The 64,493-nt window shown below is 36.7% G+C and overlaps 4 protein-coding genes and 1 pseudogene across 5 annotated transcripts; all 5 read right to left on the minus strand.

Moving 5' to 3' along the window:
* Positions 1-18,022: 18,022 nt before the first annotated feature.
* On the minus strand, positions 18,023-20,443 carry LOC122718622 (annotated as a pseudogene).
* Positions 20,444-24,063: 3,620 nt separating this feature from the next.
* On the minus strand, positions 24,064-27,014 carry LOC122718627 (glucose dehydrogenase [FAD, quinone]-like). Its single transcript, XM_043943829.1, has 4 exons — positions 26,861-27,014; positions 26,268-26,643; positions 24,438-25,985; positions 24,064-24,319 (listed from the first exon to the last, which is right to left on the minus strand). The coding sequence occupies exons 2-3, from the start codon at positions 26,607-26,609 to the stop codon at positions 24,459-24,461; spliced, it is 1,869 nt and encodes a 622-aa protein (XP_043799764.1). The 5' UTR covers positions 26,610-26,643; positions 26,861-27,014; the 3' UTR covers positions 24,064-24,319; positions 24,438-24,458.
* A 1,349-nt stretch (positions 27,015-28,363) lies between these two features.
* On the minus strand, positions 28,364-32,095 carry LOC122718626 (glucose dehydrogenase [FAD, quinone]-like). Of its 2 annotated transcripts, none has more exons than XM_043943827.1 (3): positions 31,158-32,095; positions 30,517-30,878; positions 28,364-30,080 (listed from the first exon to the last, which is right to left on the minus strand). In XM_043943827.1, exons 2-3 carry the CDS (start codon positions 30,856-30,858, stop codon positions 28,554-28,556), a joined length of 1,869 nt encoding a protein of 622 aa, XP_043799762.1. In that variant the 5' UTR covers positions 30,859-30,878; positions 31,158-32,095; the 3' UTR covers positions 28,364-28,553. The 2 variants fall into 2 exon arrangements, with proteins under 2 accessions (XP_043799762.1, XP_043799763.1); XM_043943828.1 differs by having other exon boundaries at positions 30,517-30,889.
* A 416-nt stretch (positions 32,096-32,511) lies between these two features.
* LOC122718628 (glucose dehydrogenase [FAD, quinone]-like) lies at positions 32,512-36,301 on the minus strand. The gene is made up of 3 exons (XM_043943830.1): positions 36,204-36,301; positions 35,348-35,715; positions 32,512-34,517 (listed from the first exon to the last, which is right to left on the minus strand). Exons 2-3 carry the CDS (start codon positions 35,687-35,689, stop codon positions 32,997-32,999), a joined length of 1,863 nt encoding a protein of 620 aa, XP_043799765.1. The 5' UTR covers positions 35,690-35,715; positions 36,204-36,301; the 3' UTR covers positions 32,512-32,996.
* A 1,379-nt stretch (positions 36,302-37,680) lies between these two features.
* Positions 37,681-41,417, minus strand: LOC122718625 (glucose dehydrogenase [FAD, quinone]-like). The gene is made up of 3 exons (XM_043943826.1): positions 41,306-41,417; positions 39,587-39,934; positions 37,681-39,359 (listed from the first exon to the last, which is right to left on the minus strand). Exons 2-3 carry the CDS (start codon positions 39,926-39,928, stop codon positions 37,830-37,832), a joined length of 1,872 nt encoding a protein of 623 aa, XP_043799761.1. The 5' UTR covers positions 39,929-39,934; positions 41,306-41,417; the 3' UTR covers positions 37,681-37,829.
* Positions 41,418-64,493: the final 23,076 nt, after the last annotated feature.

The following is a 64,493-nucleotide window of genomic DNA, read 5'->3' on the forward strand; positions in this document are numbered from 1 at the left end:
TTCTCCTAATACAAAGTCGAATTTTTGAGCCCAAAGTTTCGTTCGTTCGGAAATTTCCGAGAATTTGTATCAATTTCGAGAATTTGAAAAATTCCTAGAATTTGACGTAATTTCCAGGAATTTTAGGGCTTCCGAGAATTTGACGTCATTTCTTGGAAAAATTTTTCGATCGACCTCCTGTCGCATCATGTTCTCCTAATACAAAGTCGAATTTTTGGACAAAAATTTTTCAATCGCTTGGGTAATTTCGTTCTCAGTCTTTTTTATTGAATATCTCGCTTATTCTTCAAAATATGAATAAATGCTTGGAATAAAAGTTGAACGGTTTCAAAAGGGCTATATTCTGGTGCCCTCAATTTTTTCGTAGATGGACTCATAAAGAACTTACCAATCTCGATTCTAATTTTTTAAATATCCGATATCCTTTTTAATACTCCAATCTTTGCATCTTGGCATTCTCTACAAAAATATATAGGACCACTTATAGTAAAAAACGATTATTTTAGATGTTATTTCGTTATATTTATTATCGTCTCTGTTATGTACTTTTTCTATACTATTTGTATTTAATGTAATATGCCACATAATATATCCGAAATTTACCATTTTAATTTTTATTAGAATATTGTATGTTGATTTTTGATTATAAATTAATCACGAGATAGATCTTCATTGAACTTACGTACGTTATCGAAATACTTAAACAATTCTTATTGCACTTATATTTTATTTCTATTTTCTTTGTATTATAACTATATAAATTACATGTAAAAAATTTATATGAAATGCATCACGTTACATAAAGCATTATAGTTATCGTGTAGTTATAGTGTATTCTGCGAAATAGGAACTCATTATATTTTTAAGTTATTAATATCATTGATCGAACTTACATTCAAGGATCTATTTTAGTAATATTTTAATTGTAAGCATTTATATAAGCACGTTATTTTGCATAAAAGTGACTTGTCGTCTCGTGCAAATCTCAAGCTCGTTATAATAACTTTCTACTAGCCCCCCCCCTAAAGGTTAATGGCCCCTTCGCCTCTTTATTTCTTCATCGTAAAGGTATATATTTACATAAACAAGGAGCTTCATCTTCGAGGAGCAATTTCAACGGGGCAATCCCCAAAGAAACGGGCATAAACTTTCCTTTAACCACCTATGGTTAACCACCACGAGGCGCCACTTAGCGTTATTCCCCTCCACGAGACGAAATCCATCCGTAGCGTGAAAGCAGACTTATCCACATTTTATCGAGGGAGAAGGACAAAGAGAGAAAGGGAGACAGAGAGGGGAAGAGACAGAAAAAAGGCGACCGTTCTTACCGTGCATGTAAATGTTGCGCTCTATAAAGAAAGATGCGGTAATCGGCGTGCAGGCCCTCCAGACAGACAGCTTTTTGGTGGAAGGTGTAAACGACTTTGCCGGCTACTTAAACTCGTTTCAGATCGATGTGCAAACGACTTGGAGTAACGGCCAGTTAAGACATTATCTTGACGAGCGTTTGGAAAAAAAAAATTCCCCGTTACGAAACATTCCCCCTTCCCATTCATTTTATCGATCATCCCCCCCTCTCCCTTATCGTACGCTTCTTTGACGAATTCAATTTTGCGCTCGTAATTCGACCGAATTGAAACGAACGCGAAATTTTGTTCGATGATTCTTTACAACGCCTCTAGAGATTAGTTTTATAGTTGTACAGTTTTTTTTATAGTTGATTGTTCTGTGAGTGAGATAAATTATTTGTAATGGTGTAGTACACGTGTACTTTTTCTTTTACACGGATGATAATTATTATTATAACAAAGCGTGTAAATGTGAGTCTATAGAGCGATAGATTCCAAATTACATCGAATAACAATGAATTAGAATTATTCTAATATGTACTACAAGATTCTCTGTTTAATAAAATCGTTCTTTAACGAACTGAATATTGAACCTGTTAAAATATATCTTTTTAACGTAAATCCAAAGCTTCTTCGTATTTGAATAAACGGGAAAAGAAATTAGAGAATATTAAATTCTCTCTAATATTGAATTTATAACGAGTACCTCGAGATAATAGAGATATATTCCACAATTACGTTGCGACGAGCCTCTCGAGTAACCGACCTTCCTGGCAAAAAGGGACAAAAATGCTTGAGAGAAGAGTGCGGCAAAAAGGGGTGAGTAAAGTAAAGGGGGAAGAGATATTTTGAACGGGTAAGAAAGGGCTTTGAAATAGATCGACGAAATCGTGCACGGTGTCGCTATATATACGTGTGCCGGCATAAATTCGTGACTTTATGTTTTCCAACGTGACGTTTGCCGCGTCCTGCGTTTCCCGCCATTCCCGAGCCCGAGTAAAAACAAGGCGGATAGCTCGGGGTTTACGTAAGAAGAAGAAACTGCGAACCGTCTCTGTAAGGAGACCGCTCGTTTCCGGGGAACGATCTCCTTAGAGAAGAACAAGATCTTCTTCTAGATCGAAATGTTTGTCACTGGAATCGTTTACTTAAGAAAAAAGACTCGATGAAAATATCGATCAATGGCCTTCTTTTATTTATTAATAGTAGCGATGTTTGAAATAATTTTAAATCTATCTTATTAAATTTTTAATATTATTTGTAAGAGAAATTGTGAATTGTAATTTGGTTTGAAAGATTAAAAGATTGGAAGTTTTATGGACGGAGAAAAATTCTCTAAACTTCCGAGTTATTATATTTTTCAAAACTAATGTTAATGATATTCCACATTTATTTCGTGGATAGTGAAAATTTCGTTATCGAAAAATTATTTATTTTTATTCGTAAAATAATTTCTCCCACGAGTTTTCTCGTCGTAGAATATACGGAAAAAGTCGTCAAAAATATTATGTTATATCGTTCGTGGATAAATATTTATCTCGGTCGCCGTTATTTTCGGTGATGCCTAGGTGATGAGGATTCGTTCGACGAATCGGTGGCCCATTGTGGACAGAGATCGATCGCTAAATATAAGCGAACGACGAACCAAGAAGTAAACGTCAGCGGGAGAAGCGCGGGATGGATATTAAAACTAGAGCCGAATGATGTATTACCACGAGGGTCGAAGTGCCAAGCGACCTCATCCGCCCTCTTGTCGGCTGGCACCACTCCACATTTTCTAGAATGAGTCACGATAAGCGGGTCGAGCATTCGACCAGTCTGTCTTTCTGTCTGTCGATGTTAATACCTGTCTCCTTTCCCCGACCGGGCATGTTTGCGGAAGTTATTAGAACTGGAAGACGAGCCATCGACGACTTCCGCACCCTTCGTCGAATTTAAATTTTTCAATCGAGTAAGTTTGAAAGCATTTGAAATATTGAATAGAAGAAGGAGAGTGAGTGTATATTTGAGAGAAAAATTCTCGAGTGTTTTTTTTTTTTTTTTTTAGCAAATGAAAATTACGTGGACAGTCTAAGGCAGAAATAACTCTTGAGAGTTTTATTCTCGAATGTATTTTTGAGAGCTTGTTGCGTTAAATAGTCGTGGTAAAAATTTGAAATTATTGAAAATTAAACGGATAAATGTATAGATGTATGTTTTCATAAATAGATTCTAGATAGATCGATTGCATAGACGATTATTATAGTATTAGATATTAGATACGTTTGTTCTATTTTTCAATCAATTCTGAAATTATTTTTCTTTATACGATACAGAAGAAGTTAAAAAGTTCGAGAAACAAAAGTTTTGATGTTTGCAAATGTAAAAATATTCGACGGGAGGGACGTTTCTAAAAATTGATACAAATTGGATCGTATCGTATATTAAGGGCAAATACACGAATACAGTCCGTTTTTCTTTTCTTCTTCTTACAATCCAAAATCGAATATATAAGTAGAGCACGAGGAGAGGGAGGAGAATCGTCAGCTTCTTGGAAGAAGTAACGATAATCCTTCTTTCGAACTGGTTATACTTGGTACCACTAATTCCAAACGGGCATAACATCGATCATATAATAAAAATGTCGTCCTCGGTGTTTGGCTTCATTAAGCGGTTCCATCCAACGATCTTCTTTTCGCGAAAACGATTCAACCGGATTCCAAGGGATGCTCCCTCGTGGCCGTAATTTTTCAACGGAGCAGTATATCGGCGAATAAAGAAATCGTCAAATCTGGAGTGTTCCGTTTCTTGTCGCGGCACCTGCCTTCCATAATTCTTGGAGGGCGAATCGCCCCCGTCGCGCTATATCTATTAATCAAGAACCCCTTCTCCGCGGTAATTTCACGTAATCACCGCGGGATGGATTCAGTAAAACGCGCCAATAAGAAAAAGAGAGAGAGAGAGAGAGAGAGAACAAGTGGAGGACTGAACCAAGAATTATCACCACGAATAACGGTGTCTTGCGTGGGCGTGAAATTCCTGTGTCGCATGGAACGACGTTTTTCGACCCCGCTTCCCACTCTATTGCGTTGTTTTCCCGTATAAAAAATCAGTAATCGCGGCCGACGACGGAGAACGAGGCACGCGGTGAGAAGATGGTGGAAAAAGGAACACGTGGTGACTTGGACTGTTGCGAACATATCGCGACAAAATGTCGTGGACGAAAGCGAAAATCTCGTTGAAAAGATAGGGGAAAAAGAAAGAAAAGAAAAAGGAGATTTTATATCGAGCTGAACTTATGAGTAGGCAGAAACTCGGTCACGCAATCTGACAGAATAACAGAAAGTTAGATCAGACGATTGGGCTTTGTTTAGGCTTTCTATTGTTGAAAGTTGGAAATGCATTAAAATGTATCAAGTAATTTCGATTGTGGATGTTTATGCAATATTTAAATTTATATGAACGTAATTACGAAAATAGGAATTCATGTTGGAATATCATATTCCATATAGTAAAAATTGAAGAATAATTATAATGTTGACGATTAATTAAAGTTCATATGAGATGTTATAGTTTTATTATAAGGAAATTTGTGAAGAGAATTGCGTAAGTTTTATTTGATACTCGTTGAAGCACAGAGATTCGAGCACGTTATTCACGGTTTGTTTGCAATTGGGTCGTGACGTGGAAAGAAAATCTCGGTGTCAGCGGGTCGTCGCGCTTGGTCGCAACGATAGGTATAAAAATATATTAAAGTGCGGATGTAAAGATCGCGAAGAGGCAAGTGCTCGCTTCTCCACACCCCCTCTGGGACCGTGAAATGTTTGCACGAGTTCTCTTCGTTTCCTTTTTTGCCATCTTCTCTCATTTCCCTTTTTCATCGGTACGTATCCCTCCAACGAATTCCACTCTTCCGCCCATGAAGATGAGATCACGTTTCAGGATCACGAGCGAATACCTCCACGAACTAACGTTATCTCCTAGGTAGCACATGTTGAAGATGAGATCAATTCGCTCGAAAATTTGTGAAAATAGAAATTTCAAAGCTGGTTTAAATTTGAATCAGGGATATGTCTAAACATTCCTAATTTAACTAATCTCGATCTATCAATTCTGCAATTGAAAATCCTCGATAAAAAACGGCGGAAGAAATTGCAATCCAATTTAAATTAAAAATTATACAATTACGTGTCCAATTACACGTAGACATCCATAGTGAATGTTTTAAATCTTTAAATAAATTTTCCTTATTGCTTCAATGATTTATCAAAATCAATATAATCTAATTTGTTAATCAAGTAAACAAAATTAGAAATTGATCACGAATTTCTATATTAACAATCGTTTCTATATTAAAACACGAGAAAAGTTTCGTCGAAAACCAATCATTTTTCCCGTGCACTGTTGATTTTCTCCCATTTGAAAATCCGTAGAAAAAGCTCTCACGGCGTTGATTTCATAAAACTGTCGTCGACCGACCGAATCCTCCACAACAGAGGCCACGAAGTTGCAGTTCTCTCCCTTCCTTTCCTTCGTTATCCGAAGAGCAAATATTGAATCAAGGAAAGCAGCAGAGGAAAGCCTGCTTTCACACCCTCGTTTGCTGATTCCTCGATTCTTCCTTCTCTTTTTCTTCGATACGAACGATCTATCTTTTCGTCTCTAGTCTAGAGTTTCGATTACTCTTTCAGTTTCTCGATTACTCATATAGGAATTTCGGTCAAGCATCATTAGCTTATTGATTGAATTTCACATGGATAAACTCGTCGCGCAGCATAATTAAATAACACGACATGAAAAAATCAGAAAGAAGCTGAAATAGAAATCGAACGCATATAATCAAAGGTAAAATATATTATGTACGTTTACTTAGAAAACCAGATAGAAAAGGCGAAATAAATAAATTATAGAAAAATATTCATACTTTCTGTTAATAAATCATTTATTAATAAGATATTTTTTTTCAATATTTATAAAATAAGAAACCACGAGTTTAAATAAGTTCCAAAAAAAAAAAAAAAAAATGAAAACGATCTTACATAAAGTATCAGAACATTTACAAGAACAAGAAATGGGAATGAAAAATGTATTTTTTCACGATTTTACATTTTATTTATTAAATACAACTAAAATATATTATAAAATAATTTATTAAATCGATAATTCTGGAAAAGTACATAGATAGATATAAATGAAATCGTCTACAATTTACAAACAACGCGGAAGCCTTTTTCCATCTTGTAATTTATCTTCTCCCGGAACCAGAGCAGAGAATCGTTTTCCTGGAAATTGGCCTCCCTGTATATTTTCCATACCTCCGTTCCTCATCCATATCTTCTAGATCTCGCCAAATGTGTCCCAACGAGTGTCCTCCTCACCTTCTCAAACTCTCGCGCGAAGATAAGTAAACGCATATGCTATAACAGGAATCCCTCGAACCACCTATGCTCCACTTCGAAACGAGCCACGTACGTTCCGCGTACCGATCGTTCCTCGAGTCGAGTGTCATCTCCGTGCGTCGGCCTGAAAAAAAAAAAAAAANAAAAAAAAAAAAAAAAAGAGAAACCTATCACGTATCATCTATCTATATGATACTAAATATCGAGCGAAACGATAGTGAGAAAAAGGATGGATGCGAAGGGTTTTTTGTGGTTGTGCGAAAAGGATAAGGCGAAGGAGAGGGAAAGAAGAAGTGGACGGTTGGTAAGCGTGTGTGTACGTGTGCGTATGTGCTTGCCTCCCCTTTCTCTCCTCCTTTCCACGATCCACCTCTGGCAAGCCCGTTAGTCTAACTTGGGAGTTCTATTTGCGTCTTGACTTCTTACGTCTCGCCCTCCACCACCCCCTCGGTTTCCCTCTTCAGCATCCCACCCCCCGCCCCTCTCCTCACCGGGTAGAAGCTCGCCGTCTATCTAGCAACGGCCGGTCAGCAACGCGGTCAGACCTAATCCGAATTACCGATGCCACCATGTGCAAAACTTGGAAGGATTCCCGAACTTTCTACCTCTTCTACCTCTCACGTTTTCCTCTACCTCCGATACCCATCGTGGGTATCGAGAGATGGATGCGGTTAGCTCGAGAAAGCCGAGGTTCGTCACATAGAGGGATCTCGAACGGGTTAATGATGAAAGATTCGGTTATTCACGTGATGGAGAAGATTGGAATAAAGAAATTGAGAGATGGAGCGCGAAGCGAGTGTGGAGAAGTACGAAGCTGTGAATGGTCTGAAAAATCGGATTTTGATCGAATTGAAGAAAACAGAGGAAATTGAAGAATTCGAGGAAATTGAAATTATTATACATAAAGATATACAGATGAAAATTTTGATATAATAGAAATAGGTATAATAGCAGTTCTATGGAGGGGGTTGGTTTCGATAATTCTTCGAAAATGTTGAACGTTTGGCTTGGCTTCGGTGGTTCTTTGTTCTTTCGTATGGAGTAGAATCGTACAGTTTGTTTCGAGAATAGGTGGATAAATTTTCGTAATGTATTTTATTCGTTTTGAAGATTCGCAACCGGTTGCGCAACCGCTACTTGTTTATGCCAGTATTATGTAAGAATACGCGCGAAAGACATTTGGGAATTCACGGAAGAATCGTGAAAAACGTTTCAAAATTCCTCTGTTACTTTCTGTTTTTTGTGAAGACGCCAAACATTCTTGTCACGCATCACTTATTTCTCAAACTCTACTTTCATTTACATACAAGTCCGAGATAAACTTCATTTCGAGATACCATGTTTCCCCAAATATTTTCTAACGATGACTCGATAAAAAATGTATATCGATTTAAAAATTTAAATAAGTACTCTTGGCTATTATAATATTATTAAATAGGAAATATCTATAAATAATATTATTTATTTAAATAATTGATACTCGTGAAATTATATCAATAATAATATCATCTGATCGACATTATTTTAAATAGATCAGAAATATTCACATAATCATTTATTGTAATTTGTTCTATTTTCCAATAGCACTCGATAAACGATATTAAATCCAATCAGATTAGATTAGATCAATTTTTAAACTATTCCCAAACGTGTCACGTAAACGTTTCCATTTCAGAAAATTTTCACTTGGCCGAGATTATTCAATTTCATCTTGAACACCGTGTAATTAATTACCATCCAAACATGCAAATTGCAATATCTGAAATAAAGTATTCTCGGATTCTATCGATGTCACAATGTGTTAATTCAAATTAACATCGATTTTCCAGCGTTATAAGCGTGAAACAAGAAATTTCTGCACCAGAGTAATAATATATCAATAAACAGGAAGGGGGCGAGATTAAGATGCAGTCGAGGCTGTCAATAAAAAAATGGCCGGTAACGAGTAGGCGCTTGCGCACGCGCAATGATTTTATCTGGAAACCACTTATCGGGAATATTTCTTGCTGTCTAATAGTGGCGATTATCAGTAGCACTGCGTGCCAGCCTCGATAATTGCGAGACGAGCCGGCGGTATACTCGCGCCGGTAATGATCTCCATAACGGCGGCAACGCTCGAAGATTTGACGTTCGATTACGCCAACTGGTTTCGATCCTAGCTTATACCTCGTTTCAACCGAATTACACGGATGAGATATTACTAGATTCTGGGGAGAGGAGGGAGGAATAAATTGAATTGGCTCGTGGGCCACTCCTTAACGAACGAAGATTAATTTTAACGATTTTAAAATTAAATTTTAAATTTCAATGGAATCTTTTAATGTAAAATGTATCCGAACTTGGGATTAATTCTGAATGTTATTTAATTCTGAATTTTAATTAAAATTTGTCAATACATTCGTGAGGAATCTTTGGAGAGTTGATGATTATGGAAGCAAATAAAATTGGTTGAGATTTATATGAATTATCTTCGTCTCCCTTAGTTATTATACAAAATTATAATGGATTGTTCGTAGTAAGCTTCAATTGATATTTTTGTACATCAACTTTTTTTTTCGCTTTTAGAATTGATCCTCTAAAAAAATGTTGTACACTTCGTTGAGAAACATTCTTGGACCAACATTAATATTAGATCGTTGTTCTCCAATCTGTTGGAATTGAAAAACGAAGAGAATTTTGAAACGATTTGACTTGATATATTGGAGACGAGCAGAAAATAGAACAAAAAGTAATATCTAACTTGTTGGTTGCTGAAACATTGTTTCGATTTTATTGAAATTTTGCACCAAGAAATCTGTTGGTATAATTACGAAACGATCCGAAAGTAGCTTAGGCAACATCACTAGATAGGTAGGTGTGAGGTAAAGCGAAATGAGAATAGATTTGTCATGCAGCGCGTCCAAATGACCGCGAAACATGGTTGCTGATGACTTCCACTTCCGCGAAACTGATGCACTCGCATGCACATTTGCTCCAGTGGCTCTTCGACATTCGAATGTACCTTCTGGAAATCTCGTACACGCGATAATATATACAGATAACATAATAAATTTTATACATAAATATAATTTATTCGAAGATTAAGCAAGGCAAAATTATTGGCAATTTTTACTCTTAATGATATTCTTCGTTGTAGAAAATTTATTTCATATGAATTTATTAATTTTTGATGAAATATCTGCATTTAATGATTAACCATTTCACTTTCACTCGAAGAAATCTTAGTTTATGTATCAGTATCGTGTAATGCCACCATAAATCAAAATTTCAAGATTCGTTAAAAAAATTATAATAATTTTGAAATATCAATTTTGACTTAAAAAAAATCTAGATGTAGTACATATTGTAAAAAACTTTGTATCATCAAATATTCTTATATAGATTGCATTTATAGAAAATTTCAATATGCAAAAATATCTAAAGTTAAAAGAATCTTTTTTTAATTTTATTTCTATATTTCTATATATTATGTTCATAGCAATTTGAATTCGCATAAAAATCTACAATCCACTCATAGATGTATACGTATCTCTCGATCTTCCGGTTTCACTGTGCCTTCACCAAAGCAAAGACTATTATTTAACAATGATTTTTAAACGGAGATAAATTCAAAGTATCGTAAATTATTCGGCCGCCAGAGTTAAACGATATACAAGCGGGATAATCATAATAGAGTCGATTTCCGTCAGCCAGTTTCTTGGGGACATTGGCAGACATCACGTTATTATTTTAACATGAACATTCTGGCGATTCTCACCAAGATAAATAACAATGTTTATGCAACGTTTGTAATATTCATACTTCAAGGATATTATCGCACTCCTCCACTCCAAAATTCCGTATCTGTGTACTTTAACGTCCTTGTAAAATCATCATCCCTTTTCAATACATTGAATATACGAAGAGAATACATTGAAATATACGATCTCTCTTTCTATTTGTTTCAGGTAAGCGATTATTGGCGATCATTTATGGGACTTTAAGCAGCGATTAACTGTAATATGGTATGAATTAGAAACTATTATTTTTATATAACAAATATTCAATAAGAAATTCGAAACAAAGAAAGAAAAAAATTATAACAAATTGTTTCTTTTTAAATACCGCGTCAAAAGAGACATTCATCCTGTGCTCGAATAATCGAATTTTGAATGATCTGACTGTATATTCATATGCATTATCAATCTCAATTTTTTACCAATTGATTTTTCAATAAATCTCGCTTCGTATCTTTGCATGGCACATTTACGTTATATTTTTCTCGACGAACTCGTTCCAAGTTCGAGAGACCGGAGATAGGTAACGGTAGCCAATAACGAATTAGAGAAAGGCGCATCCTTGATGCGGCTTGGATGACTGGAAAACCGCAAGCCGACCGAGGGAGGAATTTCTTGAAAATTGACGCGATCCTGCCGAAGATCCTTGAGCGTGGAATGGAGAAAAACCGCGACGACCCTATAATCGTTATGCACAAGGAATGTTAATTCCATTGTGTTCCCTCCGAATGGGAGGGAGGAAAATAATAATAATCGATTGAGAAATGTCGCAGCATTTCCACTTCGACTCTTCTAATCATCGCTCTCGATCTTCGTCTTAGATTTCTTGCTTGTTCTAATTTTAATTCTTCGACTCATCAGATTCCATTTCCCCAAATATAAAATGAACCGTATTTAATGATTTTTCTAAAATGTTTTTTTGTCCTCGATAAAAAAACATTTTTGGCCTCAATCTCTTTTTACATCCGATCTTTAATTATGATGATTTATAAATTCACCAGAAGAAAAAAGAAAAAAAAAAGAAAGGAAGAGAAGACGTTGTTTCCATTTTTAGAATTCCTCCCAGTGGATGGACGTCGAGCCGACATTCGATTATAGGTTAACGTCGCTCTAAAGACAGCTTGACGAAGGTTTCAATGACACGAGGCAGAATATACATCCTCGTACAACATCATCAAAATTTAAATAGTATCATAAATAATCCGAAACCAATGAACTTTAACAAGTCTCTTCCAACATTCTTATATCTCTTAAATACTTGTATATCATAATTTTTATTATCCCGTTTGATCGATGAATCGGTGGCAAACAACGGTACACACGTTATATCATCACAATATGTTGTTTTCCTCTGGAAACTTGGAACAGTGCGTCTCAAAGCGTTTTATTCTCGAGACCTGTCCATTTTAATTTCTTCTCCATTTCTTATTCTTTTTATTCTCGTGTCACGCGAGAAGAAGTTTAGACGCGGATATCCAGCAGCTATTAACCGGTAACTAAAGCGCCCCTAAATTCGAGCGACACTTTCTATTTTCGTAAGCGTTACGAGTGCTCGTTGACAACGAGATCATTTCAACTCTCGTTCGAAAGTTGGCCACGTGGGCTTGTTCCCCCGTCTAATCCCAAGTAACGAGATAAAGGGATGGCCGAGTCTTCTCCACCGTCGACTTCCTGGGTAGGTACGTGGTTCGAGGGGAATCCGCCGACCCAATTCTTCGTCGATGTCAACAACGACAACGGTTATTTTCGAGCGCATCTATTCTCGATTGGAAAAAAAAAAAAAAGAAAAGGAAAAACTATTTATTTTCGATCGAACGTTTCGAGTTTTTCTGATGCGCGTTCTGATGTACGTTATGCCATCTTTGGCCGATCAGAAAATTTAAATCATGAGATCTTTGTGAAGGGGATAAAAATTGTAGAATTTTAATGCGAATTTCTTTTATGCTCTTCTTCTTTTAATTATTGGTATAATATTAGAAGAATCTTCTTTTATATATTTACTACAATAGTTTATTTACTTGGAGAGAAACAAATGTTTAAATTCTTCCCAGTTAGTTATGATCTCTTCATTTAATAGATATTCTCGTGTTTTCGTATGTGTTTTCTGCGAATATATAATAATATTCGTAATTTGAAAATTTGATTCGAATTCATCGTATAAATAAAAACAATCCCTATTGTAATCCTTATCGTGCATACTCATCATTCATATACTTATAAAATTTCGTACACAAACATACGTACTTTTTCAAACGAAAAATCACGCTTCACAATATAAACTAGAGATACAAATCTTACGCTGATGGATCCTCAAACGATTCACTCTGTCGGAACGATCCGCAAAGCGGTCCAAAGAAAGCGAAATTGTCGTGAGACGGGACGGTTGCGGTGCTGGCACAAAATCTTCTCCCTTCCTTTCTATTCGAGTTTTCGTCGGCCTGTTATGCAACCAATCCCCGAACGGGACTTGCACTACCAAACATCCGTGGCATGTTGTCCCTGTACACATTCCCAACACCCGGTATGGCGTCTAGCTTGTAGCTTAGCCCGCGGACAAGCTTCGCCAAAATTCGAAGCGGAATACCACCCCTCGCGACCGTCCCAATTGCCCATCTAAAATCGTTTCTAGATTGGATCTTGCGCGCAATCTCTATAATTAAAACAACCACGGCCTCTAGAATCGGCCGTGGGGGGGAAAAAAAAAAAAGAAGAAAAAAAGAAAGAAAACGTGTTCCATCCCGTTCTTATACAGCCAAGTCGGTTAAAATTAAGGGGAATTATGACCGCGGGAGCGTGGTCGATGAGCGTGAAGCCGTTCTCGAAAAGCGAGAGCTGGAGCGAGGATTCACTTATCGGTTCCGCGCGGATGTCCAATTCGAAATACGTATAAATACGTACTGAGGGATCCAACGTTCGTTTAATCACGCACAGCCGTTGCTTGTTGGCAGGAACCCGTGCTTATTAAGCTTCGGGCCACGCCTGAACGTTACGGATCAAATCTCGAGACACACACGGTTTAATAAGGATGGTATTAATACGCAGCCTATTTTCTGGCGCGAAATATCATTTCCGACTCAGCCGACTATTCGCGAATGACGACTGTATCAACCATTCTGGAAGTTCTAATCTAGGTCTCTCTAAATTAATCGTCCTTGGCAGATTTTTTTTTATTTATTTATTTTTTTTTCTCTTACTTTTCTTTGCGCAATAACAAGATTGTATAAAGGTAATCTTTGTTCCTTATTAATTTTATATATATATATATATAGACTTTTTCTAGATTTGATGTTTTCCATTAAAAGACACGTTCGAAAGTAAAACTTTTATATACAGCTTTTAACGAATAATCACTTCCTTGTGCATATCGAGGGCCAAGGCGAAATTCCGATCGGGATGATTACAAGATGTCCGATGATGCAAGATTAAAAACTCGATGAATCGTGGACCGAGATCTCGAGAGATCGCTCCGAGCGCGAGATGGATAACAGGATCTCGGTTCTAATTTCGCCTTTTAAGCTTTCGACGCTTTTACGGCTGCGTGATCAACTCTCTCGTGGTGCTCATCACGAGCGAATAAGATCAGAGAAACCGTATGATCCGAGGGACGATCACGATGGGAGGGATCGAGGAGAGAAAGAGAGAGGAGGAGGAGGAGGAGGAGGAGGGATGGCCGTTTAATTCTTAAGCGGATCAAAAGGAATGGTGGTGGTATTACGAGGCTCGATTGAAATAATGAGCAACGAGGAGTCAGCGAATTTTCGAGAGAGAGCTCAATCAACCGGCATAATATCGCTACATGCACGCCATTAGCCCACCAGAATATTAATTATTCGATGGCCTCGACTAAGCGCATCCTTATCTCTTTCTCTTCTTTCGCCGCCTCTTTCTTTTTCTTTTCTTTTCCTTATTTTTTTTTTTTTGGAGTACGATTGACATAATTGTTTAACAAACGAGGCTGACTTGTCATTCATCGAGGAACTTCTTGTAATTAAATATATCGGTTCGTGTGGCTTGATGACTCTTTTCATCACGTATTTCCTCGTGATATCTTTCGGAGGAGTTGACAGGCCTGTCTCGAATTATGCGATCATGCGATTGAATGAAAAATTGAAATGATTAAGAAGAAAGGAAATTGATATTGAATCTTAAGATTCAATTGTAATAGAAACTTTTTAATTGCATTTGCATTTGTTTGAATAATATTTCGGACAAGTTGGACATTTAAGGATCGATCTAGAAAATCCTCGTTCTTCTAATTTTTATAAATACAGTCTCCGTTTATCTCTGATAAGTGAATTTCCATTTCACGCAATTTTAATTTTATTCTTACAAGGATATCGAAGAAGATCCAAACTCGTTTCCCCTTAAAAAATGATTTATAAAGTATTATTCGCGGTCTTGCCGATCTCTCAAAATTACTCACCATTAAAACGTATAATCGTAGCAATTTAAGCGGGATCAGGGATCCGGTAAAAATAATTCAAATTGCAAAATTTCGCGCGATAACAATTTGGCATCGCGTTGATGTTCTTCGTGTGCAACGGTGCATCAACATGATAATGTAACATCGCGTAAAATTCTGGTAAAATCGTGGCCGAAATTCGAGAATGTTTTGAAAAGCTATTGGAGATTTTTAGACGACATTTTCGCGCATATTTTTCGAGAAACGGATCCAATAATGCATTGTCAACGACAATTATTAGGGGAGCTCGTTTATTTCGGTTGTTTACTCTCGGTGTTAAACAGTCCCCGGTTGTTATTACCTCCTACGATTTTGTCTATGTTGCAAAACCATTGTTGAAATTCGTAACGAATGAGCCAATATATTTTCGCATTTGTCCTCAAGTTAAAATTACGATTCTCCTTCGGAATCTTGCGATTGAAAGGTGTATATATGTTACGATATTCGTGTACAAATTACAACGATAATATCTTGATAATCGTTCCGTCGTAAAATCAGAGTTGTCACTTTTGCATGGCAATGCACTTGTCCATTGAAATTCTTGGCCAAAAAATAAATAGACTGTTCTGTTTTGTACTTGATAAAAATAAGTCTCTTTGAATCATAGGCTACGGATAAACATCGATTCATCGTTCATACACGTGAAACTACGAATTCACTAATAAACTGGGCTGTGCTATGAATCAACGAATTATTTCTGTTTCGATCCTATCTAGTAATTTTCTATTAGTAGCTTCCGCGAGGCTATTAAAAAACCAGCCAATTTATTTAAATCTCCAATTTTCTTGGACATGTCGTTCTACTCTCTTCGATCGTTTCAATTTTTAATATACAGGATGTTAATATTATCCATTCATGGAATTCTTCTTCTCAGAAACAGTGCAAGACATTAAAGTTACGATACTTTCGAAACAGTCAAATAAATAAAATAAAATATTAACAATGCTTAATAAAAAAAAATAAATAAATATCCTCGAAAGGAATATTCCTTACAAAAACTACTTCAAATCGCAACAACAAACCTTTGAGGACAAATACATTACCCAAATAATAATCCATTGAAATAAAATACCTATATAATCCTTTCCTAAACCAAATCAAAATTATACACACTCTCTCTCGCTATCCTCTCAACCCCTTCTTTCCATCTTCCCTCCCTACCTCTTCCAAATTGGTAAATCGAGCTATCCCCCCCCCCAAAAAAAATGAAAAGCATAATCGAGGCAACACGTTGAAAATTTCGCACAACAAGAGGCTTTCATCTTATCGACGACGAGCGTGGATAAATAAACGCGTGTCCTCCCTTCGATCCTTGGACGCCGGGGATTCCGTTCCCAAAGAAGCGAAGGAGGAAGAGTGTGCACGCGTGTGGACGTAAAAAGGAGGGAGGCGGCCATGCTCGAGATGGATGCAACAATGCTCTTAATGAACCCCGCCCCGGCTTATTACCAGCCCCGTATCCCGTGCCCCTGCCTTCCTTCGATCCTCATTGTTCGATCCATTGGATCGAGGTAAGTTTAAGGCATGAATCAGCTGGTAATAATCGCGCTAACGAGCGGCTTTCGCGAATTCGTCGCCGGATATCGGATCTCTCCCCGGCGACATCCGCCGTTGCGCCATCGTTCCGATCGGCCGATGACTCCGCACGATTTTTGACAACGAGGCGACACGCATCGTGAATCGTAAATTGATTTATTATCGAGAGAAAGTCGCGTCATTGATCGATTGCGCGGGAATGATACGAGGAGTGGATGGACGGGGAGGTAAATGTGAGATTGTTGGAGATTTTTGTGCGAAATTAAATTTTCACGAGCGTGATCCAAGATATGATTAAATGTGTATTTTTCTATAGAATTCGTATTTTCCATAATAGGCAGTTCAAATGATCAGAAATTGAGACAGAGGACGAGGATAGAGATTGAGTAGTTAAGGGAAGAGTTGTGCTAAATTCTTTTTAATGAATTTTCGCGGAGTATTCCTTGCGTCAAAATTTATTCTTTCGTATTTTTTAACTTATAAACTACTCTCGTTTCAGCAAGAACATTTATTAACATTTGAACAAAAATTTTGACGCAAGAAATCAAACCTTGAAAATTACGTAATAACAAAAAATGGATCCGGATATATGATGAATCATAACGAATAACAATTAGAATTATATATAGTTATTATATACGTGTAAGAACACTTTAGCATAAATACAAACCATTGGAGAGATCGCACATTTTATTCGGATAAAACCCTGCGGCACAATTCGTTCCGTGCACCCGATCCGAATTAATGGTTAATTAAGAGGTCCTTACCATCTCGTATATATTGCGCATATATCTCGATTACAAACTGCAAATAAATTCTTTAATTACCATTTAATTATTGCTCGTGGCCTCGTGTGCGCCACATATTGGTACACGCAATTGCTACTCACCTCACCTAATTCAAATTCGAGACGATACACGAGACCCATCGCGCCACCGTATTCACGATACAGACGTATCAATCTTTGTAATTTAATTTTCTTTCGGTTGCGCTTATGGGTGGAGCAATTAAAGAGACGCGATTCATTGCTCTTTGGTGGATGATTGTTGTTGGAGTGCCCGCTCCATCATCCGCTCCATTTCCTTTTCTTATTTTTCTCTCGCGAGATAAATATCAATTTTAATTACATCTCTCGATTTCTTCGATTTCCTTTTTCTCAATAAGGGGAATGAAATAATTCGAAAACAATTTAATAATTTAGTAGCTTAGCGATTTGATGTTGTTAATTACCTTTTCACAATTTTGTAATACATTGGATAATTTAGATCAGAAATTTATTAATTACTACTCGTGGAATTTACAGAATTTGTACAAATCTTCGAAATTTCTCATTCGAAAATATAGACATTGCAATCTAATGTATTTATCGTGTAAGAAACTCAATTATGTGATCTTTTTCTTCATCACTTTCATCATTCTAATCACAAAAAATCAGCTTTGCTACACAAAAAAATACGAAACCAATTAAAAATAATCAACTTAAAAATTCCAAAGTATTCTAAATATTTCCAAACCACTTACCTTATCGCTAGAAACTCGAAACCAATAACAGTGACCAATAATTCCAATACAATATCTCATTTTTCCAGACGCTTGAGACCTACAAAACACAATTTATATAAAAACCTTAAATATTTTCTCGATCTCGTATCATCAAGCCGCAAAAGGAGCCACGAAGAAAGAAGCAATACGAATAAGAAAAAAAGCATAAGGAGGCATTGGGGGACGTCGAACTGAGTCGAACGAGCGGAGGAGAGACTTTTGCACCGAGAAATGAACAGGCGCGTTTTATTCATGGACGGGGGATGCCTAGATGCCAAGATCGTTATTCCGCTTATGCACCATTCCAGAATTTCCGAATTCGGATAGCAGCGAGACGATCGACGAGCATTTTAACGGCCGAATTATTGAAATAAATTGTGGCTGGCCGCCGTTCGTATCGCGCCTATTTGTAGCGGGAAGTCCAATCAGCTGGCTTCGTATATTCCCGTGCCGACTTGTTGACCGCGTTTTTCCTCAGAGAGAGCACCAACCTGTCTGGATGGGCGCGTTATACCAGCTGCTGCTATGTATACCTCGTGTATATATGTGTCGCGGTCTCTCGTTTCACTTGTTTATTAATTGTATTTTATGCGAATTCGTTTTGTTCCTGATGTGTTCTCTGAAATATGCTCCTTTTTATATTTGTGAAGGCAAGAAAGGAACAATTTTATTTATAATAGGGATGATCGTATCACATTTTTAAGTTGAGAGTTATCGAAATTATTCAAGTACGTATTATATTAAAATATTCGTTTTTTTTTTTGTTTACTTTATTCTTTTTGAATATTAAAATTGTCACAATTTCTGTGTCGCGTCTACTTAACTTTATTTCCAATTAATTTATATTATTCAAAAGGAAAATTATTTATTTGGAACCGTTGTAATACCGTTCAAAATTATATATACACTTTTCTCAAAATTTTCTCAGAAATGTGTATATCGAGAAAATATGTCTTCAAATCCTTTTCGATATTTCTTCGTTATTTCCTGATCGAGTTCATAATCCGTTCACGAACTACGTTAAAAGCAACGAACCATTCGTGCACACGTCCACTCTCGAGTAGGAGGGCCATAATAAGCATCTTATCTTAACCGGAATTCGCGGAATCTTATATTATTTCATCGGCCATAACACCCCGCCATCCCATTTTAGATAGAACTTCCGAATCCGCATATCTAATTTCTTCTTAGTCCCAAGGACGTCACACCTTCAATCTCGTCTCCCCACGAACGAACGATATTCTCTTCCACTTTCCAAGAAGAAATTCAAAGGAGAAAAAAATATTTTCAAAAGGTAGACAAACAACAAAATAATCGGGGAAGGGAGTGAGATAAAAGTTGAAGCGGGGCCCGCGTTATTATGCTTGGTAACCAGCTAATAAAATTTGTTTCGTGTTCCGATGCGGCGAGCGGACAGGTTCGCTTCCAAAGAATCCAAAGTCGCTTCCAGAGAATCGCCCGTTTCCCGACTTCTTTATTTCCACGCTTCAACGAGTTTCCTTTTGTCGATTTTTCTACGAGCAAGCGTGGGCTCGTTTATTCCCCATTATCTTGTTGCGCGCGTTTTTCGTCCAATCCCGGGCCGAGCACTTTTGAAACGAGTTTTCTCCGATTCACGTGGGAAAGATACGCGTCAGCGCGTGTCACGAGCGTTGCTCGAACGTTAGAGGGACGATGGATATATTGGGAAACGCTTCAAATTTATTATACAGGACGGTTTTGAGTAAAGATGGTGGAATTTGGAAATAAAAAAAAAATTGTGGCGTCGAATGAAAAAGCGAAGATATAAAGAATATTAGAGCAACAATTTTTAACGTATTACTGTTACTCTTCTGTTACTCTTCTCTGGCTCTTAAATTATTATAACGTGGGAAGAAAATTCGAATCGATTCTTATGTATCTTTCGCGCGAAGAAAGAAATTTCAAGATCGATTCTTCGAAAAGGAAGAATTGTTAAAAATTGTCTTTTCACGCTCTACGATTTAAATTTGCATTATCAGATACAGGTTGTTGTGAATAAAATTTCGTGTAATGGTGCGTGTTGTATCAGTTCACTATTTGCATATCTTTGTCGTCGAACCAAGGAATTTATATCGTGGGGTTTTACGTTGGATCAGATACGGATTGGTGTGAATGAAAATTTGTGTAAACGTCGTTGTATCGATTCCCTATTTGCATATTTTCGTGATCGTCCAATATCGGATCAGATACTGGATGAATGAAAATTTGTGTAATGATCGTTTGTTCCATCGATTCACTGTTTGCATATTTTCATGGCCAGATAAGAGAATTTTATCAATAGATATTGAATAAAAATATCAAACGGGGGGAGAAAAATAATATGGAATAAAAATTTGTTGTAAATTGTGATTCGCTATACAGTGGGTTCACCATTTGCATGTTTTTGTAATCGAGTAACAAAGTTTATTTGCGCAGATAAAATTGTATTAAGCGGATGAAAATCTGTAACATACGTAATATTTTATATTTGCTTATTATCCTTTTTTTATATTGATTGTAATCTTATTACCATCAAAAGGTCTTACGATTCGAAGATACAACTGTAAAGTCTGAAATCTTATGTGGCCAAGTAGAAAAGTCCCGTTCTTGATCGGACGTAGATCAATAATCACATTTACTTTATAATACTCGTTAAGTTCTGCATAGAAATTCTTACATACGATTTTTTTTTCTTTTTCTAATATTTCTAAGAAGAAATCCTTTCCATATTTTCCTCATTGTTCTAATAAAATTCTAAAAAGTAAAATTTATAGAGAAATTTCCATAAACCATTTCTTAAATCGAATAGATACTCATCATTAAACTGAATAAATATTTGTACGTTTATACAAAATTTACAGTGTATTCATCATTGGTATTTTTTTCTCTTTCATACCTTTTCTTGGATCTTCATATTCTTTCAATTTTCCTCTTCAATTCTCTTCGACCAAAACATTTTTTTTATTTTTTCGAAAAGGACACACCATAGGTAAGGCGACGCCGTTCCTCGTATTACACGCGTTTACGATCTCGATTCTGGGTTCTTCTCGCGGCTCCAGCCGAGGATTGGTTGCGTCATCGGTTTCGGTTTAGACCGTAAAGACCGTTTTATGCGAAAAGTCCGGGGCACACAATGGCGTGGTCGACTGGTTTCAAAGGTGCTCCTCGCCTCTCTCTTCCTCTCTTTTTCTCCCTCGCTGTACCTTCGTTTTTCTCGTGCGGCACAAGTCTCTCCGGCCCGGACACAATGGAGCAATTATAACGAGCAGACGAATACCGGGTAAACGAGGCGTAGTAATGAATTTGGTGTAGCCGCAATAAAAGCGTTCGTGAAACGTTTGCCCCGGCCGCGCTCTACCGGTTGCATAAATCTGGCCGACATAAATGCTAAATAATTCCACGGTAACGTGGAATATATACCCTCCCCTTTCTTCTCCCTTCCTTCGATCAGTCGCTGGCCGCTTCTGAATCGACCGTTATATTTGTTTCGAGGCTTAATGGTTCCACAAGAGCCGATCGTGCATTCGAGAAATAAATAGGTGGCGACTCGCTATGTGGAGGAAGTATATAGTTTCTTTAGACTGTTATTATTTGTTCGACCGATTTTCCGCGGCGCCAAGCTGGAAATGTTAGGCAAACTTTAGGCGTTTCGTTGCCAAATCTCGTTCTATCATTTGTTCTATCATTGTCTTCGCGGCGCGGAAACGTGGTTTCGGGCCATTATTCGGGTAGAAATGAAATTACATTCGTTGCTTGTTTATTTATTATTTAAATGGAATTTCTCTCAATTCCTTAAACACCGATCCGTTTTACAAAAGTATTGGAATTCCCGAATTTATCTATTTTATTATCGATTCAGTGATCGATCATTATAATATCGTGATTACGAAGAAAATCGGGACGATACAAAATTTTCAAAATTTAACTTTTATTATTAGATTAATTAGAATTTTTATGTAACTATAAAATATATTCAAATATTGAAAATACACAAAAAATATATATAATAGTTAAATTAAACTCCTATATACTTCATATCGCAACAACAAGTCATTGTATTCATTTAAAGTCAACTTTTCATAAAAAAATAATGCAAAAAGAAATTAAAAATTTTCAATCAAAATCCACTCAAAAAATAAAGAAAATCATACCATTGAAGTCATTTTTTGGATTATCCCGATATCTCGATCCGTTGCCGAGATATACGGGTTCAAAGTTTCCATAGCGTTTAATATAGGGCGAAAATTATGAATGGGCTTGTGACCTAGTGACCTACATTTTTTCCTGGAAACGCGTACTACTTTTTCTAGGAATCGCGTCTGCCGCTTATCTGGAATTTGGGATAGGTCAGTGAGGCGAGGTGCGAGCGAGAGATCCGAATAACCGCAAAGGACAGAGATAGTAAACAATTAAAAATTACCTTTTCCTTTATACGACGATATCTCGGCAACCGGAAGTCGTATCGAGATAAATAAAAAAGCATTTTAAAGAGGAAGAATCCGCGCTTCTAATGGTCTTTGATTCGTTCACCGGAAGTAATTATCTTCCGAGTTATAGCGTTTCAAAGTTTTCCTAATTTTAATAGGATTTAATAGGATTTAAAGTATATGATTAAAAATTACCTTTTCTTTAAAAGATGATATCTCGGGAACCGGAAGTCGTATCGGGATAAACAAAAAAGCGTTTTAAAGAGTAAGATTCCACGCCTCTAATGATCTTTCATCCATTGACTCGGCATCATTATCTTCGGAGTTATAGCGGATCAAAGTTTTTCTAATTTTAATAGGATTTGATTAGTTTTAAGATGCATAATTGAAAATTATTTTTTTCTTGATGATGATGACATGATAATATCTTAAGAAACGGAAGTTTAAATAGAAAAATTCTGCGCTTTTAAAGAAAAAGGAATAGTAAAAACAAAGGATTATCGATATTTGATTGTAGCTTCGTTCCTTTTTTTTTAAATCCAAAATTCTCTCTCTATTCAAAATAATTTTTCCCTCGTTTAATTTTACAATACCGATGCACTGTTTCACGTGCGAGAAACACATCGTTCGCATGACTGTTCTCAGGAAAATTCCCTGGTTTTTACACCGTGCCTTGCCTCTGAGGGAATTATAAAGAAGTATAATCGTCCAAAGTACATTTATACCATACCATTTATAATTTTGTAAGAGTCCCAGAACATACATTCCGTATGGGATGACCACGTATGGGAACACGTGAGAGGTATTTATTATTATTATATGCTAGGAAATGAATTGAGTGATGGAAAAAAGAAAAGACACGCGTAAGAGAAGATTCTCCCTTCTTTTTTTCTTTTCTTTTCGTAACGCTCACTTTTTATAACTTTTATTACAAATAGGGTAATTTGGAGTGCAAACAAGCATTCTTTCATGTTTCTCATCGTTCATTATGATCGTTTAAGAGGCGAGGATAAGGCCGTGGATAGCGATGCTCGCACTTCATTCCAATCCGCTTAATTTATGCGGGAATCGTCCATGCGATTTCTGAAAGGCGTTTTCTTCCAGATTGTTTTTCCACCACGCCGGAAGCTTGGTAACTTTGTAAAAAGTTGAAAAGACAATGGTGTCTGATAAAACGAATGAGGAATTCGTGATCGATTGCTTTTTAAAGTAGTTTTCATTGGACCATCGAGATGTATATCTAAAATTTCATTTCTACATTTTATCTTCGTTATTTTAATTTAGAATTTAGAATTTTAATTTATCACATTTTATGCTTTCGAAGCTTTTCGTGTAAAATTGTGGAATTTGTTATTTTATCGCATAATGTTATTTTTGAACCACTCCATTGAGCCACTCCGAGTTGTGCATATTAATAAACTACTATTCAGATACGATTGCTCAATGGATTCTGCGTACCAGATGTGGCCAGCTTTGAAGTATGAACTAGCAATCTATCATAACGGTGTCAAGTGATTCAACATCATTAATTTCAAATGGACAGTGGTCATTCTGATTAGCGCCATCATACTTTGCGGAATTTGTGTTAGTTGAAAAAGATATCGAAAAAGATATTGACTCATTCTGTTATCTTTATTTGATCTTGATGATATAAAGATTTTTCAAATTAAAATCTCTATTTTTTTATATCGCATATTATTGTAGCTGGCATCCAGACATTTTCAAAACAAAATTTTTATCTTTTGTATAGTCAGCTGCATTTCCAGACTTTACACTTTCCGTTTTGTTTTTATATAGAATTACGTAAAATTTATATAATTACGTAAATTTTATATAACATCTGCAACATCTGCAATTAATGTTACAAGAAATTAATGTTACAAGAATTAATGTGAGAAAATAAGTAATGTTTTAAGGAGAAAGAATTATCTCAGAATAATTGAAAATGAAATTCTTTAAATACGTACATTCATATATTTCCATCTGTTTCACACCTTTATGCCCCAATCCTCTTTGATCAAATCCGCTCCCTTCTCGGCTATCATTATGGTAGGCGCATGGATATTTCCACTGATGATATTCGGCATGATCGATGCGTCGATCACCCGTAAATTCTTCACCTTGTGCACGTTTAACCTGTGATCGACAACCGTTCTCGGATCACTGGCTGGTCCCATTCTGCACGTGCAACACGCGTGATAATTCGAGGCGGACACGTGTCTGATCACGCATTCGTAACGCTCCTCTGTATCGGGCGTAAAATGGCGACATTCGGGGACATCGTAAATATTAAACTCCATCCCGTATTTCTTCAACGCTGTAGTGTTCAACAAACTCTTGACGATGGGCAAAACTTTCATCATCTTTTTCCAATCATCGGCCACGGTGTAATAATTCGAGTAGATCTTCACTTCTTCAGCCGGATCGGCGTTCCTCAATTTGATCTCGCCCCGACTCTTTGGATTCATCAACGAGCTGTAAATGGTGATCAAATCCCTTCTCTTGATCTCGTCCAGCATTATCCGCGTGATCTCATCGTTCGCATTGTAAGAAGCCATCGCCATCTTCATCGACCCCGTGTCCAACCGTTGAATTTGAGAGAACAATATCTGGATGTCCGGATACGGGGAATCAGGATCCTCCACGTTCACGTATCCGATCAGATCGTTGGCAAGGCTTGCCAACGAGCCTTTGCTCGTTTCCAAATACTCGTAAGCGGAGTTCAATTGATCTTTCTCGCTAGGGGCGGACGTAACCGACTCGTTCACGAACGAGTAATACATGCCGAACCATATCACGTGATCTTGAAGATTCTTTCCAACGGGCAGATCGACCAGAACGGGTATACCCAATTCCTTCAAGTGCTCTTTCGGCCCGATACCCGAGAGCATCAGTATCTGCGGGCTGACGATACTTCCCGCCGACACAATAACTTCCTTCGTCGCTCTCACCTCCACCGTTTCGTTGTTGCTCAAAGTGATTCGAACGCCGACAGCTCGTTCGCCCTCGAACAGAATCTTGTCCACTCTGCTCGACGTCATCACGTACAAGTTCTTCCTGTCTTTGACGGGAGTTAGATAAGCTTTCGAGCAACTTTCCCGTTTCCCTTGGTCGAGATTGCCCATCGTTCTTCCGAATCCCAGGTAACGATCACCGTTCACCGGATCGAGAATGGGATGGCCCGCTTCTCGAGCCGCTTCCAGAATGATATCCTCGAAGTTTGTCACGGTGTAGTTGAAGTATCTGATTCTAAGGGGACCGTCCGTCCCGCAATACTTGTCACCGTGTTCGGCCGTGAATTCGGGCGAGCAGCTCGACGACTTTCTGAAGTGAGGGAGCACTTCCTCGTAACTCCATCCGGGATTCCCCTCGCTCGCCCAACCGTCGAAGTCCTTTCGATTCCCTAAGATGTATATCATCCCGTTGATGTCCGAACTTCCGCCAACTCCTTTACCTTTCGACCATTTGCATTGTTTGTCCCTCATACTCAGGCAGATACCCTCTTGCGGCTCGAGCTTTCGCGTTTTGAATAGAAATGATTAAAAATTAATCGATCGTAGAAATTTCTCGTTATACAAGTACAACGTGTATAATAAAAAGATATGCATGATTTTTTATGTATCTAATTTGTAAAAACTTTATTATTCGAATTCGAATAATAAATTGATATATATTCTCTTATTCGGAATAAAAATATTCTATATTGGAATATTCAGGTTATTCGAATTATCTCTCTAGAAAGTGAGAGAGTATTAAAGACGAATGAAAGATCGTTAAAATTATTCGATTCCACTTACCGCATAGCGATAATCTTGCGATCCGCCTAAGATACTGAAGTAGAGACCAGGTGATACGGTCTCGGGTAAAGGGTACCCTCCTCTTTCGATTAACAGAACGTTCCAATCCTCCACTTCCGTTAACCTGCGTGCCAAAACGGATCCCGCGCTCCCAGCACCAATTATCACAAAATCGAACTCCATTTTCGAATTTAAAATCTCGTCTTTGCGATCTCTAGGGTATTCGCCCGTATTGCTCAATCCGCAACGGGATGCGATTAACGTTTGTATCAGCATGGCGAAAACGGAGGCTGGCGACGATTGCAACGCCGACGAGCAAGTCCCCCTCATACACGATTCCATGTTTCCGTGTGTTTATTCAAGGGAAATTAATAATCTGAAAATGATAAGGTAAAAGTGTAAGTAAATTTAGATGGAAAATTGTTGTAATTTAATTTTAAATTTTTATATGTCTTTTTGAATATTATTATTACAGATAAATATTTTATTGGAAAAATATTTTATATTTATATCTAATTTAAATAAGATTAAAATTTTAATATTTTAATGAGGCTATTTTTATAGGAAATTAATATTAAGAGAATTTAATTTACCTTATTTAACTTATCTGTATATTCTGTGACATTTGTCGTAAATTTTTTTGTTCGAAATTTATGAAATTGATCTTCATATGCACTTCTTTTTTCAAAGTGCATTTAATCGTGTATGATACGACAAAGCTATATATATATATATATATATGTATATGTACTTAAACTTCTCCCTCCTTTTGTATTAAAGTTATACGATACAATGTAATTATCTTCTTGATTTTACATATACATATAAGTAAAAAAAATTTCCGGATAAGCCAATTTTTTTTTTGTTTTAATAAATGTTAATAATTATCCAATGAATAACTGCTTATTATTAAATATTTAATTCTTTTTTCTGAAGATTGAAAATTTAAAGGAAAAATCAATAAATTCTTTAAATATTTTTAAATCAACATTTATCGAACTTCAAATTAAATATTTTTCCAATGTAAAAAATACTTAAATATCTCTTCGAAATGCGTATAAATATTTTCTTTAAATGCTTATCCATGATTTGCAAAATGCAAAACCTATACTAAAGTATCAATTAAAGTGAATAATGAATAGGTATCAATTACTCTAATGAGTATTTAAAAATATTTTGTTTACGTTTTCTTTTGAAAGAATAAAATATATTTAAAAATGACGTCTATTCTCATAACTCTTCGTTTCACTATCATAGAATATTGCTGCCATTTATAATTATACGTATAATAATGAATAATTATACATATATTATACATATATTAATATAACAATAATTAATTTAATTGATATTATATTATATAAATATTTAGCGACATCTAATTATGTAAAATGTGCAATATTATTTAAAGTTTGATGTATTATTTATCGATAAAAAAAGATATGTTAAAATAATGCTAAATGAACGTAAATTAAGTGCAATTTGACAAAACAAAATTTATCACAAAAAAAGTACGGTGTATTTTTAAATAATATTCTAAAAAAAAAAAAAAATTCCTATTTAAAGGAGATACATTAGTTCTTCCGTGTAAAAGTTATAAAAAGTTTATATTATTTTTGAAAGAAAATCTGTGAGAATTTTATTGTACGTTATTATAGCTGGTATCGAGACGTTTTCAAAACATACTTTTCGAACAAATTATTTATATATATGGATATTTTAATCTTTTTTTTTTAAATTGCCATCTTATCTGTATTTGTCAAACTTTATGCTTTTAGATTTTTGAAAAATATTTTCACGGAAATTTTTTAATGAATAATGTCTTTAAATTAAAATAATAATAATAATAATAATAACGAATCAATGTGAATTACATAAATGACTAACACAATCTATACTCTTCAATATCCATATATAACTTTTATTTAAAATTCATCTCATCTGTATAATTCCAACAATTGACCATTACTTATAAATTATACATAAGAAAATCATGCATGTGTACATGTATATGTATGTGCATACAAATTATAAATCATTGAATAATATATTTATTATATATAAAAACAAAAACAGTGTAAGAGAAAAAGATCAGCCTATTTTTATATTGTAATTTATTTAATTACATTGTAGATATTATAATTCCTTCATTAGTTATAGATTTACGATATTATTATCAATATTTTCTTTGCTATATATTTTGTGAGAAGCCAGATATAGATATACATATATATATATATATATATATATATGTATTACGAAATGCATCGTATGTAATAGAATCCTTCATACTCGTATCCCCCAATCCTGTTTAATCAAATCCGCTCCCTTCTCAGCGATCATCATGGTAGGCGCATGTATATTTGCGCTGGTGATGTTCGGCATGATCGACGAATCGATAACACGTAAATTCGTCACTCCGTGGACCCTCAATCTGGCGTCCACAACCGTTCTGGAATCATTGGCTGGCCCCATTCTGTTCGAGCAACACGCGTGATAATTCGTGCCAGTGGCGTGTCTAATGTTGCATTCGTAATATTCCTCTGTATCGGCGGTTATGTTGCGACATTGGGGAATATCGTAGGTGTGGAACTTGGCTTTATACTTCTGCAAGATCGTCGTGTTCAATAAACTCTTCAACGTTGGCACGGCTTTCATCAATCTCTTCCAATCGTCCGCCACCGTGAAATAATTCGAGTAAATCTTTACCCGCTCGGCTGGATCGGCGCTACGCAATTCGATCACCCCTCGACTCGACGGTCTCATTAACGAGGCGTAAGCGGTGATCAAGCTACTCTTCATGATCTCGTCCGTCATTATTTGTAAAATTTCATCATTCACGTCGTAAGAATGCAACAAACTGTTCAACCCGTTCTTGTCGTAACGTTGAACTTGGGAGAACAATAATTGCACTTCCGGATATATGGATTTAGGATCGATAGGATTGATGAACGCGACGAGGTCGTTGGCGAGGGTGGTCAACGGGCCGGTATCGAATTCCAAATACTCGTAAGCGGAGTCCAATTGATCCTTCTCGGTGGGGGCGGACGTCACCGAATCGTTCACGATAGAGTAATACAGGCCGAACCATATCACGTGATCTTGAAGATTCTTTCCAACGGGCAAATCGACCAGAACGGGTATACCCAATTTGTTCAAGTGCTCTTTCGGCCCGATACCCGAGAGCATCAGTAACTGCGGACTCACCATAGTCCCGGTCGAGAGGATCACTTCCTTCGTCGCTCTCACTTTCACCGATTTGTTATTGCTCAAAGTGATTTGAACGCCGACAGCGCGTTTACCCTCGAACAGAATCTTGTCCGCTCTGGTCGACGTTATCACGTGCAAGTTCTTCCTGTTTCTGACGGGACTTAGGAAAGCTTTCGAGCAACTTTGTCGCCTTCCTTCGTCGAGGGTGCCCAACACTCTTCCGAATCCCAGGTAACGATCACCGTTCACAGCTTTGAGAATGGGATGGCCCGCTTCTTGTGCCGCTTCCAGAATTACATCCTCGAAGTCTGTCACGGTGTAATTGTAATATCTGACTCTGAGGGGACCGTCCGTCCCGCAATACTTGTCACCGTGTTCGGCTATGTATTCGGGCGAGCAGCTTATGGACTTTCTGAAGTAAGGGAGTACTTCCTCGAAGTTCCATCCAGGATTTCCCTGACTCGCCCAACCGTCGAAGTCCCTTCGATTCCCGAAGATGTGTATCATCCCGTTGATCACCGAGCTTCCCCCAAGTGCTTTACCCCTCGACCATTTACATCGTTTGTTTTTGACACTCAGACAGATGCCTTCTTGTGGCTCGATCTTTTAATTAAAAGCAATAAAAAAGAAAGTTTTTTTTTTTTTTTGAATATGAACGATATATAATAGAATAATTATAGCTCGTAATTTCATTCATAAAACATTTTATATCGCGTTAGAATGAAGAGTGAATTCGATATAAGTAGGTTAAAAAAAGACAATCATATCAATAAATATAATTTGTGTCGGAATAAATGATGTAGGAATTTTAATTTAAAAATTTGGAAACCTCTATGAGAAGATAGAGAGAGAACGTAATGTTTTTGTATTCATAATTTTTCAAAAATAAAATTTCTCGCAATCTAATATATTTTTTATTGTATGAGTTTTCTTAATAAGAATTAACAATTACAAAATTTAATCAATATTTATAATTTTCCAAGCAAGTTGGAAAATTTCGTATAAAAGATAATCGTTCGAATTATTTAATTCTACATACCGCGTAATAATAATCTTGCGGTCCACCCAAGTTGCTGTTGAACAGGCCAGGTGGTACGGTTTCAGGTAAGGGATCCACTCCTCTTTCGATTAACAAAACGTTCCAATCCTCCACTTCCGTTAATCTGCGAGCCAAAATAGATCCCGCGCTTCCACCACCAACGATCACAAAATCGAACTCCATTCCCGAATTTAAAATTTCCTCTTCGTTACTTCTGGGATATTTGTCCGTATTGCTTAATCCGCAACGGGATGCGATTAACGTTTGTATCAGCATAGTGAAAACGGAAGCTGGCGATGATTGCAACGCCGAGGAGCAAGTCCCCCTCGCACACGATTCCATGTTTCCGTGTATTTATTCAACTAGAATTAATCTAGATTAAGAAATTTGAATGGAAATAATAATAACGAGAACAATAGGTGAAAAATTTTGAATCTAAATAATTTTATATATAAGAAAGTATCTAATATGCGGTCTCAAAATAACATTTAAATTTAATTTAATTTTTTATAATTTAAAATATAATTTGTTCTTTTGTTATTATTATTGACAATAATATTTTGGCAACAAATTCCAAATGTCTATGTTAGTTTAAAATATTATGAATAAAGTAAGACTTTTAAGAATAATTATATTATCACCTAAAAATACTTTAAACAAATTCCTCCCTGTACTATTTTCTTCAATATTCAAATAACGTTTGACGAATGTAACATGACAAAACTTTATATATACATATATATATATACATAAGTTTCTCCCTCTTCTTGTTTTTTATGTGGAATATAACGAAATTATCTCTTAGGCAGATAACTAAGTATATATCGTTCCCTTTCCCCTAATTATCTTGTAAGTAGATAAATAAGTATATATCTTTTCCCCTAATGTAAATGTTTAAGAATTAGGAGAAACTTTGTTTTTTTTATACTTATATTTTATTTCACAATGATAAAACATTTTACAATATTTTATAGTCAGTATATTTTAAAGTGGATTTTGAAGCAAATATTGTCATCTCAAGAATATTAATCTGAATAATTGCATTATTATATTGTACATTTAAAGTATAAAGTTAAACAATTATTGAATTTATGCTTCTGGTATAAAAAAGACGATAAAAAGATTCTTCGAAGAAATATTTTAACTTTGAGGGATTATAGTACTTATCGAGAGGAGCGAAAAACCAATATTTCATCATAAAAATAAATGACATAATTAACTTTCATTCTTAACGTTCATAAATTTCAGTATATTCATTGCATAATAGTAATAATAATAATAATAATAATTTGAATTGAATTGAAATAAGCAATCAATTGTTTCTTTTTTTCAATGGAAATTTCTGATAGAGTTGAAGGTCTCTATCTTTTAAAATAAAATAAAAATTTTAAAGAAAATATTAATAAATCCTTTAAATTTTTTTTAAAGGAATCTTTATTGAGTTAAAGTTTAAAAACTTATATTTTTTAAGATGATAAAAAAAGGTTTAATTACAAAAAATAAGATATGATAAATTTTATCGAAATTAATATCGAAAATTTCTTGAAAATGATTATATATAAGGAGTTGTCCTTGAATTAATGCACAATTATTTTTTTTTTATCAAAATCATTATACTAATGAATATTTTAAGTAGAATAATTGTTGTTTTTTTGTTTACATAAGAAAATGAAAAGTATTTAAAGACTTTCGTTTTGTTTGTTTTTCTTAAGTAAAACTACTTTAATTTTCTCATTTACGTAACAGACAGATTGTTACAGTTAGATAATTAATAAAATTTTATAAATATGTTTCTCAAATGAAAATTGATTGAGAATTTCAATTAAGATTATTATGTATTATAATAATAATAATTGAGTTTTTTCGATATGTTGAAAATATCATAATAATTCGACATAACAAATCATCACACAAATAATGTAATTTAATTTTCTTTGTGTTGAGAAATACTCTTCACTTTGTTCAAAAGATTTCCGGATCAAATCAAACACAATCTTTACATTTATTTATTTATTTTTATTTTGTCCCATTCGAAATAATCCCCATTCCTTATTAAATATATTTTCATCAAAGTTTCTTCCAGAAAACATTTTCAAAACTTTGTTTCCGTGATAACGTTTAAGTTCCCCAGAGAATTTTGTTTTATCCCTTTAATGCATTCAAATCGATATCTCCATACTAATTACTTTAATTGATCGTAAAAACTAGAAAACGATCTCCCCTGTTCGAATGCTCGTGAAATAAGACTCGAATTTTTTTCAAAAAGTTGCAAGAACAAGCTTTGGGATGTGGAATGAAGTATTATCATACTACAAAATCCAAGTGCAATTGAAAATTGTCATTCGTACGAACCTCGATTCACAAAAATAATTCAACAAACGTTAACATAAATATACATAACATTGTTGCACGTGTCGTATATATACATGCATAATAAAATAATAACACGTGCATCTCTATGATATCTCAATTTCTGATCTTTATATCATTACGCCCCAATCCTCTTTAATTATATCCGCTCCCTTCTCTCCGATCATTATAGTCGGCGCATTAGTATTCCCGCTCGTCACTTCCGGCATGATCGACGCGTCGATCACTCGCAAATTTTCGATACCGTACACTTTCAATCTCGAATCCACAACGGCTCTGGAATCGTTGGCCGGTCCCATCATGGCCGTTCCACACGGATGATACAACGTGGTAGACAAGTGTTTAAGATTGCATTCCCAATATTCATCGGTACCTGGCTTCGTGTGTCGACATCCGGGAATGTCAGGATAATATAATTTCATGCCGTACTTCTTCAGAGTCTTGGTGTTTAAGAAAGCCTTAACGATATCCACGGATTTCAACAACGTTTTGAAATCTTCCTTCTCGACGAAATAATTCGGATAAATCTTAACGGGATCGGCGGGATCGGTGCTACGCAACTCGAGTAAACCTCGGCTCAAAGGTTTCAATAATATAGGGAACCCAAAAATTATTTTCATTTCCTTGATATCCTTCCCAATCCTTTCTATCAGATCATTGTCCACGTTGAAGGAATGTAGGAATGATGTTAACTGGGTTAAATATTCTACTGGTATGAACATAAATTGAACATTCGGATACTTCGAATGAGGATCGTCCACGTTCACGAAACCGGTCAATTCGATTGGAAGGGTGTGTAACGGGCCAATATTTTGTTTCAAATACTCGTAAATGGCGTCCATCTGATTCTTCTCGTCGGGAGGAGGTGTCATCGATTCATTCGCATAGGTTAAGTAAAACGTTAACCACGACACGTGATCTTGAAGATTCCTCCCGACAGGCAGATCGACGAGAGTGGATATTCCCATTTCTTTCAAATGCTCCTTTGGCCCGATTCCCGAGAGCATCAGTATCTGCGGGCTGGCTATACTTCCCGCCGACAGAATCACTTCCTTCGTCGCTCTCACTTCCACCGTTTCGTTGTTGCTCAAAGTGATTCGTACACCGACAGCACGTTCATCCTCGAACAGAATCTTGTCCGCTCTGCTCGACGTCATTACGTACAGATTCTTTCTGTTTTTGACCGGGGAGAGGAAAGCTTTTGCACAATTTTGCCGTTGCCCATTGTCGAGGTTGCCCATCGCTCTTCCAAATCCGATAAAACGATCACCGTTCAATGGTTCGAGAATATCGTATCCCGCCTCGTGCGCGGCTTCCAACATTATATCTATCCCGTCTGATTCAGTGTAATTGTAATTTCTGATTCTTAAAGGGCCGTCTGTTCCGCAATATTCGGTACCATATTTGGCTATGTATTCGGATGAACAGCTCAACGATTTTCTAAAGTATGGAAGTACTTGTTCGTAATTCCATCCGGGGTTTCCTAAATTTGCCCAAGTGTCGTAGTCTCTTTTGTTACCAAAGATGTAGAACATGGCGTTGATAACGGAACTTCCACCAAGGGCTTTACCTTTCGACCATCTGCATCGTTTGTCGACTTGGCTCAAGCAGGCTTCTTCTTGATTCTCGACCTTTACACAGAAATGATTAAAATTAGATAAAGAAAAAAGATATGGAATGTTATGTTTTTTTTTTATTTCGTTTTAAAATAATTAATAATTAATATTGTATTTATTCGTTTTGAATCGTTGAAATTGTTGTAATAATACAAGTATTATGATGTAAGTAGGAAAATTTTCATTCTTAATCATTTTATATCGAAGAAAAATACACGAAGAAAAAATATTCTCGCAAAACTTGTGAGAATACGATATGAGGATTCAAGTATAATGTTAAACAAATATGAGCAAAAACAAGCAATTCCAGATTATTGCGAAAATAATTCTGATATTTAATTTAATGATTTGCTTCGATAATGATATAAAAATGTTATAAATCATATGAAGAATAAAAACAAGACAACGGAACAAATATCTTTTCGTTTCATAAAAAAATACAAATCTTATAAACAAATAATTTTTTACTATACCAATATTTTTAAAAAGAATGATAATTTTCATATCTATAAAAAAAAAAAAAAGAAAAATAAATAACGAAGAAAATCCTAACGTTTCAATACAAAATATACATCAAATACGATCTTCTTACATTTTTGTATGAAATATTTTTCCTATATGATGATCATTCACATTTCATATCATTTATACATAATTTATAAATCGTTATTGAAAAATGATAACTCATTATTATGATTCTCATATTTATAACACTTTTCTAAAGATAATTATTTTTTAGAAATAAAATTCCTATCGATTTTTTCAAAGACAGAGAAACATACATACGATTCTTTCTTTCTCTCTCTTTCTCTCTAAAATTAGCTTATTTTTGCTTTTGTTTTTACCTTGTAAGCATAATCCTGTGACAAACCCAAATTATTGGTGAAGAAAGCAGGAATCACGGTTTCGGGTAAAGGATACCCTCCTCTTTCGATTAACAGAACCTTCCAATCCTCCACTTCCGTTAATCTGCGAGCCAAAACAGATCCCGCGCTTCCACCACCAACGATCACAAAATCGAATTTCATTTTCGAACTTAAAATCTCTTGTGTGCGATCTTTGGGATATATATTCGGATTACTTAACCCATAATAGGATGCCTCCAACGTTTGTAGCAATAAAGTAAAGAGGCAAATTGGCGACGACTGTAGCATCGGCGAACAACTTCTGGCCATACACGATTCCATGTTTTTTTCGAGAATTAATGATTTCTCTGTAACAATATATTTTTATGAAATATAAAATATATTAATCGATAATATTTAGATGTTAATTCTTATTTTTATTTTTGATTTTTGAATATTTTGTAAAATAAAGTCGATAAATTTTATGGATTGAGCGATTGATGCAATTCAAATGATTCTTCTTGAATCATAATTTCAAAAATTATTTATTATTTGGATTGATTGTTGAATTTTCAAATGATATGAGCTATTGTATGTGTATTCATATATATATTTCGTATTAATTTTGTAATAATAATTAAGTAACGAGAATGTAAAAATTATATCATTTAAAAAGAATTAGAAAATTATATTATTTGACAGATATAAATATTATATTGTCAAATTTAATAATTATTTTTAAAAATTCCGAAATATATATCTTCATTTTTTCGTTTCAAATACGATTATAAAGATGAATACTAAAAATAAAACTAATTAATAAAATTAATTTAAAGAAAAAATTATTAATATTTACCTATTCGTTTATCCGTGCTCTTTGAAAGTTCTTCTTCTATTAACTTTTCTTCTTAGAAGATAAATACTAATTGAGCAACTATTTATTGCATTCGTTACTCCTAATCAGTAATCTGTTCTCTTCTTTTAAAATTTTCCTTAAGAGATTAAATCTGCAAATAAAGCAAATTTTTCCTCCTGATAGATTAAAACAAGTGAGATGTGAAATAATACGTAATACGAAATTATTAATATTAAAATTAATAATCTAAGATTAAAATAAATGATATGTGAAATAAATTAGAATTAATGCGAAATTAAATAATACAACGAGATTTCAATTTATATTTAATATAGATTTTCAGATCATAGAACGATATTTTTTTTTTTTAGAGCAAGATTAATATTTTTGCTTGATTTACTATTTTACTTACTTTACTTGCCATTACTTCGAAATACTTTCATTCGATTCTAAAACGAGACAAAACTGAATAGTGTATTATAAACCGTAATAAATAACTGGCTAATCTCGACTTGCTTATATCGAAATATTTTTTTCCATTTTCGTATATCTCATATTTGCTTGAAATATACATATTCTTTCAATTTTATTGTACGATCAATCCTCAGAAAACATCAAAATATAAGATATAAAAAAAAAAAAATCTGTAATCAACAGAATTAATATCTTCTATTTTTAATTGACGATAAAAATTTCAAATAATTTTATTTAATTTAATTTAATTAATATATATAATAATCTTTCAACAGTGAATGAATTTTTAAAAGCTATTAAAACGATAAAAAGGTCAAATGATAAAATTTTAATTTAAATATCGAGAATTTTTGTTGATAAAATAAAAAACTATTTTTTATTTTTACCTTATTTTTTCATTCCTTGCCAACATAGATCAGCGTATCATTTTAGGTTATCGACAATTATTTACGTGATTTCTTTATTATACATTTTTATATTGATAACGTGATTAATTCTAAAAAGTGAAACTGGAATTATTTATTTAAAATACGAAACGGAATAAGAGTGATTAATTCCATAATAATAAGTATTCTCATTTGAAAGAAAAAATTTTTCTTTTTTTTTATACATATAATTTTATTTTTATATATATAAAAAAAGAAAAAACTTAAAAGCAGATAAGGATATACGCTATCTTCTTTACAATTAAAAATAATAATTAAAAGTTTAACTTCTCTGTGCTGAATTTTCATAAAAAGAGAACGACGCGACATCATTATCTCCATTATCATTAATTAAATTAGACTGAACAAATTAGATAGAGAAATGTTTACAATGCGATGCTTAATCTTGGCTTTGTAACATATTTTTACATAATCTAACAGAGGGAGAATAAATGACATTGCGTATTCTTCTTATGAGAAAAGAAGAATCACTTTAAATAATAAAGAGGATAGTATACTATTCCCATCTGGTAACCCAATACTCTCCTCTTTGCTCATGAACAATGAAATATTGAAAATATGTTGGAAAGAAAGTTTTATTGATTGAAGTAATTATGCTAATAAATATTTAAGATAGAAATATTTTTTTTTTACATGAGCTAATTGCACAAAAGTAATACATAAAACAATTGTTTCGCATATAATATTTTTAAACCATCTCAGTTTCTCATATCTGTATCTTTACGCCCCAATCCTGTTTAACCATATCCGCTCCCTTCTCTGCAATCATCATAGTCGGCGCATTAGTATTCCCGCTCGTCACTTCCGGCATGATCGACGTGTCGATCACTCGCAAATTTTTGACACCGTGCACTTTCAATCTCGAATCCACAACGGCCCTGGAATCGTTGGCCGGTCCCATCATGGCCGTTCCACTCGGATGGTACAACGTGGTAGACAAGTGTTTAAGGCTACATTCCCAATATTCATCGGTACCTGGCTTCGTGTGTCGACATCCGGGAATGTTAGGATAATATAATGTCATGTTGTACTTCTTCAGAGCCTCGGTGTTTAATAAAGCCTTAACGATATCCACGGATTTCAACAACATTTTGAAATCTTCCTTCTCGACGAAATAATTCGCATAGATCTTAATAGGATCGGCCGGATTAGTGTTACGCAACTCGAGAAAACCTCGGCTCAAAGGTCTTATCAATACAGGACAAATAGAGATCAAGTTCGTTTCCATTATATCCTTTTGTATTTCTTGCAAAATGTCATTGTCCATATTGAATGATTGAAATAAATATAATAAATTGTTGCTGTAACGTTGATACGGTACGAACATTAATTGAACATTCGGATATTTCGAATGAGAATCGTTCACGTTCACGAAGCCGTTGAGATCGAGCGGAAGAACGCGTAATGGGCCAGTATTGAATTCCAAATAATCATAAATATCGTCTAACTGATTCTTCTCGCTAGGAGAAGATGTCACCGATTCATTCAGATAGGAGTAGTACAATCCTAGCCATATCGCGTGATCTTGAAGATTCCTCCCGACAGGCAGATCGGCGAGAGTGGATATTCCCATTTTTTTCAAATGCTCCTTTGGCCCGATTCCCGAGAGCATCAGTATCTGAGGACTGGCGATACTTCCCGCCGACAGAATCACTTCCTTCGTCGCTCTCACATCCACCGATTTGTTGTTGCTCAAAGTGATTCGTACACCGACCGCCCGTTTACCCTGGAACAGAATCTTGTCCGCTCTGCTCGACGTCATTACGTACAGATTCTTCCTGTTTTTGATCGGGGAGAGGAAAGCTTTTGCACAATTTTGCCGTTGCCCATTGTCGAGGGTACCCATCGCTCTTCCAAATCCGATAAAACGATCATTGTTCAATGGTTCGAGAATATCGTATCCCGCCTCGTGCGCGGCTTCCAAGATTATATTCTGCAAGTCTGTTGCAGTGTAATTGTAGTGTCTGATTCTTATAGGACCGTCTGATCCGCAATAATCGGTACCATATTTGGCTATGTACTCGGATGAACAGCTCGACGATTTTCTAAAGTATGGAAGTACTTGTTCGTAATTCCATCCAGGGTTTCCTAAATTTGCCCAAGTGTCGTAGTCTCTTTTGTTGCCAAGGACGTACAACATGGCGTTGATAACGGAACTTCCTCCAAGGGTTTTACCTTTCGACCATCTGCATCGTTTGTCGACTTGGCTCAAGCAGGCGTCCTTTAGATATTCGATCTTTATACAGAAATGATTATAATTAGATGAAGAATTTAAAATTATCATAAAATGATCAGATTACATGACTTATTATACAAATGTATTGTAATTTATATACTTCTCTCAAATTATTGAAATTAACTATTGAAATAAAATTTGTATCGTATATTTTTTTCAAGAGCAAGAAAATGTACATACACGATTCTTTTTTAAATAATTATTAAAATTAGTTTATTTACTTTTACCTTGTAAGCATAATCCTGTGACAAGCCCAAGTTACTGGTGTATAAAGCAGGTGGTGCGGTTTCGGGTAAAGGATACCCTCCTCTTTCGATTAACAGAACCTTCCAATTCTCCACTTCCGTTAATCTGCGAGCCAAAACAGATCCCGCGGTTCCACCACCAACGATCACAAAATCGAATTCCATGCTCGATCTTAAAACGTCATTTACGCGATCTCTGGGATATTCATCCGGGTTGTTCAGTTTACAACGGGACGCTATTAATGTTTGTATCAAGAAAGTAAATGTGGAGGCTGGTGACGATTGCAATGACGATGTACAAGTTCTGCTCATACACGATTCCATGTTTTCCTGTATTTATTCAATAAAGAATATAATATTAGAATGGATATATATTCAATTAATGTTTTTCTATGTGAAGGAAATATTTAAAAATTATTTTAACTCTCATCATTTAGGTAGATAGTCTAATCTTATTTAAAAAAAAAAGTTTTCGAAATGCAAGGTCAATGTGCATCATTATTGAAATAATTATTGATTATAATAGAGACAATTATTGAGATAATATGTTAATTCATATAATGCTATGAATATTTGTAGGTATCAAGTAGTAATATGAAAGATATTTAGATATTATTTTATCTATCGATAAAATAAAATGCATTTCAATGTAAAACGAAATTACAGTAGATTTAAAAAAAATTGATATATCTTTGTTATTTACTTTAAAAAATAAGAAATATTTTTTTATATCTTATTATTACGCGATGAGATATTTGAAAAATAGAGCTAATCGATAATACAATTTCTTATTATTCGCATTTAGATACATTTATGATAATTTCAAGATACTTATAGTTTATAGGAGTGTGATGCTCAATATAATGTTACGGAAATAATGGTTTGAAATTGTTAATGAAATTAGTGAAAAAAATTAGCTTAACTTGAATTCAGATTAGATTTGATTTTAAAGAAAATGAAATATCGAATAATATTCTCTCTTTTTGATTTTATATCTATAAAGTTATAAATATATTTATTTCGTTTCATTTTCTTTTTTATTATTATAAAACTAACCAATGTAATGTATGTTTTTGTTATCTAAACATTTTTATGTCCTAATTCATAAAATTTATAAAGATTTTGTGATAAAGATTCTATACATTATCAAATATATTATTTCGATTCGTTATTCAATTTTTTCCTATGCATTATGCTTTAAAATATAAATTACTTAAAAAATATTTTTTTTTTTGATATAATTTTGATTTATGACGAGACAAAGACCTGAAATTTTTGGAAATTTAAAAAAGAATAGAGAGAGAAATGTATCATTTTTTTACTAAATTATCTTATCACGATTCATGCTATACATAAAAATTTAAATGTTAGTTGAATATTAAGTTGAATAATTGAAGAAATTTTAATAATTTGACAAAGAAAATCAAGTAAAGAAATAATGTTTCGTTAGTACTTCATATCCATTTCCCAATTTCTGATTTCTACGTTTGAGAATAAAATTGAAAATAAAATAAATCGTTGTTCTTATGTTTCACCATCATATTATTATAAATCTCGTGCAACTTTTTGCGAATGATTGCAACAAAATCGATTTTACGTGATTTCCTTTACTTCCTTTTTTTTGTTATAAAAAAAGAACTCATGAATACCAGTATCTGTTTGATTTCAACGAATAAAAATATAATTTTGAATTATACTTACTTTGTATGTAATTGTCCTACAGAAAGATTCAATTCTGTGGAACAACTTGTAGAAACAGCTCGTAGAGACAGCAGAAATAAATTGGTCAAATTGTTGCAAGTATACTCAGAATAATAGTCATACACAACATGACGCATACGATTATATAATGCCTTTGAAATTGATTTATTAGTAAGCGTGTACAAGTATAATGACGTATCGTAGTTAGATAAATTGAAGGATAACGAAAACTCGATTATTTCACTTTTAAATTATTAATAATAAATTTTTAAAATTGCAGTGGAACAATTTTCTCGAAAACTTAGAAGGATCGGGTTCGCCATATAACGCGAAAGATTTCACTTGCAGGCATAATCGATAAAAAAAGGAGAGATCGTCACCCTTCGATATTATCATTTTACAAATTCATAGACGATATTCTTCCGAGGCGTTAAATTACGATCCACGTTCGTGACGGATTTTTTTTTTTTTTGGATTTAAACAAGCGATATAAATATAAATTAATTGAAAGTAAATGGGCCTCCTATACATTCGTAACATCAAATTCGATGACAGAGGAGACGACAAATTTTCCTTAGCTGGAATGTACAGGGTGTGTAAAAACAATAAGTAACCATCGTTCTACGTTCCCTGTGGCTCGATGGATTATTTTATTAAAAAAAAATATTTTTTGCCTCAAATCAGATCCTTTTTCAAGCTTCTTTTTATCGAATTGACGATACGATAAATGACACGAAATCACGGCCTTATTCCTCTTGTACACCCTGTACAATGTTGCTACGAAATAAAAGTCACGGACCACGCTACGACACGCGGATTTGCGTAATTTAAAAAGTCGAATTTCTTCGTGCGAGTTCTCTCTATATTGGGGCGAGACAGGTGTGTTTCTGTGTTCTCACCGGACCGGAGAAACCGCCTCGGCCCCCGATTAATTTCACGCGGACGTAATCGTTGCTGTTTTGCATCGGTGCGATTCACAGAATTTTATTATACGCCCGAGACTTTTACTCCTCCTTGTAAAAGCTTCGCGTGAAAACTTGCTCGAGTGGAATTGCCTGCGACAGAAAGAGAGGAAAAAAAGAACAAGAAAGAAGAACTTATACACCTGTAGCTTTATCTAAGCCTGGCCGAACGTTTCCACTTGCTCGTGCGTACGTATATATATGTATATATATATTCGTACATGCGTATTTTCCAACATTTTCAACATATTTCTCTTCGAATTTCGGAGGAGAAAGAGAAAAGGAAAAGATTCGCAAAGTTTGTTACATATAAAAAAAAAAAAAGGAGGAGAGAGAGCGAGGGAGAGAAAGAAGAAAGGAGCAAAGAGATTGAAACCTTCATCCCGGCTAATTGCCCGAACGCCACCCAACGCGCAAGTGTCATTTATCGCGTCTCGGTTCACTCACGAGGAGGAGGGCTCGAGCGAGGAGAAGATTGAATCGGGGCATAATCGCGACTCGATCGGGCCGCGAGCGTAAATCACGGCCACCTCGTTTTCGGTGTACACGGCCACTATCGTTCGGTGGGGGATGGTTGCACGGTTGATGTCCCTTAATTAATTCGATTTTACGACGCTAGTTCGTTCGTAATGCGTATCGTTATGCAAATGGGAAGCAAAGCGGACGATGATGCGCGCACGGCCGGTTTCCTCGCCACCGAGGACCCACTGCTTCGAGGAGGAGGAGGAGGAGGAGGAGGAGGACGTAGCCGGAGGGAGTTTGCATTCCATGTAAATCGAAGGCAGCGAAAAACACATAAAATTACGTAATTGGTAATCATTACCTTGATGTTTATAAATGCAGGGGATTCGTGAAATTATACACGGGCCGGTGTATAAAGGTTCCGGGCGTAGCGGTTAAACTTGCCAATCACTTTAATTAGATGTCACGCGCACGTAAAAATCGCTCGCTCTCGTAATTACGGCCCTCTCCGCCGATTCTTATCGACGCGTGCATTTTTCATCGAGTACTCGGGGCCAGAGCTATCTTCCTTCCTCTTTTCTCGCTTCCCCTCCCCCCTCGTTAATTTGTCACTAAATTTTTTCCTTTTTCTTTCTTTTTTTCTTCTTCTTTTTTATTTTTTTTTATTTTTTTATTTTTTATTTTTTTTTTTGATCGAAATTCTTATCGATACGATTTTACATCGTTGCATGGAATTTTATTCCCGTTGACCGAATTAATAAACGCATTAAACGTCGAGGAGAATCATTTTCTTTTCTTTTCTTCTCTTTTTTTTCCGATGATATATATGTTTATATTTTTTCAAGTTTATGTTCTCGATTCGTTACGTTCATTCTGTTATTATTACACGTGTATCGATGTTTACAGTGATGACAATGAGTCAGTAGTTATAAGAGATAGAACGGTGTGGAATTTTTTTAACTTATCTTTGATTGATGTTTTGATTATAATATATAATATAAATATTATATAATATGTAATAACAATGAAAAATTATAATGTACAACCGATAATAGCAAAAATTTATTATGAAAAGTAAGTAAAAAAAAAAAAAACTGCTCTACGAATAATTTATTCATTGTTATTATAATTTTGAAAAATATCAAACGCGATATAAATATTCACACTTGTGTAACAAACATTCGTATATGAATAAGTCTTGCAATTGCATACATAATGTATTTATGCAGAAGCTAGTCATATATATTCGTGTAAAAATAAAATATAACTATAAAATAAGTTTATTTTTTGAAAAAAATATTATATTATCCTTCCTTATTTTTATTCACGATATATATTTAAACAATTATTCGTATATCAACTTCAACTCCAAGTGTACAATTCGATTATTATTATATCCATTAACATAAAATAACCAATGATCGAGAACCAACACGACTATCGAAATTTATAAAAAAAAAAATCTACAGATTTTAAAGATCGATCGAACATTTTTCAATGGTTGCACATATATGTATAATTATTCTCAACATCGAAAAACATTCTAAATTAATCGAAGAAATATAAAACTTGCTCCTACACCTCTCTCGAGAACACGAATCGCCAAATCCCGATCGACTTCATCGAGTTCTCGAACTCGATCACGCGTAGATTCTCGCGGATAATGCTCGTGTTTCCTTCCCACGAACCAACAAATCAATCGGCCCCCTCCCCCTCAACCTCGAAAACCCTCAGGCCTCGAGGTGGAGGCAGATAAGAGGCCTGCGAGATCGCGTAGAGAGCGGAAAAACGGGGCCCGAGCTATTCGAATAAATAAAACACGAGCCTCGTGCATCAATTCGACGTCGGTCGAGGCGAATCCGTGAAACGCCGAGAACCTGAAAAACCAGAATGGCGGAGAGCCACGGCCGGACGAATATTCCGGGCCCCATTAATTGAGAACGTTCCTCCGCTCCCCCTCCGTTCCTGGAACGGTTCGCTCGTTAATTTGCGCGAGATAAACACCTGGGGAGGAGGGATCCACGTGGAAGCGTGTGCACAACGGTGGACACGTCTGGGAGGAAGAATGGGGTGTGCGTTAATGATAGGATTCTACGTTGCAACTGGTAGAAGAATTGGTCGCATTGTGGTCTTCTTGGATCCCGTTCGGGTCCATTTTCTTCCATCTTTTAAATCGCGGAATCTTCTCAAGAAGATGTTAAGGGTAGAAGATGTTTTAGCAGTCGTAGTTTTGTAACAGTCATGTTACAATTATATCGTAATCTTTGTGCTCGATCTGCGTTGTTTGAATTTTATTTATCCATTCCACACTTGGGAAAATTGTATACTTGATCGTTGTTAAGGATTAGAAAATATAATGGATCTGAATCGTTCGAAACGATTTAATCGAAACTTGTAAACTTGTTTTCGATGTTGAGAATAATTATACATATATGTGCAACCATTGAAAAATGTTCGATCGATCTTTAAAATCTGTAGATTTTTTTTTTTTTTACAAATTTCGATAGTCGTGTTGGTTCTCGATCATTGGTTATTTTATGTTAATGGATATAATAAGATTGAGAGTTGGTAATGGAAAATTATTCTCTATTCCATTTGCAACTCCATTCGTCCATCCTTGCATCGAATTCCTTAAAAAATGAAAAGATACGAATATAAGGGTAAGGCATGGAGCGTAAACGAAAATCGAAAATTGTGGGCAAAAATTTAACAGACGTTTATCTGCCTTAAAAACGAATTTATATATTATACAAGGGTATAAAAATTCCGATCGCGCAATATATCGACTGCAAGAATGAAAGTCACCGCACGGCATCGAACAGAGTGGCTCTCCGGTTGCACGTGCATCGATTCTTGTTTACTTTGTAAACTCGTTGCATCGAGAAGCATCCCGTGTTTCGCGCTCCCGGCCGTATCGATCGCTCGATCCGTTCCATGGAATCGATTGTTCGCGAGTTTTCTTGCCGATTACGAGGAAAGAGCGGAACAGCAGGAGGTATCCGAGGCACGGATGTGTTTTTCATCGCTTTCCAATTGCCTTGGCTAGTTCGAGGAAATTGGAAAACGTTGTTTGGAAACGTGGTAACAATTGGAAATGGGTCAGAGAATCGAATTCTTCTTCGTCGAACAAAAAGAATAACGCGATAACGCGAATTTGTGATTTACAACTAGGATATTTCACAAATATCTTCTTATTTTATCTGGAATAGTGTTTATCAATCTTTTCTTGAAATCTTGCCTTATCATGATGATTTTTCGAAGAATTTAATACACTGAGAATTTAATGATACATATCTTTGATTATATCACAATTTTTTTTTTTTTTTTTTTGCTTTCATGCGAGATGAAGATTCTGCGAGAATTTCCATAGCTTATTTATTTCGTTGTAGATGTAATTAATTTAATTTTCTTGCGAATACACAATAACAAACAATTCCTTCCCAGTAATCTTTAAATTTTTAAAACGGAGCAACATCTACGAATTATCTTAACGAAACTTAACAAATATCGATATAAAAATATTCCTCTATCTTCCATTTATAAAGATCATTAAATAAATCTTCACGCTTCTTCTCTCCTTTTCTTAAAGAGAAAGAGATTTCGCCCAAAGAGATTAAAACAAACCCGGAACGGAAATGGCCGAATTTCATCGTAATTTGTTCTCCTTGCGTTATCGCAATCAATCGACGTAATCGGCAGTAGCTTCGAATCCGAAGCGAAACATTACTTTTTATTATGATCCACATGGAGGTTGGATGGATAAATTTGTCGATTGGAAAACTTGGACGGAGGAGAGGTCCAAATGATCGCTCGTTCCTTCGATTATTTTCATTGCAACCGGCTGTTGCATCATCTTACGTTTCGATATCGGGAATTTTACTCGATCGAATCGATCCCAAACGATTGGAAGAATTGAAAAATCAAACTTTGCGAATGACTGATAAATTATAATCGAAGATTCGATTTAATTTTTTAATCCAAAAATTCGGAGATCATTTTTAAAGAAAACAAATCGAAAAAATTTCGCGAAATCTTTGGATGGATCGTGATCTCTTCTTATATAATAAATTAATAATAAATTAAACATGATAGCTTTGTCGTTTGCGATGGGTACAACGTGCGCGAGATAAATATCCAGATAGAGATCCGATAATATTTCGAGGAGATCTCGTAATCGACGAAAATCGACACGGTCATCATCATCCAGCGTGGGTGGCGGCCACTGGTCTCCAAATAAACGATACTCGCGCCTATGGCGAATCCTGGCGCAATTATTTTTTCAAACGATCCGCGAAAAGGAACGCGTAACATAGCCTGGCAAATGTTAAAACGTGTTACGCCCTATTACGTCATCCCCTTGTCTTTCGCGATCGCGCCGATTGTTTTTCCAACGAGCCAGCCACCTTGCCGCGATTTATGGATACGCGGATATCGATCGAGATCTATTTCCTGTCTCTCAAATCGCTTCGACCATTTTTCCTGCGTGGGCAGGATACAGACATATTGTTGTTCCTCTTGAAAAGAAAAGGAGTATTCTGATAAAAAGAATATTGGAATATTTTGCTCGTTCTTTTTTTGGAAATATTAAAATCTATTTTGAAAGAGACACGATTTTCTCGTGTCGCAGATGATACCTTAGATTCGATATTTTTATATGAGACGAGATACGCATTGAAAACGATTTAAGAAAATAAAAGTCAAGATCAGAATCTCAAGTCGTCTCGAAAACCTTTATCTTCGAATCATTTTAAAATTGAAAAAATATCGAATAAAACGAATGGAAAAATTCAATCGTGCGACGAATTGGGGAAAGCAAGTTAACGTTCAATTTTTGAGATGATCCAAAATTTAAAAATCCGGGATCCTTTATTAAAAGCAGGAATGCTGTCCGGAACCGTACACTTTATTTCAGCCTTGTGTGCGAGGAACACAAGTGGTGGAGACAGGTTGTCTGGAAAATCGTCGAGCAAAAATAGAGAAAATTATCCCACGGGTGCGGATCGAAAATGGGAAAAATGAAGTGGAATGAAGTTGTTCTCGAAGTTGTTCGTCGCTGCATCTGGACGAGGAACGCCGCTTATTAAGGCGTCGCGACTTGTATCGCGGCGATGCCTTAACGAGCATGCTGAAATCGTCGATATTTAACGCCCAGCAACACGTCGATCGAACACGTTAACACGCGGGGAAGGGATCTTATCTTTGGGAGCTAAGATCTCTCCGATTTCTTGGCTCGTTGATTAAACCGACATCGGAATTAATGTAGCCTCGTTGTCGCTCTCCAGCCTCCGCTTATACGTATACGAACAGATGGTAGATAAACGCGATCCTCCTAAATGCGTGTTCTCCTTTTCCTTACATTCGCGTTTTTCTACGTATAATTCAGACTCTACTTTTTTTTTTCATACAACTCTCATTAGATTTTTCATTGAATTATTCCATATGATAATCGCATCTTTCGATTTTCGAAAAGAAGTGTGAGAAATCCCAGGAACGCCTCGCTCTCCAAGTATCGAATTCTTACACTTACGGAGAACCCATTCTCTCTCTTAACGCCGATCGAGAATTATGGATTTAAAAAAAGGGGGGAGGGGAAAGGAAAAAAAATTAACTTCGCTTCGAGTTCGCGGAGTGCATAAATCGATGGCATCGATGTCCCTCGCCGAAACGCCCGAGGCGCGGTGTTGTAATAAACCGCGAGGGGTTATATTTTAATCTCTGACGCCCCCTTTTTAAATTATTATCGTATATCCGGCAATTAAAAATTCCTCCATCGTGCGCGGAGACGACGAGCACCAACCAGCCAACAGTGCCCACGAGTCGAGGCGACGCGATCGCCCGAGACGTCTTTATGCATATTCAAATTTCGCCCCTCTTTCGATCCTCTTCACGTCGGAACGGGGGAGATTCTTTTTTTTTTTTTTTTTTTTTTCTTAATTTCCTTCGCCGTACCTTCGTGGAAGATCCGGATCCTCTTACGTGGTGGCGAGCTTGCGAAATCGAAAATCACCGCCCGGTCCCCTGTCGCCTCGGCCTGGTTCTGGGGAGGGAGGGGAGGCCCACTTTGTACCTGGACGTGCATCGAGAAGGAGAGGAGGGAGGGGAGGGGAGGGGAGGTGAGTGGATGCCCTCCTCCCTTTTAATAACTATACTTTGCGATTCGTTAAGCTGGTTCGTTACAGTTGCCCGTTTAAAAGAGCGATCCGCCGGTTGGGGGACGAGGATGGCGCTAGCGTGGGCGCGCCAAGGTGTGACGAGGACGAAGAGGCGGAGAAAAAAAAGAAAAAGAGATCGGTTTTAACGGCGCGGAAGCTAGTTAACTCTTGGAACGAAATATTTTTCTCCCGTGTTTCGTTCGTTGCGGGAAGCGATCGGCCACGCTCTCCCCGCGATTCATCGTTCGTCCGTTCGTCGGTGGAACGATCGATGGATCGGCAATTTCGAAGCTCCCAATCATCCGAGAGATCGGCCGACTTGCTTCTCTCTCTCTCTCTCTCTCTCTCTCCCTCTGTTTTCTCGACGGATCAGCTGTTAGGAGCGACAAAGGCGATTTACGATCATCATATTTCCAGTTAATTACAGCGATTCATTACGTGGAGGAGAGGACGCGCGTGTACGTGTGCGCACATACGATGTACAATGTTGGAGATTTATTTAGAGATGTCTTTAAAATCTGGCAATATCCCGAAATATACTTTCTATAAATGAAATAAAATTACACATTTAATAAAACCTTAATGATCGATTATAAATAATAAATATTACGATGATATTTAATATATTTGGAATATCTTTGGAATCTTTTCCATGTATCATATGTCTAGAATACATAGAAACACAGAATGTTACATTTAAATATGTAATGAAAAAAAAAGCCTCGACATTCTTTGCACCAACTTTCCACCCAATAACCTGCAAATCTCTTTCTCTCTGTTCTCTTCTCTCCCTAAATTAACGATCACGTCTGAATCGAGAGGAGACACTCCTCTTCAACAAAATTTATATATATCTATATATACACGCATACATTTATCCCCGTGTAGATCGTGGCCCCCTCATTGGCCCATCCTCTCGCGGTAGATATCGGCATCGGCGTGCCGGTTTCCACGGGTGTCCAGTATACTTCTTTCTCGCGCACAATAAGATATTTATCGTCCGCGTGGATGGAAGTCCGAGGCCGTGGCCCGAGCCCCCCGAAGTCACCATTGTATCTACCGGGAGTGATGTATGGCCGTGGAATTGGTAGGAATTGAAACTTGTTACCGCCGTGGAGAGGAGATACCGGCGAGATTTAAGCCCTGTCCCTGTGCCGCCGCCGTCCAGATAACAGCCCCCTTTTGCGAGCCCGCAATTGCTTCCAGGAGCCGATTCCTCCGTCGATCCCTCCCCTCCCCTCGCGAAAAATCCACCCCGGACACGGTTCCGTGTTTTGCCATCATTTACGTTGCTGTTTCTTTTTTTTTCTTTTTTTTTTTTTNTTTCTTTTTTTTTCTTTTTTTTTTTTTTTTTTGGAGGGCGATTTTGATTGTCCAAAGGATTGATGATTAAGAATGCGTATTCAGGTGATAACAATGGTTTTTTTTTGTAATGTAGTTTGGATATCGTGACACGATTAAAAAATTGACAAATAATCCAATAATTCAATATTCCTTTTGTTGTTTCAGGTAAGAAAGCTTTACAGCCATTTTTCTCGAAGCGTGTCAATTTTCGAACGGGTAAATATTCTTCTAAATTTTTATAATCGATAAAATATAATATAATACAGATGCAATTTTTAATACAACTTTTTCGCAAACCCGGATATATTACCCGGATCCCCTTTCAGAGGAGTCAATACCGAAATCTCGTACGCCATTAAATCCGGGGGAGATATTCGATAGCTTCGTTTCAAACAAAATTTAGAGACATCCCTGTGCAAAAACGCGTATCCGGAAGTATATGGCTGAGATTATCGAAGCGGGATCTGGGGACAAGCTCGACGGTAAACGATAGATCGGGGAGGAGGGGGCGGGGGCGGCAAACGAAAGGCCGATAAGGGAAACGTGACCTGTTGACAGAGATAATTGCTACGTAAGCCGGTTGATTCCTATCCAAAATCGTTTCTCTCTTCGCTGCGGAAATAAAATCCGCGATTGTGGATCCGCGCGCTCGATCGGAATAGGGGGTGGAAAGGTGGAGGTACCCTGACAATTTATTAAGACGATCATCGCCGATAAGGTCCGGGGCCCCGGGTATTCAATGGGCCTCCGCAGATCCTGCTCGATTTTCTTTTTCATCCGCTTCGATTCCAAGGGTTCGATAACGATCCCGCGCCTCTTTCCCCTCTTTCACCCTCTCTCCTTTCCTCTCGTTTACCTCGCCCCTCCCCTCGATACTCCTCGAGTGGCATTTAAGGTCGAAGAATCGAAGGAAATTTGTTCGACCGGTCGCCGTTATATAGCATCTCTCGAAAAGACTCTCTCTTCGACTCTCGGATCTTCTCGACTTTTTTTTTTTTTTTTTCTTTTCTCTCTCTTTTCCTCTCTTCCCCTTCGTATTTTCGATGTTTTCGAGGACCGCGGCTTCGGAGTCACGGCTATGGATAAAGATGGCCGCCCCGTTATCGCGAATCCGGATCACGAAGGGGGGAAATTAAGATCGTAATTCGTCGCGCGTTTTGTCGCGGGTAATGGGTTAATCCCATTGACAGCACGTTGAAGTTGGCTCGTTTGTCAACGGGTAGAAGATATTCGGTCGTTGCTTCCGTTTATTTTTTTTTATTTTTTTTTTATTTTTTTCACGCAAGTGAAGCGCGATTGAGCAGCGCTTTATTACGCGATAAGATAATATATAGGGGGGAAAAGGAAAAATAATTTTTTAAAAATATTATTATGAGATATAATTTTTTTAGTTTTTTGTTTCTTTTTGTACGCGCGAATGAGTTTTATTTATAATTGTTATATCGTTATTACTCGTGTTAGATAATCGTGTTAGATAATCGTTACTTTGCAAGCATCGTGATTTGCACTTTTTTTTCCTCCCCTCTAAATAAGCGTATTTTCGATTAAATATTTTTTAAATCGGATATTATTGGTGTCAATTCTCATAGAAATTTTTAATTATCTTAATCTCAAATAGAAAAATTTAATTGCATTTGTTCCACTTGATTCGTAGAAAAAGAAAAATAAAAAATGTTCCACGTGTCGAATTTCATTTGAGCTCATTACGAAACAGCTCATACGTTTGCTAATTTATATAATAAATTATACGAATCTTTCTCATCGATGGGCGTGACTCTAATAAACAGCCTCCTCGTAAAAATCTTACGTCTCTAATCCGGTTTCGAAAATAATGTAATAATGTAATAAACGGTAATATCTTTCCCTCGCATTTTTGTTTAGCTATAATGTGTCAATAAATTGAATTATCTTGTGTTTTTTTTTTTTTTTAAGAAAAGAATTTTATCCAACGATAATCAAGCATGCTTTAAACTTTTAAATTTAATTAAAAGGAATTATATATACTAGTTTGTCGAAATTTATATTTCTCCTGTATATGGTCAAAGCGATAATATATTTGCATGTGACTCAAGTAAGAAAAATCGTTAAAATCGTTACGCAAGAGAAATTATTATGCAAGTTTTTTTAAGAAAAAAAAAATGTATTCGTGCGAAATTTCCTTTTTTCTTAAAATATATGGATTTTCTCGGTAACAAACGGTGCTTTTGTTTTATATATAAGATTTACAAAAAAAAAATATATCATTCCAATATTGGAATATAATTAGCTTCTTGTTCCATAATTTCATAAAAAATTTTTTTTCATACCGTGATATAACGAAGTCTTAATTTTATCAGATTCTGATTACAATAGTGGAAGAATCAACATTTCTTCATACTTTTTATCTTCTTACTTTTTATAAGTTACACCGCTTCATATAAATAATAATTTCAATAAATATGTTTGCTTGCTTTTTATCGTTGAATAAAGACATAAATTCTATCATAAAAAAATGTATATCACGATCAAATCTCAATTTCAAACGAATTTCAAGGAAACGAGTAAAAAATTTTCGATATACGGATCACGCGTTATCAAAATTCCTGACAGATTTAACAAACAAGAAATCCCACAAAGCATAATATTTTTTCAATTGTTTCGAAGAAAGGAAAATTCTTAAATCCCCTTCCGTTTCGTCGGCCATAAATTAACCACCCATCTTCTATCATCCTCCATCTTTGTGAAAAAAGAAATAGTCCAATAAAATAACACAACATTGATTTTTCAACCTCCAAAGCAATCGTCTTCTGAACGCGAAAATATTTCCCAACATCATTGCCCAGTAACCATATTTACTTCCACTAGTTGCAATCAAACCAACCTACCCTTTACTTACCACGATCTATATACGAATAATTAACGCGACCAACGCCCTCGAATCCACGAATCAGCCGAGGAAACGAATATTGAAAACGCGACGCAACCTCGTCCGCCGCGTAGGCAGCAGGCGTGGGTTCGTCCTGGCGCCCGAAGAAACAACCCTCTCCCCCCTCCCCCTCTTCTCCCTCCATTGGTTAGATGGCGATTCACCCGTGGCCTTCGAGGCGGTCCGGTTAATTAGTAATAATTAGTAATTATCCGGCATCGGTGATCGGTGAGGGCAATTATCGCCTCTCGCCTACCGAACTAATCGGTCGTGCTCTCGCCGCCCTTTGCTCGCCACCGTCCGCTAGCGACTGACTAATTAATTAGACGACCTCCCCTCGCCTCGCGCCGGCAATTAGCGGGCCGCGATTAGTCATCGTGGCGATCAATTTGTCACGGAGGAGGGGCGGGCCGGCCGGGGAGGCCGTTTTTTAATCGGCCTCTGCTACCGTTTCCCGAGGCGCTCGTGTTCGCGCAATTTGGAAAAGGTAGCTCGGTTGTGTTCCTCTTAACGAGGTATGCGTGTCTTTTTTCTTCTTCTTCTTCTTCTTTTCGAATGATGAATTTTGGGGGAAGGGCTTTTGGATTGGACGAGCAGCGTGGACGGTTTGGGGAATTTATTTTTGGGAATGTCACTTTTGATGAGAATAACGTAATTTTTTGACGACGTAACGAGAGAGGAGAGATCGTAAGGTGGTCGTCGTGATACGAATTTGACGTAAATGTAAATTTTACAATGGAGAAAATTTGAAGAATTATCTTGCAAATCTAGGATTTCGAAGAGGAGAAACTATTGTCGAAATTCCTCCAATATTTTACACCGAACACTACATTCCTAACAAGTGTTTCAATACTTGTAAGCAAAATACACGTGTTAAAGTTTATATAGGAAATATCTCGACTTTCCATTTCTTCCGATATTTATTATCCTCGCGCAATTTTCCGCGAAAAACCGAATTCAGAAACAAACTCGACCATATTATCGTCTATGAAGAGAACGTCGCCATAATAATCACGGTTAAAAACCAATCCAAATATCCCGTTCCTTCGCGCAATCGCTTCTTCATACTTCGCGAAATAGACGCGAATGAATCCAAGAGAAAAGAGGAATAAAAAAAAAAAAAATAAAAAATGAATAAAAGTAAAAAAAATTGTGCAAAGTCTCTCTTATCGAATTGTGCCGCCCCCGCCTGCGGTGGCATTTTTTCCTCGGGCGCGTGTCTCCTCACGGATGGAACGAACCGAAATTTATGTCTCATCGGGCGCGATTGTAAATAGGCGGAATTTATTCGCGTCCCGAAATTGGCCGGAGGAATATAATATAGACACGGTCGGATATCTTCGGCGTGGGTGGTGACATTTGTCACGGTTTAAGTGCGAGCCGCTACGATAGGGGCGTACTGTCGATCTCGCGGGCCGGGCAAACTTTTAAGGTGTCGTAAAATCACGATAAAAACGCGCCACGGCGATATTTTACTATTTTACTAGACGCCCTTGCGCGTGTCGGGGCCGGGAACCCCCACGTCGGAGGAGGAAAGGTCGAGGAATGCCTGTAACTTATCGTGAAAATTCATCAGCCGTGAAATGAAATCTATTCGTGTATTACCATCCGTCTCCCTTATACCATTATCTCGCCGGTGTTTTTAATCCTTGGCGGAGAGGTGGACGAGGGGTATCGTGACGAGCGTGGCTCGTCCTCTGTCCGAGGGAGATGGAGACTCGGGATGCCGGATCGTGTCCCCCTCCCCCAACTATCCATCCCTCCCCCTCGATATCTCGACGTATATTTCACGCGAGATGCCATGCCATTTGTCATCTCGTTTCGATTTTACAATTTCCTCGGTGAAAATTCGAAGATTTCGAGAATTGTCCGATAATTTAGAACGGTTTCAAACTTTGCCACGAATCAACGATGGATATTTATGGCCGATGGAATATGTATTTATGAAGAAACTGATCGTTTCCTGATATCCTGAAGAGAGAGAGGGGGAGAGAGAGAGAGAGAGGAGAATGACGATGTAAAGCGGGATAAAGACTTAGTGTAAATTCGAGACAGAATGTTTCTTGTAACTAGAAATAACTTTCACGCTCTTCTTTACGAGCAATGTTTTCCGCATGTGGCGATGTTTGCCTCGTATCCGTTTAGGAACATTGAAACAACGAATCACTTTATGGTTAACCCTTGAATCCGTGAACGATTTTTTTCGATCGTTTATCCGAAAGATCCTTTCAATCGTGCCAATATAATAAATATATTATATCAGATTAATAGTCAATTCCATCGGTTGGATTCGATTTTTCAGAAGAGAAAAGAATACTTTCAAGCTAAATAACATCTGTCTCTCATCTTCGTGATTTACTACATCTTTCGAGTGACTCGAAACGAGTCGACGAATATTAAAAAAAAAAGAAAACGAATATTCTCTTCGTCACGATGAAAGTGTTTCGTTCCGAAAATTTGTCCAGATAGGATCTCCCAATTCTCGAAGGCCTCCGTTGTCTTCTTCTTTTATTTTTCATCGAGGAAAGCGTTTGTTCGTACGCCGCTGCTCGAAAATTACTCGTTTTTTTTCTGGTATTCATTATCACACGTTCACGTAACTTAAACGAAAATGATTGGCCTGAATCGTTCGATCGAGGGTGACCCTCGCTCCTCCATTAAACTCTATTTACTCGCCAATACTACGAACATGCACAACTTTCACCTTTTTCTCAACTATTAATTCCCATCAATTTTACAAAAGAGCGCCGGGAGAAAGCTCCACTAACCTCCTCCTTTCCCCTCTTTTCGAACCCTCATCCCTATAACTTCAACGCGAAGTTTTATCCTCCGCCTCGTATCTTAATAAAGATCCTATTTTATGCACGTTTAAACGTCAACGACGCGTTAAAACGTGCAGAAATCCAAGCTGGTATTATCTCTTATGAGGATAGGAGAATTATATCCGCGTTTCGCTCGTAAACGAAGGATCGTTTTTCCTTCGTGGATCCATCCTTGTTCCGACATCTCCTCCTCCACCCACGAGATCTTTCTCTCCTCCCTTTTTTTTTTTCATCTCTATTTCATCTTACCTCTCTCTCTCTCTCTCCTTCCGCTCGCTAATCTCTTTTCGTTGGCCGGTCACGGTTGCGTTCGTAGTTACTCCGAGATCTGATAGGGCAAGAACAAATGTGTTAATAGGGGCTGGGTTAGGTTGGGGTACACCGCGTGTTATTACCGGCGTGTCTCTATGGACCCATAAAGTAGCTAGAATGGAAGTAGATAGTATCGTATACCACGCTTCTGTGGTGTATCGATGTACGAGCAGAGGCAGATTAAATCGGCCGCTCGTCGTTGGTTTACGCGAGGAGGAGGAGAGCAGCAAGCGTTCCTTCCACTTGCTTCTGCAACAACAGTTTCTTCAGGCTTGTAATTGTAAACACTGGACACTGTTCTCCGGTTTTTTCCGCCAACCCGGTTTTTTATTATTCCCCATCTTTGGACCCGTTTCGATATCTATCCCATTTGGATATTTTATCCCATTTTGAACATCGTTCCTTCGATTTCCTTTTTTTCTCTTTCCTTCCCAAACGTATTCCATTTATCGGAAATGGAATATTTATCTCTGGAAGCAATTCGATTTATGAAAAATGTTTTAATCAAAACGTTAATCGCCGTTAATCCACGCAGAAAAGAATCGTAAATGGTGGAAAGGAATCTCGCAATTTTTCGAATTTAGGATCAATCATTGTTTCCTTGATTAAATTTATTCGTCTCCTCGATCTAAGTATCGAGATTACTTTCCTCCCCTTTCCATCTAAATTGTATGGTGATCGCGATGCATCGCGTCGATAAAAGTGACGCGAAATAAATTACGGCCCCTTACCTTTACCTCGCGCCGTTCCATTTCACCGTTCCAACCCCTCTCTAAATTTTTCAATAAATATTCAACAGCGTCCTGAACGGTCTCGCCGATACATACGTCACGTCAACCGTGGCCGGTTAATTGAACGTGGCCGGTCGAAACAATTACCAGCCAGATCTCATCTGCTCTCCTCGCCGCGTAAACGCGTCTTCTCGTTGAGCGGAATCCCGCCTTCCTGGACGATTACGTTTATTTACAGGCCTGCGTCTTATCGGGGCGGGATCTCCCTAAACAACTTCTCGCGGGGGCTCACCTGTTGTTGCAACTCAATTATCTTCCATCTTTTAGTCTTTCCTTATTTTTCACCGTTATTTTTTTTTTCATCTTTTTTTTTTATATTGTACACATTGTTTCATGATCAACAAGAAGTAATTCTTTCGACGAGATATCGATTGATTTACGTATGTTGACTGGAGAAGATGTAATTGATTGAGAGTGGGATGTGTGTTCTTCTTGTCGTTGAAAGAAAAATTTGATCAATTGTTGGCAATTTAAATTTAAAAGGCAACGAATATTCATTCGTTTTTTTCTTTTTTTTTTTTTTTTCGAAAATTCTAAAGTTTAAAATTAGTATTTCGTTATCTTCTTGCATTCGTGTAGATTTTTGTACGTTTAAATTTTGCATATCTAATCGTAATCTGAAAAAGCGTAATTATGAAAAACTAATAAATGCTTTTTCGAGTGTTAATTAAATGCAAATATGATAGAATCGATTTGCAAAAAAGACTATTAACTCATTTTTTTTTTTTTAAATTATAAGCATGGCTTGTTTAGAATGCGATATTGGCTTTGTTTAATCTTGTTGTTATTATTCGAAATATGTTCCATATAAATTATCCACGTTGATAATACACAATCGAAAATGCAAAAGAATTTTAACAAGCAAGGACTCGAATATCGAAAAGTAACTATCGCTATCGATATTAATGGATTATCCATTGCAACTATTCAGAGTGCCATCCGATATAAAATTCGTCTAATGAACCATGTCCATCATTGATTGCCCGTAATTAAAGTAAATTTGTTGCGATTGTAAAAATTTACATATATAACGGTTTTCAAGAAGAATGAAAATTATTCGATTCGGCGAGCAAATCATGATACTCGAATCCCTTGCGAAAACATCTCGTAAATCGAGTAACTTACTCGCTGCTAATATCGTTGTCACGAAAATAGATAGATGGTCAACTTGATGCCACCTGGAACCATAAAAAAATATTAAAGATTCAATTCTGCGTCACAATTAGAAGAGAAGTTACAAAGAAAATTATTCTAACGTTCAAAACACTGTTTAATAACCCATAAATTAAAACGCATCTTCATCCCCTTCTTCTCTAACTTATTCCAATTTTTCGAGTGACAAAAACATTTCTATCTTGGAAAGTTATCGTTCCATCTTCCAATTGTTGAAATTGTTCTTCCACGGTGAAAAAAATAAAAGGAACATTCCCTTAAGGGATCGTTCTATCTTCTTCTTCTCTAACTTATTCCAATTTTTCGAATGACAAAAATATTTCTATCTTGGAAAGTTATCGTTCCATCTTCCAATTGTTGAAACCATTTCTTCCACGGAAAATGAAAATGGAAAAATGAAAGGAATATTCCCTTAAGGGGTCGTTCCAATTTGTCAGGTTCATTTTCAGGAGGTTCTTAGGGGCGCAATTAACTCAGACCTCGCCGGTATCAATTTTTCGAAAGTCCCGCGCGGCTGGCCTTCGCGCGACTCGTAAACAGCGATCGATAAAGCCTGGTAGCTAATTGCAAGCAAGTTACATCAGCTTTTATATCTCGAATTAAACTAATAACCGGCGAAAGCGGCCTCGCCAAAAATGGCGCGAAAATGAAAGCGTGCCGACAAAAGAGCCGGGATTTCGTACTTGAGCGATTGCCCGTTTACGCACTGTGGAAAAGATGGTCAACAGATGAGAGATAAAGGGGCTGGATTCGTCGAAAGCAGCCACTTGATTTTGCGTATCGCGATTTTTTGCCAATTTTTATCGGTAAATCCCGTGTTTCATTTTGTATTACTTTATGGAGTGTGGAATTTTTTTGAGTATCAATTTTAATGGAGCACTGTTTGAATGGTAATTTGATTTTTTTTTTTCCACAAACCGAGGAAAATTTTCGAAAATTAAAAGGCAACGTTTTATCGTGTACGTGTCGAGCTTATTTTTATCTGTTACGTACCCGTCTATCAATTTGCTCATTTCGTTTACATGTTTAATAATCTCTCTTACACAAGAATCCTCCTTGATCTCGACAATACGGCATCACAATGAATCGTAAATTTCTTCAAATTTGTTTGTCTCTCTTTCAATGGTTGTACCTTTTTTCAATTATCCTTCTCGACAAACTCGTCTCGAGTCTTTCGTGTTTGCGACCTATATAATAAAAAGATCAGAAATTAGATCCAGATGTTCCATCCACCGAGATGGTACTCTTCTTTTATTACGTTCAATAACGCGGATCGAGAACCACTGTTTCAGAATTTCTGAACATGAGAGGCGCGGGAATGTTTCTTACATGTGCTCTACCTATAGAAAACTCAAAGTACGCGAGTGGGAAAATCGAAGGGGCGAGGCAGAGAATCGGTCGAATCGTTATTCACGCGATGTTTATCTACGTCAAAGGGGACGTTTATTTCCACGAGAGACGCGAAGCGGCGTCGCTCGCGCGCCATTTCCTAGCGTCTTAACGGTTACCCGCCGGTTGCACAACCTAGCACGGCCTAAGTAGTGAAGTAACGCCGACGGAAGATCGTTATCCAGCCTCGATCCGTTTCGACAAACCTGCGCGGCAATTATGCCTCGAATCGCGCCGTGTATTGTAAATATAATACTTAGCCGGATAATGTTTGATTTGTCGCGCCTCGAGTTACACACGAGGCGACGTGCCGCTTTCGACAAACTTCGCTTTCTCTCCCTTCGCTTTTCCACGCTTTTCTAATCCCGTGTAACGTGATATTATCTTTCGACGAAAGAATAACGCGTAATAATAACGACTACGGGGAGGATGCAGGAAATTCGAGACTCGAGAAAGACTCGCGTGGATCGTAACGTGGATCTTTTTCATTCTTGTGCCGCGTTCTTACTTTTCGAGAGAAATTACTCGTGCAACGATGATGCGGATTTCTCACTGAAACGGAATCGAACTTTTGGAACATCTGTCAAAAAATCTTTTACAAAAAGAGACAAAAAAGTTTATAGTAAAGTTGTATAGTTTAAATAATTACATATTAAATAAACGTATTTATCCCCTTTTCATACAAGCATTGGCATCATTTAATTATTTGCATTGAACAATAAATTATATAAATTATATAACAATTTATACGCAACTTTAATGTTATGTTAAATTTTCATCGCTGTCTCTCTCTGTGATATACGAAAAAAAAAAAAAAAAAAGAGAGAGAAAAGATTCCTCGCCGAGCAGCGATCGCACGAAAAGGTATTATAAGCAAAAATGCGAAACAATTTCGCGACTGGGGAACAAAGTGTGAAACCGTGCGAGAGCTCGTTCGGCGACAAATTTCCCTCTCTAATTTGCATACGCGCAATTTGCAAACCGGTGTGTTACATCCGAGCGAGGGGCGAGATAAAGAGAAAGAGAGGGGGAGGGGGGGGGGAGCGCGCGCCAAGTCTTTTTTTACGTCTTGTTATCGGTATTATACCTCGCATTAAATCTGGTGGCGGAAGCGGAGCCATGATTATCTCCATCGACCGTTATTAAGAGAGGCGGTGGTTATTAATGAAATGCCTCGATGCCCCTTCAGGAACAGCTGATGTAATGGCGGTATTTTCGAGATAATCGCGGCCACTCTAAGCCGCGTCGCGAAGAAGAAGGGGAGGGAAGGGTAGGGAGGGGAGAGGAGGGGAGGTGTGCTGTGCAAAGGTGTTGTGTCGGCCGTGGAATGCGGTATTACCATATCCAAAACCTGACGTAACTTTCGTTGGCCAGTGACCTAGAGAGACGATCCTCGAACGCGCGCAAACCGTGTCTCGTTTACGCCTTCTGCGTACCTCCCCCCCCTCCTTCCTTCGTCATTTGCATCTTGCGCGAATGATCCGTGAACTGGATCATTCCGCTGCGAGATCCGTTCCTCGTCCGTGTATTATAAAGAAACTTTTTCTTTTTTCTTTTTATTTTTATTTTTATTTTTTTTTTTTCTTTTTATCACTTACTACTCTGCAAATGTGCGTCGATATTGCGAAAGGGGGGAGTTGATGAGCCTTGGAATTGAATTAATCGGAGGGATGAGGTTTTTTTCGAGATTCGATTCTAATTTGATCGGTATGTTTGCTTGGAATTATTGTTATCTTATTTTATCGGATGAATTTTCGATTATCATTTCGTCTTAACGGATTTCGGAATGTAATAAAATTTTTATTGCGCTACGAGTCGATGCGACAAACCTGAAGCTGCGTCAACCTATATCAAGCTTCGTACGTAGAAATTTTTTCGCAAAAATAAGAAAGAAAAAAGAAAGAATTAAGAATTTCGTTTTAAAGAAAGGATTATATAAATTTTAAGAGGAACGATTAATATATCGTAACGTTTCTGAAAGGAGATGGCCGATATTATTCGATCAACGATTATGTCGTGGTTTCGATCTCGAAGATTCGAAGTCGATCAACAATGTAGAGTCTTATACATCCGTTACGATCTCGTTTATTATGCAGATACATCCCGTGAAAGTACATATTTAATAATCCATGCCGGCGTAAATCCTTGCCTCATCATATTGCAGACCTTGTTGTCACTAATAATATCAACGTGCAATCTTTCTCTCTCTCTCTCTCTCTTTCTCTATCGTTGATATTGCTTTTTATCCAGCTCCCCTAATGAAACAGCTGGTTATATGACGTCACTTCACTCCTACGTGAATATGTGGAATAGCGATGGATTCGATCGCACGTGTGAACATTTTCATTGGACAATTTATCGATCGTATTTATTTCGCAGTTATTGTTATCTTTTCGTATATTCTCATTGAGTTTCGAATCTTCTTTTCAATCTTTTTTATCGAATTAAAAAAATATACATCTTCATGCGGTGATTGATTGAAGATTCCTTTGAAAATTTTTCTTCAGGATGAAATTTTTAAATTTCATTGAAACGGTTGTTGATTGGAAAGGGTTGCATCGTTTTTTTAATTTTAACAAGATTGGTAAAATTATCTCGTGCGTCTCATATTCAAAATTTAAATAAGTTAACCGTGTTATTTATATATTTATCGAATAGTTTAATAGTTTAAACGTTTCACGTTCAATTAAAATAAAATTTACGACGATAAGAATATATATATATATATACGATCTTCGATTTCTGAATGGGGAAAGAAGACGCCGAATGGAATAAGAGAACGTTTGATGAATCACGCGAGAACAAGATCGAATCGATCTCATCGCTATCGCCCTCGGCAAACCGCATAAGAATTGCCATTCGTTTGTTGTTAGAGACCCCGAGTGTTTGTCAGGGATCTTGGCAGCGAACGAGTGTTTGCGAAGCGTCGAGTGCGCTGGTTAATGCACATCCAGCTAGCAGCTTCGAGTAATTTTCTTCGTGCCTCCTCTACCCGAGTGGCCTCCTCTCTCCTTTCCCCTTCCCTCTTACTCGAACGTTGTAACAATGACTAAGTAGATTTATGCGAAAATCGAACGTGCCACGCGTTAGAATTTTTCACTATCGACGCGTTATCTGAATCTTATTTTCTTATTTTATTAAAAATAAATCGCCTCTATTATACTTTTCGTACCTTCCTTCTTAAATAAATTTTTTTTTTATGTACTCATCGATTGTACGTAACGAGAAAAAAAGTTGATCTGTAATCAGAAAAGAAATAGATCTTCCACATAACGATTCTGCAAGATCATCTTTTGTTTAAAAATTATCAAACACTTTTCAAATAATAATAAAATCTCTCGATCTTTCGATTTCGTCGTCGCGTGGCAATAAACAGCAATATAAGCATCGGGTTCGGTGAATCAATTCAACTTGCGCGTGCCAATACCCCTTTTCTCAGCTCAAATAATAATTCGCAAGATCCTAATCGCTGCCCACTCGACACGCCACCGCCTCGGGCCTCCTCTTCGTCTTCTTTATCATCTCATTGTCGAGCGCCCTTATCCGCGGCCATCTTGCACGCATCGAGGGGGAGGGGGATGAATAAGGATGAGGATCGGTCGAAAATATCGGCGCGAGATATAAATCGAGCGTTTCGGCTCTCGAATTATGAAACAAGCGCCAATCTCGCCAAGGGGATCTCGCGACTTTCGATAGAGATCTCGATCCCGCGATGATCGTTATCGAGCGAACTTTTCGTTCAAAATCGTATCGCTTCTTCCCGACGTAATTAGATTTACGATTTGTTTTCATCGTTTTCGTGATCGATCACCGTTGATTTCTATCAATTTGATTAAGCCGTGAAAGTAGAAGAGACATGTATCACAGATATCCGAAAATTAAAGTATGATCCATGAATTATTTAAATTCAAGAAGGATCGAATGTATAATGAATTTGTCGATTTTAAATATACAACACGATCGAAGATACCGTGGATAGTGTATAATAATTTTTCTAATGGAAATTTTTTGATTCCAAAGAAATCTTCGAAAAGATCATTCCTATACTCCTCTATCCAACAATGTTCGCGCTGCCAATCGCCGTTAGCCATCCTCCTTAAACCAACAACATTAATGTAATCCGGTTTGAGCGCTCCATCGAAGCTGTTCCTCGATTTATCGCGGTCATTCGATCAGCCAGGTCGAAGAAAAAAAGAGGGGATCTTTCGATCCCTCCGAAAGACATTTCTTGCGATATCGCAACGAGCTGTGGTGGGGATGAAAAAGGAACTCGGAGGAAGGGAACCCTTGCACCCTTTCGCAAAGGCGAATCGGAGGAGCGATCGGATAGAACGGCGGTCGAGCGCTACAAAGCGATATCCGACGCAGATATTGCGCGATTGCGTAACCCAGCGGCAAGCAGGCGCTGATTCACCGCACGAACGACGCCCCCACCTTTCTCTAATCGGCAGATGGAATTCTTATTTATCCAGGGTTGATCGCTTGTGGCGAGTCACTTGTTTCCATTCGATCGTGCCTCGAATGATTGAGAAAGGTTTTGCGATTGTGCGATTATGTGGACAGGTTAGGTGGGATAATTAGCGAGGATACGTGTCCAGTCGAGAGTGTGCTTCTCGCCAGTGACTTGACAGAATTTCTCGAGTCTATATAATAATACGTAAATCATGGTATGCAAATACGTATATGTTGTCCTCCTGCTATGATTTATGCGTGTATAGTCTGTAAAAAAGTCTTGATTTTTCTTCGTATATTAATTAAGAATAATATAGGATTACCTTCCTTCATTCCTCCGATTAAAAAGATCGAAGCAAAAAAAAAAAAAAAGAAATCACTCTTTGAACTTGTCCTAGAGTTTCTGCCAATTTTCTTTGAAAAT

The sequence above is a fragment of the Apis laboriosa genome, unplaced genomic scaffold (genome assembly GCF_014066325.1).
Source record: "Apis laboriosa isolate Shangri-la unplaced genomic scaffold, ASM1406632v1 scaffold66_cov157, whole genome shotgun sequence".
Classification (NCBI taxonomy): domain Eukaryota; kingdom Metazoa; phylum Arthropoda; class Insecta; order Hymenoptera; family Apidae; genus Apis; species Apis laboriosa.

Bases quoted from the DNA above. Each gene is read 5' to 3' on its own strand.
- LOC122718627 (XM_043943829.1), bottom strand. From the start codon at position 26,609: ATGGAATCGTGTATGAGGGGGACTTGCTCGTCGGCGTTGCAATCGTCG. The intron at 25,986-26,267 runs GTAAGTGGAATC...AAAACGCGAAAG, and splicing joins CGCAAGATTATCGCTATGCG to CTCGAGCCGCAAGAGGGTAT.
- LOC122718626 (XM_043943827.1), bottom strand. From the start codon at position 30,858: ATGGAATCGTGTGCGAGGGGGACTTGCTCCTCGGCGTTGCAATCATCG. The intron at 30,081-30,516 runs GTATGTAGAATT...TTTAATTAAAAG, and splicing joins CGCAAGATTATTATTACGCG to ATCGAGCCACAAGAAGGCAT.
- LOC122718628 (XM_043943830.1), bottom strand. From the start codon at position 35,689: ATGGAATCGTGTATGGCCAGAAGTTGTTCGCCGATGCTACAGTCGTCG. The intron at 34,518-35,347 runs GTAAAAACAAAA...TTCTGTGTAAAG, and splicing joins CACAGGATTATGCTTACAAG to GTCGAGAATCAAGAAGAAGC.
- LOC122718625 (XM_043943826.1), bottom strand. From the start codon at position 39,928: ATGGAATCGTGTATGAGCAGAACTTGTACATCGTCATTGCAATCGTCA. The intron at 39,360-39,586 runs GTAAAAGTAAAT...TTCTGTATAAAG, and splicing joins CACAGGATTATGCTTACAAG to ATCGAATATCTAAAGGACGC.